The sequence below is a fragment of the Oreochromis niloticus genome, linkage group LG3, assembly GCF_001858045.2.
Source record: "Oreochromis niloticus isolate F11D_XX linkage group LG3, O_niloticus_UMD_NMBU, whole genome shotgun sequence".
In the NCBI taxonomy this organism is placed as follows: Eukaryota; Metazoa; Chordata; class Actinopteri; order Cichliformes; family Cichlidae; genus Oreochromis; species Oreochromis niloticus.
Genome location: NC_031967.2, coordinates 70521372 through 70593460, shown reverse-complemented (window position 1 = coordinate 70593460; position 72089 = coordinate 70521372). Strand labels below are relative to the sequence as shown.

At 41.7% G+C, this 72089-nt stretch overlaps 1 protein-coding gene and 2 long non-coding RNA genes across 3 annotated transcripts in view; all 3 read left to right on the top strand.

Moving 5' to 3' along the window:
* The first annotated feature begins 34850 nt into the window (after positions 1–34850).
* LOC109197086 (uncharacterized) lies at positions 34851–37548 on the top strand. The gene is made up of 4 exons (XR_002058384.2): positions 34851–34890; positions 35095–35193; positions 35968–36054; positions 37336–37548. It is a non-coding gene; the product is annotated as an uncharacterized LOC109197086 (long non-coding RNA).
* Positions 37549–45723: 8175 nt separating this feature from the next.
* Positions 45724–47156, top strand: LOC112846109 (uncharacterized). Its single transcript, XR_003218940.1, has 2 exons — positions 45724–46090; positions 46751–47156. It is a non-coding gene; the product is annotated as an uncharacterized LOC112846109 (long non-coding RNA).
* A 21478-nt stretch (positions 47157–68634) lies between these two features.
* Positions 68635–72089, top strand: part of LOC109196515 (uncharacterized) — a gene marked incomplete at its 3' end in the record, with an annotated part of 4200 nt that continues 745 nt past the window's right edge. The window contains exon 1 of the mRNA XM_025905212.1: positions 68635–69006. Within this exon, the coding sequence (XP_025760997.1) occupies positions 68635–69006 (372 nt within the window). The remainder of the gene's footprint in view (positions 69007–72089) is intronic.

The following is a 72089-nucleotide window of genomic DNA, read 5'->3' as shown; positions in this document are numbered from 1 at the left end:
TGGCGGAGCCCATCACCCACCGGAAACGAGTCCGACTTATTGCCGGCAATGCGAACCAAACTCTTACAACGGTTGTATAGGGATCGAATGGCCCGTAGCAATGGGCCAGACACCCCATACTCCCGCAACACCTCCCACAGGACACCCCGAGGGACACGGTCGAATGCCTTCTCCAAGTCCACAAAACACATGTAGACTGGTTGGGCAAACTCCCATGCACCCTCAAGTATCCTTGAGAGGATAAAGAGCTGGTCCAGTGTTCATCCCAATTTATTCCACAATTTAATCGGTGACTTTCCTTAAGCAATGTCACTCCACTCATTTTTATCACTGTGAGCTCAATAGTGGCCAGCTAATGAGCCCATATTCAACTATTCTGTAACCACTGCACATTTGTTCAATTGTCACTTGTCTGTCTGTGCTGAATCCTTTACAAGCACCCTTAAAGAAAAACAAACATTAGCCAAACACACGGTTCATCCCGGTGGTCAGACGTCAGCCATCCAGATTCCAGAGATGCTGTAAAAAGAAGTAACACTGGTTTCAAACAGTGTCACACTGTATTCACTTCTCCCTTGTAACATTCATATTTTCTCCACAACACAGTGTAATTTAATCACGAACACACAGCCTGTAACCACAGTTTTCTTCACACAAAATCTCAGTAATCCTGTGATAGAAAAAACACATTAAGATGTGTCCTGCTATAAATCACATGATCAAATCACATGATTAACCATCTGCTGTAAAAAGGAATGTAAATGTTAGCGCTGCGCATTTGTATACACTCTTTCTCACAGTAATCTCTGTGAGCAACACAAAGTAGTTAATAACAAACCCATGGTGAATTCACAGACAGAGAAAATTTTAAACTAAAAGGCTAAATTTGCAGAGTTCACGTAGTCATGTGACCCAAGTTTCCTCCTGTGGTCTCCTTCTGTTCCTGCAACAGAGACACACACACAGAGATGCATCCACACCTTTGTCAGGTGGGGGTTAACTTCACACAATGGTGTTAAGTCAGTCAGTCTTGTCAGCTTTTGTCAGTCAGTTTTTCCCCATTTTTATGTGCTGACAGTAGAAGCTCTCGTGACGCAATAAGTTTCTACTGCCAGCAATGACGTCAATTCAAAAAAGGAAAAATAATTTAGACTGGATTACCTCGCTGAATCCTTTTTGGCAGGGACTTGTTTTCTGATTGTCCCAAATAAGTGACTTTCTCCCGAGCCCATTTTAATTTTTGGGGAAACTCACTTTTGCAACAGTTTTCTCGACGACGAGTCGTATAGCGCTTCTGTTCTAATCATGCAGATCTGCTCAAACAGAGATCTTCAAACGAAACCTTCAGTGCACCATGAAAGTAACAAAATAAAAAGAAAGGAAATAAAATAAAGGAAAGCAAAGGAAAGAAAGGCCTTGTTTAAGTCATGACACATGTTTTTCATGCCAGGGGGATAAATCGTAACAACCCATTTGGCAGGCTCAACTTAGTAACAAAAGACAAATCAACAGCTAGATCAGTCTCAAACATTCATCCAATCAGCCACACACAACATACAGCATAACCCTGTTGTCTCATCACATAATAAGTTTCTTCTCATATAACCAAATGTGTGCCATGGTAAAACTTCTTCACACACCAGAAACTCACAATCGGCTCACTCAGCTCACTCATTTAAGACCCCTCATCAGCATTCTGTTTTCTCCTATGATGCAGTCATCTGTCCTCCTATAATATTCAGTCCACTAGTCTATGTATCACTTTCATCTTACTAGTGACTTGGACAAGATGACAAACAGAATCTCATGCTTAAGATGCTGTCTGGTCTTCATGAGTATCATTTATTGTGTATGCATGTAGGGTTAGTATGGTTGATGCATTTTCTGTATGTTTTTGTGTTCCTCTCCTCTCCCATCACATTTTCATTATTCTCATCACTGCTTAAAACAACACACATCTCTCTCTCTCATAAACAGAAAGTAGCGTTACAGCTGTTTCAGGCTGAGACACACCAAACACTCTTTGTGCTATCATTCACCACACAACTATTTTATTTCTTTGTCCGCTGGGCAGGTGACCTGCAGAATCACGTCTGCCCCAGCTGGATACCTTTTCAAACACACCGTGACGTCAGACACACTCACACTCGCTTCTGTTTAGAGCACAATTTCACTTCATTCATCAACGATCCACACACCACGTGCTGCCCAATAAAAAACTTTGCAGTGTATTTCATCCTCTTTCAAGGCAGACTTACTCAGTTTATTCTCCATTACAAGACAACAATCAGCCACACTCACGCCGACCACGTCTGGCCCGCACACGCACAACATAGGCCTATCGCTTGCGTCTGCACGCACAGCTCTCATGGACCTGCGTCCTAAACGCACAGTCCAACGCACTCCCGTGCTCGCGTGAAACCGCGCAGCTACGGAGCTGTTTCTTTAGTAGCCTGCGACCTTCCCGCACGGCTGGCGCACTCCCGTACCTGCGAGAAACCGCACGGTCAAGTAGCCGCTCTCTATTGTTTTAGGTTCGCGTGAAACCCGCACAACCAGCGCTCCCCTGGACCCGCGTCTGCCCGCGCAGTCTCAGTGACGCATAAGGCCTTTTCTACTCACTGTTCGTGTTGTTTCCGTTCATGGGAAGAGTCTCTGGTTCCCGTCAATCGCCATCCATCCCGAGGGGAGTTCAGGCGCAAACTGTCCGGCCTAGAACAAAGCAAAGTACCAGGGCTTTCGTCAATCGTCCCAGACGATGGCTGCTAGCAGACTGCGGTGGCGTCCTCTACCTCTCCTCGGTGAATGCGATGTGTTAGGCTCCGGCTCGGAGGACCAAATAAATGTTGGGTCTAAACTCAGACCCCGCTGTATCCAGGACTTATTCCCATGAAAGGAAAACAAGGCAACAGCGATCGATCGATTACTTGCGCAAGGGAGGCCTCATCTATGTCCAGCATGGAAATGACCCCGATGATGGCCTCCTCTCGCTGGCTTTTATTGAGAGACAGTTCACACAACAATAGTACCTCCCCTCATAACCCCCCTTGGTTACAAAGACAAGGCACTGTATGTAAATGTATATACAAGAGTGTAGGTGTGTGTGTGTGTGTGTGTGTGTGTGTAGGTGTGTTAGACCTCCTGCTGGGCAGGAAGCTTACATCAAAAGAAGCAGATCTTCCAGATAGGATGCATCTGCAATAAAACACTATAGCCCCTCACCCAGAACCTCGAGAATCTGGGGAGGGGGACTGTGAAATTCCTTTCATCCCACAGTTAAACAATATAGAAATGGATGGTAAGCATAAAAATGACAAACATTTAACTATTCACTCTAACAATAATGTTCATTATCGAGATAATGGGGTTTGCACAAAAGTCCAATTATAGGAACACCACTCAGGTTCAGATCAGGCAAGGCATTACTCCCAATTATCCCCATTCACGTCGTACTGTTGTTGTCCACGTAAGCGATGAATAAACCCAGTAGGATGATCAGGTGGAGCAACCTCAAGCACCCATCCAAGCGAAGGGAGGAAGAGTGCTGGGTACTCTGAACTGCCGTTCAGTGAATATAAACAGATGACGGTCAGGTCTCTCTCCCCGACCGACAGGTGCAGGGAGCAAACCCTCTGTTCCACAAAAGGAAATACTCCAACATGCAGGCCACAAACCGAGCCCTAGATACCCACCCCAGACCTGCCCCTATAAATTTGAGTAAAAGTTATGTATTTCTTCCACTATAATCTTATGATTTGTGCATTCCTCCCCATTTACAATTAATGCATTAATAGATTTCTTTTCTTGCCTCCATTTATTTATATTATAAAGTAATTTACTTTCAAATGCCTTCTGTTGTCTACTTTTCATTTTACTAAACATAATTGAAAATTCTCTAACTTTAAATTTAAAAAAATTCACATCCACACATGTAATTGCCAATTGTTACATCATTGTAGAGTGGCTTGCAAAAGCATTCGGCCCCCTTGAACTTTCCCACATTTTGTCACATTACAGCCACAAACATGAATCAATTTTGTTTCAATTCCACGTGAAAGACCAATACAAAGTGGTGTACACGTGAGAAGTGGAACGAAAATCATACATGATTCCAAACATTTTTTACAAGTAAATAACTGCAAAGTGGGATGTGCGTAATTATTCAGCCCCCTTTGGTCTGAGTGCAGTCAGTTGCCCATAGACATTGCCTGATGAGTGCTAATGACTAAATAGAGAGCACCTGTGTGTAATCAAATGTCAGTACAAATACAGCTGCTCTGTGACGGCCTCAGAGGTAGTCTAAGAGAATATTGGGAGCAACAACACCATGAAGTCCAAAGAACACACCAGACAGGACAAGTTATGGAGAAATTTAAAGCAGGCTTAGGCTACAAAAAGATTTCCCAAGCCTTGAACATCCCAAGGAGCACTGTTCAAGCGACCATTCAGAAATGGAAAGAGTATGGCACAACTGTAAACCTACCAAGACAAGGCCGTCCACCTAAACTCACAGGCCGAACAAGGAGAGCACTGATCAGAAATGCAGCCAAGAGGCCCATGGTGACTCTGGATGAGCTGCAGAGATCTACAGCTCAGGTGGGGGAATCTGTCCATAGGACAACTATTAGTCGTGCACTGCACAAAGTTGGCTTTTATGCAAGAGTGGCAAGAAGAAAGCCATTGTTAACAGAAAACCATAAGAAGTCCCGTTTGCAGTTTGCCACAAGCCATGTGGGGGACACCGTAAACATGTGGAAGAAGGTGCTCTGGTCAGATGAGACCAAAATGGAACTTTTTGGCCAAAATGCAAAACGCTATGTGTGGCGGAAAACTAACACTGCACATCACTCTGAACACACCATCCCCACTGTCAAATATGGTGGTGGCAGCATCATGCTCTGGGGGTGCTTCTCTTCAGCAGGGACAGTGAAGCTGGTCAGAGTTGATGGGAAGATGGATGGAGACAAATACAGGGCAATCTTGGAAGAAAACCTGTGGAGGTTAACCTTCCAACAGGACAACGACCCTAAACATAAAGCCAGGGCAACAATGGAATGGTTTAAAACAAAACATATCCACGTGTTAGAATGGCCCAGTCAAAGTCCACATCCAAATCCAATCGAGAATCTGAGGCAAGATCTGTAAACTGCTGTTCACAAATGCTGTCCATCTAATCTCACTGAGCTGGAGCTGTTTTGCAAAGAAGAATGGGAAAGGATTTCAGTCTCTAGATGTGCAAAGCTGGTAGAGACATACCCTAAAAGACTGGCAGCTGTAATTGCAACAAAAGGTGGTTTTACAAAGTATTGACTCAGGGGGCTGAATAATTACGCACACCCCACTTTTCAGTTATTTATTTGTAAAAAATGTTTGAAATCATGTATGATTTTCGTTCCACTTCTCACATCTACACCACTTTGAATTGGTCTTTCCCGTGGAAAGGTTGTGGCTGTAATGTGACAAAATGTGGAAAAGTTCAAGGGGGCCGAATACTTTTGCGAGCCACTGTAAATTTTGTGGAGGAGCTCTTTAATAATAATACTATGATCTGTCAACGGGGCTGCTGAGATGGAAATGTGTGAAACATATCTACATAATAAAGTTGAGCCTAACCATAGATCTACTCTGGACATATATTACCATTTGGTTTAATCCAAGAGAACTGAGTAACTCCAGCATTTTCCTCGCTCCATATATCACTTAAATTGTTTGAATCAATGAACTCTATGAGAGTTTGATTCCATTGAATAATATTGTATCTGGGAGGATATCAATCCTGCCATTCATTGGGAACAAGATCAAGGTCACCACAGAGTAATAACCACCTTTTGTTCTGGGAAGACTTGCTTTCCCTTTTATCCTTCTTCTGTTCTTTTGGGATCTTTATGAAGTCAGCTTATACTATCTGAGGGAACAAAGCATCAAAAAAGAAGGAATAAAGGGTACCTCGCACCAGAGATACGTTCAAGACAACTGCTTAATTCGCCATCTTCCTGGAACCACACTGTTGTATTGATCGGATTCCAGCAAGAGCGGATTTTGGAGTCTTCCCATGCTCCTGTTAGTGACCCTCCATCTGGGTGGATGATAACAACCAATTAAGCAATAACAAGAAGTATTCTGGTGTTCTGTAATCATTATGAAGCTATAATTTGAAATAAAACATTAAGTTTTTGTACAAAGTATCGAGTTTTCCTCTCTGTCGTGTCTTTAATGTTTCAGAAATATCAGAATGAAAACATTTGTTTCATTTGTTTTGTGCACCTGAGTCAAGTCAGTTTGTTGGTTGTGGTTTTCTATCATCCATCAGGGGGCACTGCAGCTCCCTCAGCAACTTTGCTTTCAACACTGAATCAGTCACTAGACATAAAGCCCAAACAAAGTGTTTACTGACTGTTTTAACTGTAAACTGTTTATTTTCTAGGGTTGATTTACTACAAGCACAGAGGAACAAAGTGACCTTTTACTGGTTGCTCTTCTCTCCTGCTGAGTTTCATCTCGTTTGTTCTACTGTCCTTTAAGTAATGACACCAGTGACACTTTATGTAACTCACTTCACCAAAACCACAAAACTGATTTTATATAGTCTTTCAGATCTTTACACAGGAAATGTCAGTATTCAGAATATAACAGGATGAAGTCACTTTTGACTGCTCCTTGTCACATGATGACCCCACAGCAGTTAGTGCCCCTTATTTTGACTTGCAGATTTTTACACCCGCTGCCCTTCCTAACAGTCCTAGGGTGATTTGTGTCACCAGCTGGATTCAAACCAGCACCCTTTACGATAATCACAACACTATGAAGGCAAAACAACAATATTTTTTAAATTAATCCCTTTGTCATTTTCTATTTTGTGTGTGTAAAATTAAGCGGTCTTTTTTAATTAGTGCCTAAATTTGTTGGCTATGAAGACACCTTGATTTTTTTTTATATTATTATCATCTTGTCATGAGGCCTTTTCATTCAGTTTCTTTTAGTTTTAGTATTCGATCAAGTTAATCTAAACTTATAGTCTATACAGAGTTTACACATCCACATGTTTCACTGTTCCACATGATCCAGTCAGCTGAGTCATTCAGGGAATGTGGTTGCCATAATGATGCTATGAAGTCAAACAGGTCAAAGGTGTGTCGCATAAAACAGCTAACAAGGAAATACTGGTTACTTTGTAGTCGGTGTCCATTTGGTACAGAGGTCACTTTACTCAAAGATTTAGTTTCTCGCTGTATTTTATTTAATTTTTTTTTTTTTAATTCGTAATTTTTGCTCTCAGTGGATATTTTTCCATCCTGATTGTCAGAAAAGTGTTTGAGGGTTTCAGTAATCCTTCAACACAACAGCAAGCATTCAAAATGTCATCATGCTGTTTAGGTAATCTGATTTAATTTAGGTAATTTAGGTGGGCGTCAGAGGATTAACAGATTGTTAATGTTCTGTGTGGTTTCTTGCTCTTCTATTTCTGTATGTTTTTGATTATTATTTGGCTGAATTGTAAAGGGAAAAAGTCAAAGTGTAATTTTTTCCTTTTTTTTTTAATTTATAATGATTGTCGTGGGAAGAAGAAGGAGAAGGAGAATGCAGGGAAGTGAGAGGTAATTTCAAACCAAACATTACAAACATGTCAGTAAATATAAACTAACAAACCGTTTCTGTGCCCTCTGTTCCTGCACAGTGCAGTCTAACAATGTGTTTCCCAGGGCGAGAAACACAATTGAAAAGATGTAAGAAAGACAGGACAAGAGAGGAGAAGCAGATTAGAGATCATTTTCAAAAGTAAGGACTGCTCAGCAAATGCTAAACTTGCAGTATGTTACTTAACTTTCTCAACAATTAAATCACCTCATCTTTCATTTTTTTATCAATTTCTTGCTAGTTAATAGCAGACTCCTTGATGTTTTTTGTAACCACACTGTGCTTAGAATAGGAAAACAAAGTTACGGAAACTTGGGACTGAGTTTCAGTTTTTCTACTCCATGTTTTATACCAGTTTTATTTTATTATTGCTGTTTTTATGGTGACTTTTTGCTTTCTGCATTTGTTAGGATTTCATTAGGAGTCTCATCTTTGTTTGATGTGGGGCTATTTAATATCTATTTCCAAAGCATTTGTGTTACAGTTTTGTCATAGAAGTGCTTCATTGCAACCTTGCACTCAAGTGTACTGAGGGCGCATGCTTTGGAGTTCTGTAGGCTCTACCAGTCCATAGGATTTGAACACTGCAATAAATTATAAAAATATGTTCTCTTTGGTCTACGGTACACTCTGGGAATCTGTTATTTTTCTGGAAATTCAGTGTCGCCAGAAGAATGTTGCTAGATACACAAATTATTCTGATTGTAGTACATGGACTTACCACTTCATCAAGCAAAGACAGAATTTTAACTGTAACCTCATTACAATCAAACAATTTAAAAAAAAAGTCTTTGTGCTTTGGCAATCCCCCAGTTAAGGCGGAGACACTCCATATATAGTTAAAAAAATTGGGTACAAGGCTCGCTTAATTAGTGACTTCTGAGAGAACGAGATTCATAGTTGTTACGGTGGACAGAGTGACTGGGCCCATTCTTTGAGTCAAGCTTAAACTGACAACTACCAGCATTAAAGGGCTACAAGGAGTTTGACGGATGTTCAAACTCAAAAAAACATCAAGCTGATGCCTGATTTGCCTCTGCTGGTGTGTTTGCTTACTTAACATGTTTTATCAGTTTTATATGTCTCTCTGTGGACATGTGATTGCCACTCATTATTGACCATTTTGCCATCGATGATTTTCAGAGTTGATGAAACAGGATTGCATTTCTATGGCCGCCTGAGCTCATGGAATGCTGCAAGGCAGGTTTATGAGACATGAGTGTGTGTGGACTTAAAATATGTCTCTGTAATCCAGCTGTGACAGAGACAAAGAAGTGTATTGTGTGTGTCAGTGTGATGTGTTGTAGTTTCAGGAGTCAGTATATGTTACACCGCTGAAATGATGGGCCAACTCATCTCCCGTGCAACATATTTAATTTTACAGAAAAACTGTAAAAACAGAAAAACATGACAATTAGTTCTCTTTGGCGCGCAGGCCGTACGCTGCCTCTTCACTACTGACACTACTTCTTCTAGTGTAGCAAACATTACTTTATACAAGTAACATACAGTTTCATATTCATATACACCACTTTGATAAACTGGTTAAATCACAAAAATACATTTTACTATACACATGAATAACATAGTGAACTCTGATTACAGTTTTATATTGTTTTTACTACTGTTTTAATCTATTTATGGACCTGTCTTCTTAACTGTATTTATTAAACTAGATCTCTTTCAAATAAATGTTTTTCTTAACATATTTTTACAGCATTCACTCTTCATGAACTAAACATAAAGCAATTCACATTTTCGCTTATTGTGCAAAGTATATATATCTTGTGACTTTAACCCAAAAATACCTCCAGTTTCGGTACAGTCTAACACTTGGATCGGCACAGGCTAACAACTGGACCAACTTGGAAATGAGCTCTTTAGCTTAACATTCGCCACACACAAGACATTTATCATTAATCGCCACTGCTGTCTGTCACGTTTAGAACCTCTGTTTTATATTATCAACCACCCAGCTTACCTGTAAAAACAGAAAAACATGACAATCAGTTCTCTTTGGCACGCAGGCCGTACGCTGCCTCTTCACCACTGACACTACTTCTTCTAGTGTAGCGTCAGCTACCGATGCGTACAGGACCGAGCGCCCTCTGCTGGCGGAACAGCAGAGGGCGCTATATAACAGTAAAACTGACATTGCAGTGGCCTTACTAAAAGAAAGTGTCTTTGAGTACAAAATAAAATGGGGGGCTACTATTTTCATGTCTCTGTCTTTAACATAGTGCCACATATACAGCTACAAAGCTTTTTGTTCAGTGTATGCAAACAGCTGTAGCTCCATAAAGGCAGCATGCAGAGACTCACAGTGTCTTATAATGAGAGGCTGCTTTCTCTCACACATTATGTTCACTTATTATCAGGACGTGTTTTTGATCTGTGGAGGCTGCAGGAATCATGGAGTCTTTGTGATCTTGTGCTTAAAGCATTTCTGAGAATTCCAGTGCACCAGAAACTTTATGACCTCGGTTACTGTTCAAAATTAGCTCCTTACTAGGGAGGTAACAAAATGACACCCTTCCTTTGAAGCAGTGTCAGTGAAAAATTAGGGTTGAGACAAGAGTCCTTCACTCTGATTGGCTAATGTAGAGGTGAGCAGTTGTATTTTGACCTTTAACCTGTCTGCTCTGTATTGTTTCCTCTTTCAGTCCAGGAAATAGCTGAGTCTGGACAGGATGTCACTCTGACATGTCGAGCTCCAAACAACAATATCATAGTTGCAGAGTGGAGCAGAGCTGACCTGGGAGATGAATATGTGCATTTTTACAGAGATGAGCTCTTAGATTCAGACAACCAGCATCCATCTTTTAAGAACCGGGTGGATCTGCAGGACAGACAGATGACAAATGGAGATGTGTCTTTGATTCTGAAGGATGTGACAAAGGCTGATGCCGGCACATACCAGTGTCAAGTCTTCTTGAGAGGAACAAATTCCCAGAACAATAACCCCATCAGCATCATCGACCTCAGAGTTGATCCTCCAGGTGAGTGAGTAGAGTGGAGTGTGTGTGTGATCAGAGGTGAAGCTGCTTCCTGGTTGTTGATGTTTGTTTCTAAAGATGTTGCTGATGAGACTTTGCAGAAGTCCATGACTCAAGATCATGTGTGTGGTTGCACACATGTGCATGCGATCAATATCCTTCACGACAGCTCTGCTCAGCAGGTGGTGGTGTCACCTCTGAATAGAGGCAGCTGCTGCAGCAAAGCAGTGACATCTGAAGGTGCCAGTGCTTTGCTGCTTTTATGCGTCAGTGCAGTAATATGAAGGCAGACGGACTGCTCATCTACCTGCACAGTGTTTGATGTTGATGGAGGCAGTGTATGTGGTACAACCGGTCTGTGGGCAAATCTTCCTTGTGCTGTTTGTTGATCTTCAGCCAACCACAGAGAAGAGTCAAGTTATAACACACAAACAGCTAAAACGAAAGCGAGTGTTAAAACAATGAGTGTCCGCTGTGGCTACTCTGTGCTTTTCATGCTGTGTTTTTCTATCTTTGATAATTTGTTTTGTACTTCACCTGTTCCTGGTGAACTTTCACTAGCTGGACCCACATCCTCATTTTAGGTTTGACCGTGTTTTAGTAGATAAAGGTGAATGGCTTGGACATGAATTGAGCTGCGGTTTGGGGAAGACCTCGGAGGGGACTGGCAGCAGCCACCGGGTCTGGCAGGTCCCCATGTACTAAATAGAAGTGAAGAAGTTAAAGAATTGAAAGGGGAGGGAGGGTAGTGCCCGAAAACGGCAGCATGCAGAGACTCACAGTGTCTTATAATGAGAGGGCTGCTTTCTCTCACACATTATGTTCACTTGCTTGAAGACCTTTCACCTCGAATGAGAGGTGAAAGGTCTTCAAGCAACTTAAAGAAGTCCAGACGCTTTTCTTTCCAAGCTCTTTAGATTACGATGACCTGGATGACTGAGAACCTTCACAGATGTTATGTTCACTTATTATCCGCACGTTTTTGTTTGTGGAAGCTGCGGGAAATCAATGTCTGATCTGTAAAAAGAAGAAATCAAAGGTCTGTGGACGTTTGCTGATCTTTTGCTGATATTAAAAACTATCTGAGAGTTTCAGAAGTATCAAATACTGCAGTCTAAATCAATGTATAACAAAGCTCCTTCCATTCATGATGAGCTTGTTTAGCCCTCTGAGCAATACCGTAACTCTCTACAGAACATTGGTTTGTTTGTTTTTGTGTCTGTGTGATCCAGGAAGTGTTAATTTTGTGTTAATGTGTAATTAAAACGGATAGTAAAAATTGTTTGTGAGTAATTGTTATCGTTTTATCTCTGTGTTCAGGAGAGTATCACTCTCTACTTTGTGTTGTTTCCTCTTTCAGACCAGGAAATAGCTGAGTCTGGACAAGACATCACTCTGACATGTCGAGCTCCAAACAACAACATCATAGCTGTAGAGTGGAGCAGAGCTGACCTGGGAGATGAATATGTGCTTTTGTACAAGGATAAGCAATTTGAAACAGATGACCAGCATCCATCTTTTAAGAACCGGGTGGATCTGCAGGACAGACAGATGACAAATGGAGATGTGTCTTTGATTCTGAAGGATGTGACAAAGGCTGATGCCGGCACATACCAGTGTCAAGTCTTCTTGAGAGGAACAAATTCCCAGAACAATAACCCCATCAGCATCATCGACCTCAGAGTTGATCCTCCAGGTGAGTGAGTAGAGTTGAGTGTGTGTGTGATCAGAGGTGAAGCTGCTTCCTGGTTGTTGATGTTTGTTTCTAAAGATGTTGCTGATGAGACTTTGCAGAAGTCCATGACTCAAGATCATGTGTGTGGTTGCACACATGTGCATGCGATCAATATCCTTCATGACAGCTCTGCTCAGCAGGTGGTGGTGTCACCTCTGAATAGAGGCAGCTGCTTTTATGCGTCAGTGCAGTAATATGAAGGCAGACGGACTGCTCATCTACCTGCACAGTGTTTGATGTTGATGGAGGCAGTGTATGTGGTACAACCGGTCTGTGGGCAAATCTTCCTTGTGCTGTTTGTTGATCTTCAGCCAACCACAGAGAAAAGTCAAGTTATAACACACAAACAGCTAAAACGAAAGCGAGTGTTAAAACAATGAGTGTCCGCTGTGGCTACTCTGTGCTTTTCATGCTGTGTTTTTCTATCTTTGATAATTTGTTTTGTACTTCACCTGTTCCTGGTGAACTTTCACTAGCTGGACCCACATCCTCATTTTAGGTTTGACCGTGTTTTAGTAGATAAAGGTGAATGGCTTGGACATGAATTGAGCTGCGGTTTGGGGAAGACCTCGGAGGGGACTGGCAGCAGCCACCGGGTCTGGCAGGTCCCCATGTACTAAATAGAAGTGAAGAAGTTAAAGAATTGAAAGGGGAGGGAGGGTAGTGCCCGAAAACGGCAGCATGCAGAGACTCACAGTGTCTTATAATGAGAGGGCTGCTTTCTCTCACACATTATGTTCACTTGCTTGAAGACCTTTCACCTCGAATGAGAGGTGAAAGGTCTTCAAGCAACTTAAAGAAGTCCAGACGCTTTTCTTTCCAAGCTCTTTAGATTACGATGACCTGGATGACTGAGAACCTTCACAGATGTTATGTTCACTTATTATCCGCACGTTTTTGTTTGTGGAAGCTGCAGGAAATCAATGTCTGATCTGTAAAAAGAAGAAATCAAAGGTGTGTGGACGTTTGCTAATCTTTTGCTGATATTAAAAACTATCTGAGAGTTTCAGGAGTACCAAATACTGCAGTCTAAATCAATGTATAACAAAGCTCCTTCCATTCATGATGAGCTTGTTTAGCCCTCTGAGCAATACCGTAACTCTCTACAGAACATTGGTTTGTTTGGTTTTGTGTCTGTGTGATCCAGGAAGTGTTAATTTTGTGTTAATGTGTAATTAAAATGGATTGTAAAAACTGTTTGTGTGTAATTGTGATCGTTTTATCTCTTTGTTCAGGAGAGTATCACTCTCTGCTTTGTGTTGTTTCCTCTTTCAGACCAGGAAATGGCTGAGTCTGGACAAGACATCACTCTGACATGTCGAGCTCCAAACAACAACATCATAGCTGTAGAGTGGAGCAGAGCTGACCTGGGAGATGAATATGTGCTTTTTTACAGAAAAGAGCTCTCTGATTCATACAATGGGCTTCAATCTTTTATGAACCGGGTGGATCTGCATGACAGACAGATGACAGATGGAGATGTGTCTTTGATTCTGAAGGATGTGACGCCTGATGACACTGGAACATACAAGTGTCGTGTTTTCATGAGAGGAACATACACTGAGCACATCAGCATCATCTACCTTTATGTTGTTGATCCTCCAGGTGAGCGAGTAGAGTTGAGTGTGTGTGTGTGTAGAGTTGGATGTCTCGAGACCAGTCTCAAGACCACTTTTACGTGGTCTTGGTCTTGTCTTGGTCTCGACGGACTTTTGTCTTGGTCTCGGTCTTGGTCTCGCTGTTTTGGTCTTGCGTTCTCAAATCGACATAGTGTTCGGGAGATTTGGAGTCAACCATCAGTGTAGCGGGGGGGTGGGGAGGTGGGGGGTGGCTTTTTGGGCTTAAGCCGGGGTCATTTTTTCAGAAGCATGGGGTTTTTTGGAGTGTAATTTGTTTGTTAGATGCCTGACTGACAACTGTATAAAACAAAAACAACACACGAAGCACAGAGCGCACCGTCGTAAATTCCCCCTAATTTTGGTATGATCCGAGCTCAGGCACTAGGCGACTGAGCACAGCACCCATGTGAGCGAGAGGGGAGAAGCTGCTGCCTGCGAGTTTGCTGCAGACAGAGGAGAGCTCAAGTTTGACCAGGTACCAAAGCAAATCATTCGTACTGAACTAATAATGTAAATATGACGGTGTATCACAAAAGATTGATATCAAACTGATCACATGGTTGCGTTACTTGCTCTTCGAGTGAATCAACAAATGGATAAATAAAAAGCCGAACAACAACAATGCTGATTTTTTAGAGAGTATTAGCTTACATTTCAACCTCCACGGCTAAACAAACTCTCTAAATCGGTTTCAATTGTGTACTGATGAACACAACAATGGACATAAGGAGCTTCTTTCAAAGAAAAAACTCACGTAGATGTTATTTTATATATTATGCTTTGTATGTTGTTCAGTATATCTATGCAAAACAAGAGGAATTTCAATACACAGCAGTATATTCACAGTTGAAACCAGATATTTACATACACTTTAGGGAGAAAACATAAAAACTTTTTTTTACTGTTAAACATCAATTTAGAGTAAACTTTTGTTTTAGATAAATGTTGAAATATCTTTTGAATTAGTTAAATGTCAGAATAAAAAGAGGGAGCTGTCTATTTTAATCACTTTCATCAAATGTAGGAGTACATATACACTAAGTTTATTGTTAATTAATAAGAAAACTCCAGACGATTCCATTCTAAGCTGAAGAAGCTTCTGATAGGTTAGTAGAGTCCATGTGAGTAAATTGGTGGCACAGCTGTGGATGCATATAAGGCAAAACACAGAGCCTGTTTCTTTGACATGGGAAAATCAAGACATGTCAACCAAAACACCAGGAAAAGAATTGTGGAGCTCCATAAGTGTGGCTCAATTTTGAATACAATTTGCTGCCATTTGCAATTAAGAAACACAGATAGTTTCTCTCTTTACTCTTAAAGTTAATAAATATGTTTTTTATATTTATCAATCTAAAAAAAATACATTTAGTCTGATTTGATGTTACAATTAAAAAAGTGTTTGTGTTTTTATCTGAAGAGTGTGTAAATATCTGATTTCCACTGTATATTTGATGATGTTGGTGTTTGGCTTGATTGTGAGCACAAAGAGGGAGAGAGAGGAACAGAGAGGGAGAGAGAGGAACAGAGAGGGAGAGAGAGGAACAGAGAGGGTGAGAGACGCGACAGTCAAGTGGAGCATCCGTCTGTCCTCTCAGTAAGTGAGTGAGACAGTAGACAGCGGTGAGGAGGGCTGTGCGAAAGCAAAAACACATAAATATGCCTGACACCCGTAAACGAAGCAGCATCTGGCTGCAGTTTAAAGACTTTTTGTCATGGTCCTGGGTCGGTGACCCAGCGCTTTAAGTTTATTATTATCCTTTTTCTAGTTTATGCTGATTTTGTATTTGTTCTTAGGGTTTGAGTTGTGTGTTTCTTTCATCCCTACCTGTGTCTCTCCTCTGTGTTCTGTTCGTGTCCCCAGTTTGTTGTGTAAAACAGTCTGAGAGTTTCCTGTTTTACTTTGTAGGTTTGTGTCTCGTTAGGTCCATCAGTTCCAGCTGTGTCCCCTCCTGTCTGCCATTTCCTAATTACCTGGTGTGTGTATTTATACTGCGTGTCTGCCTGTGCTCCTCGTCGCGTCGTCTGTGTTCCTCTGTGAAGTTTCCGTGTACTTAATGTTATTTCGTATTTCTCCGTGTCTCTCTGTTCTCCGCTCCATGTCCTCCCTTTTGGTATTAGGTTTCCCAGTTTAGGTTTATGTTTAGTTCTGCCCACATCTTGGTTATTGTTCTCTGTTAATAAATCCCACTTGCACCTCCGCCATCGTCTGCCCCTGGATCCTCCTTTCTCACCTTCACACGACTGCTGCCCCAGCCGTGACAGTACGACGCGACCATCAGCATGGATCCAGCAGACTCACATTTGGCGTCAGTGGGAAAGTATCTCACGCAGTTGTGGAACTACTATGGCAGGATAACCCACGCTGCGGATCCCTACAAGAGACAGCTGGAGGTTGTTTTTTTTGACCATTTTTTGTCTTCTGCTACCTCCACTGTTGCTTTCCTGGACATTTCTGGACTTCAACGAATAATTACGGCTCTGAGCGCAAGACTAAACTTTGAACTGTTTGGCATGGGGGGTCCAGGGAATGGAAATTCGGCTGCCTTTCTGGAGGCCCTCGCCATTTGGTTTTCTCGGCGGCAGCGGCATTTTTCGCCAAGGTTTGTTGCCAAATTGCTCGATCCGCCTCTACAGAAGACATTGTTCCCTCGCTGTCATCACCCTACCTCACTTCCACTCTCTCCTGTGGTATCGACTGGAGCAGTTATCATTTCCTCATTGCATTCAGCACAACCCTCAAAGGACTGTTTTTCATCCCCAATTTCTAAGCAGAGAGACAAACCTGTTCCTCAAACGCTGGCAATATTAGAGAATCGCTCCAGGGCTTCCCCAGAGGCTAGGTTACAACCTGCAGCTAACTCTGGACCCCTGGAGGAAGATTTGCCAGCTAAGGAATGCACCCGGCTGTCACTGCCTGAGCAGGGTCGGTGCTCTGCGCAGCTACAGACTTCTCCATGTGTGCCAGCGGCACCCGGGCCTACTGGTTTTGGGCCTGTTTTCGCTGGGGGGCCCGAGGAGCCCGTCCAGCCTTCACCGTCATTAGCGGCTTCACCTGAGGGGTCTCGGGAACCGCTTCGGCCTGCTGCTTTCGCTGGGGGACCGGGGAGCCCATCCAGCTATCATCGCCGCCAGCAGCAGCAGCTGCAGCAGCTCCATCACCACCTGCAGCTGCAGCAGCAGCAGCCGCAGCAGCTCCATCACCACCTGCAGCAGCAGCAGCCGCAGCAGCTCCATCGCCGCCAGCAGCCGCAGCAGCTCCACCGCCTGTGGCTCCCACGCCGTCGCCTGCAGCGCCTTCGTCTCCGTCTTTCACGCCGCCGCCTGCAGCGCCTTCGTCTCCGGCTTTCACGCCGCCGCCTGCAGCGCCTTCGTCTCCGGCTTTCATGCCGTCTCCGACTTTCACGCCACCGCCTGCAGCGCCTTCGTCTCCGGCTTTCACGCCACCGCCTGCAGCGCCTTCGTCTCCGGCTTTCACGCCGTCTCCGGCTTTCACGCCGTCTCCGGCTTTCACGCCGCCGCCTGCAGCGCCTTCGTCTCCGGCTTTCACGCCGCCGCCTGCAGCGTCACCGTCTCAGGCATCCTTGCCAGCTGCAGTCTCTTCATCCACACCAGCTGCAGCTCCTGCTTCTGCGTCGTCTGGGCCAGCCTCAGACTCATCATCACCGCCTGCAGCGGCAGCCCCGTCTCCGCCTGCAGCGGCAGCCCCGTCTCCGCCTGCAGCGGCAGCCCCGTCTCCGCCTGCAGCGGCAGCCCCGTCTCCGCCTGCAGCTCCTTTACCAGCTTCAGCTTCTGCCTTGCCTGGTCCGGCCTCCGTGTCCCCTTCCTCGTCTGGTCCAGCATCATCATCACCAGCCTCACCCACGCCTGCAGCGTCAGCACCAGCCTCACCCACGCCTGCAGCGTCAGCACCAGCCTCACCCACGCCTGCAGCGTCAGCACCAGCCTCACCCACGCCTGCAGCGTCAGCTGTATCATTGCCTGGGCTAGCTTCAGCTTCATTGGCGTCCGCAGCTGCCATGCTGCTACCCGGTTCTGCCTCGCCTGGTCCGGCCTCTGCATCAGCTTCAGCGTTGCCTGGTGCAGCTTCACCCACGTCTGCAACAGCAGCCTCACCTTCATCATCATCGTCGCCTGGTCCAGCTTCAGCTTCGTCTTCAGCGTCGCCTGGTCCAGCTTCAGCTTCGTTTTCAGCGTCGCCTGGTCCAGCTTCAGCTTCGTCTTCGTCTTCGCCTTCGCCTTCGTCTGGCCCAGCCCCCGTGCCTGCATCCTCGTCTGGTCCAGCATCCTCGTCTGGTCCAGCCCCGTGCCTGCATCCTCGTCTGGTCCAGCATCCTCGTCTGGTCCAGCCCCCGTGCCTGCATCCTCGTCTGGTCCAGCATCCTCGTCTGGTCCAGCCCCCGTGCCTGCATCCTCGTCTGGTCCAGCCCCCGTGCCTGCATCCCCGTCGGGTCCAGCCTCCGTGCCTGCATCCTCGTCTGCAGAAGCAGCTTCCGCCTTGCCCGGTCCGGCCCCCGTGCCTCGGCTCCAGCTTCGCCTGATCCGGCTTCAGCATCAGCTTCGGCCTCAGATGCAGCTTCAGCCTCATTCTCCTCCTCATCCTCACCTGGTATTGCGGCTGGCATGCCGCCATCTGGTCCGCATTGGGCGCCTCCACAACGCTGGCCATTTTCTAGGCCGCTGGCTGGTTATCATCGCCATCGAGGACGCCCTCCTGAACCGGACTTCTGTCGCCGCCACTGCCTTCCGCGTGGCCGGCCTCCGGACTTCTGTCGCCGCCACTGCCTTCCTCGTGGCCGGCCTCCGGACTTCTGTCGCCGCCACTGCCTTCTTCAAGGCCATCCCCCTGAACTGTTTCATCCTGGCCTTCAGTGCTATCGGCCCTCGGGCCGGCCACCTGAACTACGTTTTGGACTCTGCTCCCCTATGAACGTTTGGGATCTTTTGTTTGGGACTCTGGGGCCTCCGTTTTGGTCCTGGCCCGGACCCTCCGTCCTGGGCCTCCCGCCGCCCACCCGGGCTTGGTGGTTCTTTTGTGTTTTGGGGCTGTCGCGAGCCAGCCCTTGAGGGGGGGTACTGTCATGGTCCTGGGTCGGTGACCCAGCGCTTTAAGTTTATTATTATCCTTTTTCTAGTTTATGCTGATTTTGTATTTGTTCTTAGGGTTTGAGTTGTGTGTTTCTTTCATCCCTACCTGTGTCTCTTCTCTGTGTTCTGTTCGTGTCCCCAGTTTGTTGTGTAAAACAGTCTGAGAGTTTCCTGTTTTACTTTGTAGGTTTGTGTCTCGTTAGGTCCATCAGTTCCAGCTGTGTCCCCTCCTGTCTGCCATTTCCTAATTACCTGGTGTGTGTATTTATACTGCGTGTCTGCCTGTGCTCCTCGTCGCGTCGTCTGTGTTCCTCTGTGAAGTTTCCGTGTACTTAATGTTATTTCGTATTTCTCCGTGTCTCTCTGTTCTCCGCTCCATGTCCTCCCTTTTGGTATTAGGTTTCCCAGTTTAGGTTTATGTTTAGTTCTGCCCACATCTTGGTTATTGTTCTCTGTTAATAAATCCCACTTGCACCTCCGCCATCGTCTGCCCCTGTATCCTCCTTTCTCACCTTCACACGACTGCTGCCCCAGCCGTGACACTTTTTTTGTCTCGGTCTTGGTCTTGGTCTCGTCTCGGTCTCGGTCTTGGTCTCGTCTCGACTCGGTCTCGGTCTTGGTCTCGTCTCAACTTGGTCTTGGTCTTGTCTTGGTCTCGATACCCTCTGGTCTTGGTCTTGTCTTGGTCTCGGATTAGGCGGTCTTGACTACAAGTCTATGTGTGTGATCAGAGGTGAAGCTGCTTCCTGGTTGTTGATGTTTGTTTCTAAAGATGTTGTTGATGAGACTTTGTAGAAAGCAGCTGGTCTGAGTGATGTGATCAGAGTGCAGTAGATAATGTCTGACAGCAGTTTAAAGTCGAAATGGATTAGAGCTGGGCGATAGAACGATAACGATATGTATTGCGAAATAACTTTTTCTCGATAGAAAAATTAAACTATTGCGATAGGCCTCATCTCTCTTGCTCTCTTAAAAAAAGAGAAGAACAGCCAATCCAAATTAAGTAGCGCAGAGCCCAACCAATCACAGCCGCAGCGTCACGTCACATGACTTGTTACGTACAGCACAAGTGCAAAGCCGCACATGTGAATTTGTTTGGGAAACAGTCAGCCGCCGTGCCGCCCGGGTAATGGAGGAAATGAGTTTGCCGACTAGAGAAAAATCAACCGAGAGCGTGACTGAAGGTTACCGAAGAGAAAACAGATGATGGTTCCAATGCCGGAGAGCTTGTCCAACGGAATGGCCATATAAGTTCCGTAGTGTGAAGGTATTTCAGCTATTTCAAGTCTGACAAAAAACAGAGTAGCGCGCACTGTAAATTGTGTCGAAAGCAAGTCTGGAAAAACAATAAAGCGGTGCATGCTCAATCTCTGACTGAAAGCGCTAATTCGTCATTCGGCTTTTGTCAGACTAAAGTAATTGTTAAAACTGTTTGAAAAGCTAAGCTATACAACAAGGAGAGATTGAGAATTTCCTTTTAGTTCTCAGTTTATTTGATATTGACACAAGTTAGTCAATTTTGTCTGTTGTCTTTTCTTCTGTAAAACAAACTAAGTTTTATTTTTTAGAATTAATATTTTGTTTCTAAGTGGAATTGAGAATTTAGTAGTCTTTTGTTTGTTCTATTTTGAAACTTAAATGCTTTAGTGGCTGCCTTTTGTTTAGTTTGCAATATTTGCCTCATGTTCCTTAAGTACATCTGCCCTGTTGAACTTATTATGGGAAATAAATATTTAAATCAAAACAAGCTGCTGATTATTTCACATTTTACTTTTGAGCAACGGCACATTTAAATCCTACAAATATAGTTATTTGGCTTATATCGTGATATATATCATTATCGCCTGAAATGAAAAAAACATATCGTGATATGAAAAAATCTTATATCGCCCAGCTCTAAAATGGATTCTGTTCTGTTCTTCACTCATCACCTACCTGACAGCTGACACCTCACACCTGTTTCTCACCTGCAGATAAAAAACCTAAACGCAGAAACGATGAAAAGAAGGATGATGGATGGAAGGATGATCAAGGGATGGACAATGGTCTTGGACTGAACGAGGGTCTGCTTGTTCTTGCTATAGTAGCTACTTTTTTTATTGTTTTATGTTTTGTGTATGTCAGATATGAAAAAAGAATAAGTCTGTTTCCATGTTCAGATCAGCCTCTCTGTGAACAGCAGCATGTTTGTAATATCTCAGACCTCCTAACAGCTCAAATCTGGGTCCCAGGCTGTTGTTCCTATTTCTAGTCACTGATCACAAGGCAAGAATGAGCTTATCATCCAACAGACAGTCATCAAACATTTAGAATTTAGTTTGATTTTTACATTTCTCTGAATATCACCAGACCTGTTCAGAGTGTGTTAGTGTGTCTCTCTATGCTGTCTATCTGGGACTCGGAGCCTACGGTTTTTGTTCGTCTTCAGTGTTTAATCGGGAAAATCTGCTTTACATCAACTCATTAATTCTTTGTACTTTATGAAATGGTATCAGTGAGTGTATTTGCTTTAGCCTCAGGTCTGTCACTCATTTGAGTGCAACAGTTTATGTTCTTTAAAAATATCTATATATCCAGAAATTTAAATTTTACAATAAACATTTTTTTTCTGTCATTCCTGAAACTGCTGGATAAACAGACACTCACTCAAGAACGAGATTGCACAGAGCTCTTTGTTGCACTTGCCGCAAAGGAAGTAGCTGCCTCCGAACTACTTCAACTAGCTTCCTTTTGCAGACTGCTTTTATTGGTTACACTCATGAATATGCATGTGTGTGTGTGTACATGAGTGAGTGTTTCTCTGTGTGCGTGACTTCCTGTCGGTCATAAAAAGGGTCATCTCGCCTCTGCCAGTATATGGCTTAATTCCTGTAACGGTCTACCATACAAAAAAACACAAGTGAGGTCATAAATGGCAAGAAGTAAAACATCCTCACTACAATTAGCACCCACCCAGTCTCCATGCTCAAATGCTGACAATACTAACCTTCATTTGGATGCTGGTCTTATTGGCAGCTTTTTCACTCACAGCTCATGTTCACTTCCCTCCCCTGCCTCAGCTACTGATACCTCGCATCATCCCCACCTGGATTCATCTCTGTCTCACCCAGACCACCTGCTTCCATACCAGTCCTCCACCTGCAACAATTAAGTCATGTCCACATTTTTATCTTACCTGAACTGCACTGGAACACCTTCTGAACTTTATTTCCTCTCGTTACAGTTACTCTGAGGCTCCTGGTTCCTTTCCCCAGCATTACTTCCCCTTTGCCCCATGCCACAGTGTTCATGTTTATATTGCTTCCTAGTGTCTCACATTTATTGCACAGTTCCCATTTGATACATTATTTCATAGAATTTCACATACTTTTCATAGCTCACCTGAACTTCATAGCTCACAGTTCATGGTTACTTCACAGTTTCTCTGTTTGTAAATATATCTTTGTTATCACGTTTACCAGTGCCTCTGTCTGTATCTGCAGTTGAGTCCATTTACGTGGTTTGGACTTTCAGCCATGACACTTTTGACATGCAGAGGTGCCTTGTTCTGAATACAAGGCATAATGAGACACATAAAAAGACTAAAAGTCTTTAACAGTGTGTGTTCAACCTATCGACATTTAATACAATGACTCGTTTTACATGCAGAAGTCAAAATGAGTGATTGTATTAAATGTCGATAGGTTGAACACACACTGCTAAAGACTTTTAGTCTTGATTCTGGCTGTTCAGTTGTCCACAGTCTTCTTTATCATATTTATAATTTTATGACGCTCCAAATCTTTCAGTTGGTGAAAGGTCTGGGCTGCAGGACAGTTTACCACTCTGCTTTAGGTTTGATAATGTGATATTCAAAGTCAGATCTGAAGGCAGACCACAGCGACCTCCCTGAACAGGGTCCAGTAACCATCACAGTGGCAGATATCCAAGAAAGGGTCTCCAGTATGAAGAGTTGGACAGCACCAGGGCCCGACATGGTTCACGCCTACTGGCTAAAGAAGCTGACTGCACTACACAAGCGTCTGGCAGCACAAATAAACCAGCTGCTAGTTAACGAGAGACACCCGGAATGGCTAACCAAAGATCGGACGGTCCTGATCCCCAAGGACCCCAAGAAGGGACCAGTCCCATCCAACTACCGACCAATAACCTGCCTCAGTACTACATGGAAGCTCCTGTCAGGCATCATATCGGTTAAGATGAACAGGCACATGGGTCAATACATGAGCGGGGCACAGAAAGGGATTGGCAAGAATACCAGAGGCGCAAAACACCAGCTACTGGTAGACAGAACAGTCAGCCGAGACTGCAAGACCAGACTGACCAACCTGTGCACAGCCTGGATTGATTACAAGAAGGCCTATGACTCAGTGCCCCACAGCTGGATACTGGAATGCCTAGAACTGTACAAGATCAACAGGACCCTAAGAGCCTTCATCAGGAACTCAATGGGGATGTGGCGTACAACACTAGAGGCCAACTCCAAGCCCATAGCACAAGTCACCATCAAGTGCGGGATCTACCAAGGAGATGCTCTGTCGCCACTGCTGTTCTGCATAGGCCTGAACCCCCTCAGCGAGATCATTAACAAGACTGGCTACGGATACCGACTACGGATACCGACTACTAAACGGAGCGGTTGTCAGCCACCTCCTGTACATGGATGACATCAAGCTGTATGCCAAGAGTGAACGAGACATCGATTCACTGATCCACACTACCAGGCTATACAGCAATGACATTGGAATGTCGTTCGGACTGGAGAAGTGTAGTCGGATGGTAACAAAGAGAGGGAAGGTAGTCAGAACTGAGGGGATTGAACTACCAGAAGGCAACATTGCAGACATAGAGGACAGTTACAAGTACCTGGGGATCCCGCAAGCAAATGGGAACCATGAAAAGGCCACTAGGAAAGCTGCAACCACCAAGTACCTGCAGAGGGTCAGGCAAGTCCTGAGGAGTCAGCTGAACGGTAAGAACAAGATCCGGGCAATCAACACCTACGCCCTGCCCGTGATCAGGTACCCTGCTGGGGTAATAGGCTGGCCAAAGGAGGAGATAGAAGCCACTGACATAAAGACAAAAAAGCTCCTTACCATGCATGGAGGGTTTCACCCCAAGTCCAGTATGCTGAGGCTGTACACTAAGCGGAAGGAAGGAGGCCGGGGACTGGTGAGTGTCAGCACCACAGTCCAGGATGAGACAAGAAATATCCACGAATACATCACGAAGATGGCCCCAACTGACAGCGTGCTCAGTGAACACCTCAGGCAGCAGAAACCCAAGAAAGAGGAGGAAGGCGAGGAACCATCATGGAAGGACAGGCCCCTGCACAGTATGTACCACCGGCAGATAGCGGAGGTGGCTGATATCCAGAAATCCTACCAGTGGCTGGACAAAGCTGGACTGAAAGACAGCACAGAGGCACTAATCATGGCAGCACAGGAACAAGCACTGAGCACAAGATCCATAGAGGCTGGGGTCTATCACACCAGGCAAGACCCCAGGTGCAGGCTGTGTAAAGATGCCCCTGAGACAATCCAGCACATAACAGCAGGGTGCAAGATGCTAGCAGGCAGGGCATACATGGAGCGCCATAACCAAGTGGCCGGCATAGTATACAGAAACATCTGTGCCGAGTATGGCCTGGAAGTTCCGAGGTCAAAATGGGAGAATGACCGGGCTAAGATCCTGTGGGACTTCCAGATACAGACGGACAAAATGGTGGTGGCTAACCAACCGGACATAGTGGTGGTAGACAAACAGAAGAATACGGCCGTAGTGATTGATGTAGCGGTTCCGAATGACAGCAACATCAGAAAGAAGGAACACGAGAAGCTGGAGAAATACCAAGGGCTTAGAGAAGAGCTCGAGAGGATGTGGAGGGTGAAGGTAACGGTGGTCCCCGTGGTAATCGGAGCACTAGGTGCGGTGACTCCCAAGCTAGGCCAGTGGCTCCAGCAGATCCCGGGAACAACATCGGAGATCTCTGTCCAGAAGAGCGCAGTCCTGGGAACAGCTAAGATATTGCGCAGGACCCTCAAGCTCCCAGGCCTCTGGTAGAGGACCCGAGCTTGAAGGATAAAACCGCCCGCAGGGGCGAGATGGGTGTTTTTTTTTGTTTTTTTTATACATATGTATATATCTCTTTAACTCACACCACAGATTTTCAATAATATTCAGGTCTGGGGACTGAGATGGCCATTCCACAACGTTGTACTTGTTCCTCTGCATGAATGCCTTAGTGGATTTTGAGCAGTGTTTCGGGTCGTTGTCTTGTTGAAAGATCCAGCCCCGGTGCAGCTTCTGCTTTGTCACTGATTCCTAGACATTGGTCTCCAGAATTTGCTGATACTGAGTGGAATCCATGTGTCCCTCAACTTTGACAAGATTCCCAGTCCCTGCACTGGCCACACAGCCCCACAGCATGATGGAACCACCACCATATTTTACAGTAGGTAGCAGGTGTTTCTCTTGCAATGCTGTGTTCTTTTTCCTCCATGCATAACGCCCTTTGTTATGCCCAAATAACCCAATTTTAGTTTCATCAGTCCACAGCACCTTATTCCAGAATGAAGCTGGCTTGTCCAAATGTGCTTTAGCATACCTCAGGCTTTGTTTGTGCTGTGGGCGGAGAAAAGGCTTCCTCTGCATCACTCTCGCATACAGCATCTCCTTGTGTAAAGTGCGCTGAATGGTTGAACGATTCACAGCGACTCCATCTGCTGCAAGATGATGTTATAGGTCTTTGGTGCTGGTCTCTGGGTTGACTCTGACTGTTCTCACCATTTGTTGCTTCTGTCTATCCGAGAATTTTCTTCGTCTGCCACTTCGAGCCTTAACTTGAATTGAGCCTGTGGTCTTCCATTTTCTCAATATGTTCCTAACTGTGGAAACAGACAGCTTAAATCTCTGAGACAGCTTTCTGTATCCTTCCCCTAAACCATGATGGTGAACAATCTTTGTCTTCAGGTCATTTGAGAGTTGTTTTGAGACCCCCATGTTGCTACTCTTCGGAGAAAATTAAAAGAGGAGGGAAACTTACAATTGACCCCCTTAAACAATTGACCCCTGTGTATGTAGGTCAGGGGTCACTGAGCTTACCAAGCCATTTTGAGTTCCAATAGTTAGTTCTAAAGGTTTTGGAATCAATAAAATGACAACAGTGCCCAAATTTATGCACCTGCCTGATTTTGTTTAAACAATTATTGCACACTTTCTGTAAATCCAATAAACTTCATTTCACTTCTCAAATATCACTGTGTGTGTCTCCTATATCAGAGGTTCCCAAAGTGTGGGGCCCGCCCCCTAGGGGGGCGCAGAGCCATTGCAGGGGGGGCGCGGTATGAAAAGAAAAAAAAAAAGAGCGCTTGGACACTGTGGACAGGTTTTTGACGGGGCACCCACATAAACGCAAAGCAGGAGATGAAGCATCGCCAAATATGTTTCCAAACCAACTTCCTTCCAAGCCAAAGACAGGAAAATATGGTGAAGCATATCTTCCCTTTGGCTTCACCTGCACAAGTGCCAAGGTAGGTCTCCCCTGCAGAATTAGTTTCCCTGCGTCGAGGTTTGGAGTCTTCCTACACCCCCGTTCTCTGCGGCCTGCTGGAGCGGGGGGGCTAGGAGGAGGAGTTGGCCGTCCGACTGGGGTCTGGAATGTGGGGCCTCCCTGCTGCTGCGGAGTCGGGGCGGTCTGCTTCTCCCCACCGCAGGGAAAAGGGTAACACCACCTGGGTCTGGGCGCAGCTTCCCCCTCCAGGGGCAAGGGTACCTAGACCCGGGGCTTAGAGTACGCTTGGGGAGTGTGATTGTGTGTACAGTGTCTCTCTATGTCTGTCTCCACGTTGGGTGAGTGTTGAGAGCATGAGGGTGGGAATAGATGTTTGTATCTGTGTGTGCCTGTTTGTCTGTGCCTATATGTCAGGTTGGGTATCAGACCCCACCTCTCTGGGGACATCTCAGGCCCTCCAAGGTTTGGAGGCCCATCTCCCCCACCACTTCCCCTGCCGGTGGCAGACGCCCTCAGACATCGGTGCATTGGTGGTTCTTTGTGTCCGGGGGTGGGCGCCCAGGTACCCACCGGCTCACTCCTTGGCGGCTGCTTATCGGGGCATGGAGCCTGGGGCTCGCTCGGGCCGCTTCGGGGATGGGGTGCCCTCGGCCTCTCGGCCCGGGGCTCGGTCACTCAGGCACAGCTGGCTGCCGGCGGAGCTCACGGGCACGTCACTGCAACCCCCCCTGGCTTCTGCTCCGCGGCTGCTGAGTGACCCCTCATCTGGGACTCTCCTCAGCTCTTTCTGGGATAGTGGCGCGGCTGCCCCTCTGTTGGTCTTCCTTGGTCTCTTGTGTTCTGGGGGCCTCTGGATGTCTGGAGTTTTGATCTCCTCCATACGTGCTTCATGCCCCACACCCTCTAGCAGATCATTACATGAAGGAACCTTTTAAAAACAAGCGCGTTCATGCTCACAGGTGTACACATGGGTGATCACACACACAAACTACACCCTTTTGGGCTCCTACCTCAAAGCACACTGTGCGCTGTCGATCTCACGTGCTGCACCATAATGTTTAATATTTAGTATTTACTGTCATATTCCCATATATCATTGTGATCTTGTTTATTACTCTCGTCTTCTTCTGCTTGCTTTCTTTTTTCTTTCTCAACAGGTGATCCAGGTGATCGATATGTATTTTTTTGTCTGCTTATTCTGTTGGTTTTTGGTTTTTGCCCTTTTTCCCCGTCCCTCTTCTCAGGTTTTTTTTTTTTTTCTTTCCCTCTTTCTTTCTCCCCGTTCTTTCCACCAGTCAAGTCTGTCCCGTATTCAGCAAGTGAAAATAAAATAAACAATAAAAGGTGAATCAGATGGACCATTACGGCAAGGCTGGGATGGTCCATTTGGTAAAGTAAATCCGTTGGGCATCTCTCTTCGCCTTTAGACAATAATTCTGATGGCAAAAGAACCAAACGGGACAGGTTAAAAAAAAAAAAAAAAAAAAAAAAAAAAAAGTTTCCCTGCGTCGGGAGCAGCGCTGGGCTCTCCAAATCACGGACAAACAGTATCCCACATTCTTGATTTTTAGTTCACAAACACTTCTTGTAATAACTAACTACTCCTGACATTTTGGACATGTTAGCTCTTTATACAGTAAAGTTACAGTGGGATACAAATAATATCAGGCTGATCCTGCCGTAATTTGTTCCCCCCGGTTCAAATCACGGACAAACAGTATCCCACAGCTGTTTATGTGTTTAAACCCATTTTGCACAGAGAGACATTTTTTGAAAAATGTATTGACAGCAATGTTGAATATTATTACACAGGGAAAAAAACAACTACACGTAAAATAATCACACCGTGAGGCCTCTGCCTTTCTAAATGGAGGGACAGTAACTGCGTGTGTGTATGTAAGCGTGTAAAACCTGCAGATAGTCAGATTAACAGTATTTTGTCTCTATCTGCCATTCTGCAATTCATCTCATGCAAACAATAACGTGGCGCACAGCGTGACGTGAAAAGAGGCACATACCTTTGACGTTGCCTGACGAACTCTGTAATCCTCATCCACACATAAACGCAGAAAAGGAGTTTTAAATAATCTCCGTTTTCGGTGAATCGCAACGCCGTTTACGTGTTGACGAAAAGCCCAAACGCATAGAAACAGCTGCGTTTTCAAAAATACCCGTGTAGGTGTGGACGCAGCGTAAAAGAGTTAGTAGTTTATTTTATTACTACCTGTAATTTATTGCCGTTTACTTGTATTTGCTTAATTGTTTACTAAATGTTTGAGGTGTGAAATAAACCGCAATGGAGTTTGTAAACAAAATATGGGTGTGTGTGTTTGGGGGGGTGTTAGGTGGTGGGGGGCACGAACATTTTTCTTGTAAAAAAGGGGGCCTGGGAAAAAAAGTTTGGGAACCACTGTCCTATATGATATATTTAATAGACATTTTTTATTGTAACTAGAGATGGACCGATCCGATATTACGTATCGGTATCGGTCCGATACTGACGTAAATTACTGGATCGGATATCGGAGAGAAATAAAAAATGTAATCCGATCCATTAAATATCAAAAAAGCACCTCACAAAACTTGTGACAAGGCATGACACGTTGGTGCAGTGTGCTCACGTGATAGAGCGGCTGTGTGTATTTGTAGCCTGGCTAGCAAACTGCATTTCATCTCTGAGGAAGTTATCCCAGAGAGAAGTAAAGCAAGTTCATCTCTGAATGTTTGTAAAGCATTCCCACGTTAATCTTAACAACCGATATATGGAGCGACTGCCTCTTCTCTCTCCCTCACTCTCCTGCAGCTACTTCATGAAACTGCTTAATGATCAGCTGATCGGCTTTTCTGTGGCGAGTCCATCTCTCTTCTTTGTTTTTGGCCCACTTTGCACCACAAAGAGGAAACCAGCGGCTGAACAACAGCAGCACGTTTAAGCTTGATAAGCTGTTGTTAGAATTTATTTAATATTACTTTCTAGACCAGGATCCTTTTCTACGTAGCTGACGGCTGGTAAGTGTGCAGGGGCGGATCTAGCAAAGTTTAGCCAGGGGGGCCGATAGTGCATTAACAGGGAAAAGGGCACAAAGACATACTTTTCTTTCTTATTCTCATTTAAAATGTCTAGCTTTTAATAAATAATTATCCGAATCTTACACCCAAAGTTTTAATCTGATGTAAAATGTATAGAAGTCCATTACTGTATATAGTAACTGTTAAGTCTAATATACCCTAGTAAGCTATAGTACTTTTTCCTTTGGGAAGGTACCATCTGTGCAGTCTGCAGTTCTGTTGAAGAAAGATGTTGAATCTATTTAATTATTCTTGAAAAATAATTTCATTCTGTGCATTTTTTTCACACTGCATCAAATAAAAGTTGATTACGTCGATTAAGCATCATGAGGTGGAGGGTGGGGGGTGGTTCCCTTTTTTTTTTTTTTTGCTGGGAGTTTGCAACCCTATTTGTTAGTTTGCTTAATATTTCTGCTAAGTACTCTTTAAAATACCAGAATAGGGAGGATGGAGCAGGTTTAAGTTTATTAGATTGATCAGTATTGCTGAACTATGAAATATTTCGGGTGCAGTGTATTTTTTACATACAGGTATAACAGAATAGCTTTAGTGTTGTTGTTTATTTAAACTTGAATATGAACTTATACAAAATGCAGCAAGATATTAAAAAACAGTTTTATTGATTAAAAACACACTATATCGGATTCATGTCGGTATCGGCAGATATCCAAATTTATGATATCGGTATCGGACATAAAAAAGTGGTATCGTGCCATCTCTAATTGTAACAACCAACGATTTATACAGGAAAATAATGACTATTAACAAGGTTGCCCAAACATTTGCATCCCACTGTATACCTGGATATAATGTCCAGTTACACCAGTCACTTGCACATGACATGACTGTTTCCACTGTCCACTTTTCCAACTATAACTCAGTTCCTGATCAAATGTTTGACTGAATTCATGAACAGATTACAAAATCATCTGCCTCCATCAGTCTCTGCTATCTGATCATCATCATAGTCAGACACTACACATCATTTTTAAACATTATTCACATAATCAATCCTCTCTCTCACGTTCATTTTTACTGTCGTCAAATAATACTCAACATAGAAATGAGTTGTTGGAGATTAATGTGTTGATCAGCAAAAAGCAGTCTGCAAAAAGAAAGCACTTTTTACTCCTGACTGTGATTATTAAATATGTTCACTGTACTGTACACCCTGATCATGATACCCATACATGTTAAATCTCAGTCTGACCATTGTATTTCTGCGCACATATTTAAGTTAAAATATTTTTATAATAAGTTAAATAAAATACAGATATTTTCTTAGGAATTTATTAGTCATCACTGATGATCTTCTTGTCTCCATGTTACTGTTTAAAGTCCAACATCTCCCTCTAGTGGCCATATATAAACCATGCGTGAGGATGGTGTTAATGTAAAATGTGAATCATAGTGTTCCAGTCAGTCATCAGTGTGTCTCTGCACAGCTGTAATTAAAATGTGTTCAGAGGGCCTCAGTGTCTGAATGGTTCCAGTTCAGCTCCATAACAGCAGCGTCCCTAAAACATCGACATCTTCTTGATAATACAGAGGCATTTGAATGTGACTGTGTGTATTTCAGAATAGTTTCATTAATGGAGTTGAGATTCATGCACCGTTATCTCTGGTAGCAGCAGTTCTACAAATGTTCCTGTACTAATAAAGGAAGAGGGCATCTTCAGAGGAAGAGGGCGGGCTTTACTTGGTGTCAGTGAGAGAAATGAAAAAAAGCCCAAATGAGTGAGAAGGACGATGAAGGAAACATCTGTGCTGTGTCTGCTCTGTAAGTAGAATCTCTGTGTTTGTTTGAATTCTTGTACTTTGACTGTCTGCTCTCCTGATAACTGATGATGGAGGAGAAGACATGAAAAACAAATCAGGCTGAATTCAAGTTCAAAACACCACGAGGACCAACTGCAGGTCTGAACTGACTCTTTATCTTTGCTCAGGAGTCGAGGAAACACAGCAGGCAGTGAAAAGATCAAATCATTCACTCATTATATCAGCACAGCTTTTCTACAGGGTTAGTTAAATCTATTGCACAAATTCCAATCGCAATGACTGCTGTAAGTGCTGCTTTTTATATAAAAAGATTAAACTGGTTTAGAAGAGTCCAAAATTTGTGGGCTTTTGTGTAAATAACCATTTTTAAAAAGGTAAATCAGTTGAATTTGAATTAGTGATAAAATGTTCTCGCAAGCCACTTTATTATGTACAAAAGGTCAACTGCCAATTATCACATGGCAGCACATAAATTTAGGCCTCTTGACATGGTCAAGATAGCATGCTGAAATTCAATTTAAGTATCAGTATGGGGAAAGTGATGTAAGAGATTTTAATGTAGTGTAATAAGATGAAGATGAGTGTGCAGTACTAGTTGATGTCAGACAGGTATGGTCTGAGTGTTTCAGAAACTGCTGATCTTGTCATGGTCCTGAGTCTGAGGACTCAGTGTTTTGTGTTTCTTTATATTATTCTTTGTTCTCGTTTATTCTGTTTTGCCTTTTGTTTAGGTTTGCTATGTGTTAGTGTTTTTGTTTCATGCCTGCCTGTGTTCCCTCTGTCTGTCCATGGTGTCACTGTTTCTGCTCATGAGTCTGCCTGTCAAGTTCAGTGTCCTGTCGGGTTCTCTGTGTCTGTGTGTTTCCTGTTTTATTCTGAAAGTTCATGTCAGTGTGTTCAGTTTTACCTCTCCTCTGTCTCGTTAGCCTAATTTCTCCCAGCTGTGTCTCCCTCCTGTTGCCCATTCCCTGATTACTCCCCTGTGTATTTAAGCCCTGTGTTTTCTTGTGCTCTCTGTTGCGTTGTCTGTTTTACTCCATGTCCGTCTGCAGAATTCTGTGTAACCCGGTGTTCAGTCTGCGTCTCTCCGCCATCTTTCTTTGTGCTTTTTGTTCCTCCTCCCGTGCGTGTTTGGTTTAAGTTGAGTTCTTTAGTTTTCCCCAGTTTAGGTTTGTTTACTCCCCGCTCTGCTCCTCCTGTTTTTGTCACCTTATCACCTCTGTAAATAAACATTCACTCGCACCCCAGCCAGTGCCTGCATTTTGGATCCTTTTCTCAATTCACCACACGACTGCTGCGCAGCCGTGACAGTTCTATTGGGACTTTTCCATAAACTGTGTTCCAGGTTTACAGAGAACGATTTGAAAAATAGAAAATATCCAGTGAGCAGCAGTTACCGGGGTGAAATGAACTCAGAGGAGAATGACCGTACTGCTTCAAGCAGCAGAAAACACTTGCTACAACTGATATGCAGTAGAGCATCTGTAAATGCACAAAACCTCAAATCTTTTAATCCTCACAGCTCGTCTGACTGTATTCATACAGTCCAAACTGTGTAAATACTTGGAACATATTCCATGAGCTTTATTTGTTATTGCATTTCATTTTTGAAATAGTTTCCAATTTTATGATGTCCAAACTTTATTTTCTCCCTGAAGGGAAGAAGAACGTAATCAGTTTGTTTAATTTTATTTCTTTCTGTCTGTTTGTTAGAAACTTACATCCACAGTTTTAAATAAATAATTTTCACATTTTGTGTAATGATAATAATAACAGCTTAGTTGCTTTAATTTCAGTAAAAATTGCTGTCAAGGTCACATCAAATTTATATTGCAAACAATTTCTTACTTTTTTACTTTAATTATTTATTTATTTTAAAAGGATCATCTTTAAACTTGACAGCTATATATTAGATATTGGGGGAAAAGAGTTAGACAAGGGTGGCCAAACATTTGACCGTGATTGTTAGCGCCCAAGGTCAAAGTTGAGCTTGAAAAAATATTTCAATGAACCATGTTGATTAATATATAATGTGAAATTGCATGGAGGAAGCTTTGAAACAAAATGCAAACATTTCTTTAAGTACAACGCCATATGGTGTCACAATGACGCCATAAAGTTTCACTTGCACATTGCAGAATACGTCTTAAAATGTAAATCAAAAAAGCCATTATTTCAGTCAATTCTGCTCCTCATCTGGATAAAGATAATAAAATACACAATTTTAGTAGGTTATAAAAGGATGTCTTATAGTCAGGATGTTGTAATGCAAAATGTCATAAAATATCAACGTTTTAAATTAGCTCTTTCACTCTGAGGGGAGGTGCAATCTGAATGCCCTCACTGAAACATGTTGCTGGCATCAGACAGAACCGCTGTTTGTGTGGAGTTGTTCTTTATGTTCACCTCAAATCAACCTGAGTGTCATTTCTCTTTAGTTCTGATCTCACTGCCGAGCTGCACAACAAACCAAGGTCAGTAACCTTCTTCTGTCACAGTTTAAACCTGATAAATGCTCACTGATATGACCTGATTGGGGTCATGTTTCACAGTGGATGTAAAATACACACAAGAAATCATTATTTTTTATTTTATTTTAACCCTCACAGCTTATCTGACTGTGAGTCCCAGCAGCTCTCAGTTCTTTGAAGCAGACTTTGTGTCTCTGAGCTGTGAGGAGGACGACAGCTCTGCTGGATGGACTCTGTGGAGAAAGGCAAGCAAACAGCAGAGGCTTTGGTGCGGAGGTCAGATGGCAAAGCTGACCAGTTCTTCCTGTAACATGAGTGTAATCCCCAGATGGGACAGTGGAGTTTACTGGTGTGAGTCCAGAGAGGGTCCCATCAGTAACATGGTTAACCTGACAGTCACTGGTAAGCTGAGTGTGTGGAGTTAGTGTTGATGAAGCTGTGTGTAAATGGATGAAATGCTGTAGTTTGTCTCTGTGTTGAGGTGGATCAGTGATCCTGCAGAGTCCTGTCCTCCCTGTGATGGAGGGAGATGACGTCACTCTGCTCTGTAAAACAAAGACCACTCCCTCCAACCTCCCAGCTGCTTTCTATAAAGATGGCTCCCTCATCAGGAAGCAGCCTACAGGTCACATGACCATCCAGCATGTTTCCAGGTCTGATGAAGGCCTCTACAAGTGTGACATCAGCGGTCATGGAGAGTCTCCATCCAGCTGGATCACTGTCACAGGTGACACACTCACCTGTCTGTGTTTCTGCAGCTTTCAACATTCACAATGTGACGACAACTTAATGACTGTGTTTGCTTTATTTTAGACAAACACACCACCACACCTCCACCTACATCCACACCTCCTCCTGGTTCCACCTCCATCACTCTCTCCTCCTGTTCTCTCTGTGTTGTCATGTGTTGGATCCGTCTGTGTTGTGGTTCTACTGGTGTTACTGGTTCTGCTGGTGAGACAGTGTGTTCACAGAAAACCTGAAGGTGAGACTCAGACTTCCTGATCTTACAAGAGTTGGTTTGCTGAATGATTTTTAAAAAATTACTATTTTTACTTTGTTGGATTGACATTCTTTTTCCATTGAAGTAATTGCAAGTTGTTGAAAATTACAAACATAGAAATATGTTCTAAAATAATTTCTTCATGCAAGTAAGAGTAATGACAGTTGTTAAATTTCATTATTTCAGCTATACAACAAGAAGCTGCAAATGATAATTTCACAGACATCACATATAGTGACATGAAATCATCACATCATCAGCAAAGGACAATCAAACAACTCAGAGGTAACATTGTGTCTTTCTGTCATGTGATATGGGTGGTAGTTGTGAAATAATTGTTTCTGCCAGACCTTGTGAAGATAGATATAGGAACAACAAAGATGCTGCTAGGAAAGCTTTAACTGCCAATTACCTGCAGAGGAAAAGGTAAGTCCTGAGGAGGTCTGATCTGGGCAAATAATAGCTTTGCCTTGCCGGGATAATAAGCTGGCAAAGAAGGTGATAGAAGCCACTGACATCAAGGCAAGAAAGTTCCTGAACATGCATGGAGGTTTCACCCCAAATCCCGAGACTCTATGCTAAGCGGAAGGAAAGAGGGAGGGAAGGAAGGACTAGTGAGTGTCAGAACCACTGTTCAGGATGAGACAACAAACATCCATGAGTTGTAATTATATAAAATTTTAGTTAATATGAAATGTATAGAAAGACATGCTGAACAGACTAAATGTCTTTTTGATATAATGATTTATTTTGTCTTCTCTAAAGTCCGCATTAAAACCAAAGAAGCAACTTCCTTTTGCTTGCACCAGTTAACGTGACAATACTTCTCACTGCTGTGCATTGCGGTTTGGCTAAAATAAATCTTGGTGAAGTGCAACATTTTGCATTAACAGAAGATAGCAGCTTTGTAGTTGTTGACCTTTTTCACACTTGACCTCTTTCTGGTCAACTGTTGTTTCACAGCAGAGTTTTAAGGAATTAGCAAAAACATAAAACCTAAAGTCTATTATTTAATTGCAGTTGTTGTTGTTAAACTAATTTACATGTTTTATTTTGCAGACATTGATACAGCTGTGGTGTACTCAGCAGTGAGAACTGAAGATGTCACTTATGAACAAATAGCCATCAAACCAAAGAAGATCAGAGGTACAGCTGATTGTCTTTAGGTCTGAACAGAGTAAAAACCAAAAGAGTAAATGTCCTCACGTTTCCATTCTAACTTAGCTAACCCTGAAATTATATCATCATTTGGCAGTCTCAGATAATCAAATAGGACCACATATCTGCTCCGAAGTTTTGTTTCTGCACTAATAATCACTGTCATTGAGCAGGGATGTCAGACAGACAAGCTAAACCAACAATCCAGAATGCTGGGCTGCTGAATACTGGGTAACACTGGGTAGAACACTACAACTAAAAAAATATAAACCATTTGTTGCAGTCCATCCAAGAATAAACTGTTTAGATATTACATGTTCAATTCAATGTAATTCAATTCAATGTTATATATACAGCACCAGATGACAACAGTTGCCTGAAGGCACTTTAAGATTCTACAACAATACAGAGAAAACAGAGAAAACCTAAACAAACAGATGACCCCCTATGAGCAAGTGCTTTGGTGACAGCGCGAAGAAAAACTTTGAACAGGAGTTTTAACATCTGGCAGAAGAAAGCTCAGGGAGGGGCGGCCATCTGCACTAACTAGTTGGGGGTGAGGAGAGGAACACAGGACAAAGACACACAACATACAAACCACGTGGTTGTGGTTCCACCACCACCAAATATGAAAGTCAGGCGAGCAGAAACCCAAACGTGTACAGCAACATGAGAGCAAGTGTGGGATGCTCAGATAGCAGCTATTATTTATAACCTTACCACATAATGGAACTGACCACCAACCAAGCAATTAATTATGCAATACTGAACAAAGGATTTATTCTCCCACAGATCTGTGGGAGAATAACACAGGTTTGTGTTTTGTGAATTCCATGATTAAAGTAAAACTTTAAACCAGAGCCAGACGTCGTCTACTCTTCACTGAAGTAGTCCACTGGTACAACCACTGACATCCAGCTGCTGGTCTCTAACTGGTCCCCCCAGCACCTCAGACCAGAGGACATCCATATGTTGACTATTTTTATGCTTCATATATTTTTCTAACCAAATTATACTCAAACTTTAAGAGAAAACACAATTTTGTTTAATTGAAAGGCAATTGGTCATTTAGAAATGTAAGTACATTTTTGACACCAATACCTTTAATATTATTTGATATCTTTGCATTATTAAAAACAAACAAACAAAGAAAACATTTTTTGTTGAGACACTTTTGTTGTGTAGTTTTGTGGGTTTCACTGAGGTGTCACATGGAAAATTTAACTTGTTTACTTGTGGCTAACTGATGCACATCTCTCTATACTGCAGGAAACAACCACGATACAGGAAACAGCAAAGGCATCATTTGATACTGTGAACTGCACAGCAGAGCTTCAGTGCAGGATGTGTCTGTTTGAGACTGAAACACTTTATGTCCTTGGACACTCAGAACCCAATCAGCAGCAGGTGACATGGTGCAAATGTTCATTTTAATGAAGTGTTTAATCTTGTATAAAATGTGAGAAATGTCCTGTAGTTTCAACATTAATTTTTGTAATTTTGTGTAATTTAATGTAATGTAATGTTCTGTAATGGCATAGACTCAACCACAGGTCACCTTGCAATAGCCACATATCAGTGTGGTCAAACTTGTGTCATAAGTGAGAAACAAGTTTCAACCGATCCAGATTAGGCCCATTTTCTTTTGGTGTTCCCTTTTATTAGCAAGATGAATTTCTATTTAATATGAGGTCGATTAAAAAAAAAAAACAGACTGAATGTATCAAATGTTATTTTTTGATGTTTAATTTTGTCTTCTCTAGAGTCTTGAATGTAAAACCAAGAAGCAGCAACTTCACTACAGTGTTTCTATTTAGGTTAATAATGGGTTTCATGCTGTGAGAACATGTTTGCTTTGTGCTTTGTGGTGAAGTGCATCAGGTTGTAGAAACGGAAAATAAAAGCTCTGTGGTCGTTCACCTTTTTTGCACAAACACCCACGGGTTCATTCTGGTCAACTGTTAGTTCACAACAGAGGTGTTAGCAGTGGAAAAAATCACCCTAAGGTGTCATACTATTACAGTCGCTCCTGTGAAAGTAGTTGCATGATTCATTCTGCAGACATTGATCAAGCTGCAGTGTATTCAGCTGTGAGAACAGAAGAAGTCAGTCACGGACAAATAGCCATCGACCAGAGGTACAGCTGCTCAACCAGCAGTTTACAGTCTTCATTATAGCTAAACACTTCCTCACTCAGCTCACAGTGTAAAATAAAATTAGGTAAACTTAGTAAGAAAAGTGATAGCTTAATCACACCCAGATTTGATTTTGTGAATTTCATGGTTGATTTGAGACACATCTGAAGTGCTGGCAGTATTTGAAGACGCTGATATGAGTAAACATATTAGTATATCTTCTGAAAGCAGTAAATTTAATGATAAAAAAATGTGCTTATGATGACTGTGATCTGGTGTCTTTGCAGTATTGATAAACTTTAGTTCTTATTTTGTTGTCACGTGGTTCTGTGGGTTTCACTGAGGTGTTGGATGGAAAATTTGACTTGTTTGGTGTAGCTAAGTGAAAAACAAACACTAAACTGCAACAGCAGGCTAAAGACATCAGTACTATCTTTCACTAACCATATATTTGAGAGAAAAGCTTCAGGACCGGATGTGTCTGCTTGAGACCGAAAGCACACTCTCAAAGACCAATGAGTAGCATGAGACATGGTAATTTTTTTTTTTTAATTGTTGAATTTTTCCAGCAGTTTAAAGAAAATTTGTTTTCTTTTCTTTTTAAACGGTTTCAAAATCAGTATTTCAAGTTTGTCTGATGGTCAGACTAAAAAAGCTATTTGGCATGTTAGACTGGACACCAGAAAATAATCACAGATATTTTACAGCTTTGTTTTTTTTTTTTGTTGTTTTTTTAAACCTTGGGGCAGAGGAAAATAAACTTGATGCTGTCAGTAGATTATTATCCTTTGTCAGCTGACCTCACTATCTAATGTACTTGTATAAAGCATCAATTCTGCAAAACATTCATAGCATCACAGCCATAACTTTACCATGTGAGGTTTTTATTAAAATTTTTTAGTTTTTTGAACCACAACCTCATGAACATTTGATCACATCTCATGAACCAGCACTGAGCCCTCCTGATAAACCACTCACTGAAGAATGAAATAGCCATGACTCACATTTCAAGTCTCCTGTCTACTAGTTATACCGAGTATTACGGTTTGCTGGCCTTCTCCCTTGGGGGCTGTGGTTGGGCGTGGCTCAAGCCTCTTATGTGGTAGGGGCTCCGCCAGGCTTCTGATGGTTCGTGGCTCAAGAGTCGGGAGTTCGCCTTGTAATCGGAAGGTTGCTGGTTCGAGCCCCGGCTTGGACAGTCTCGCTCGTTGTGTCCTTGGGCAAGACACTTCACCCGTTTCCTACTGGTGGTGGTCAGAGGCCCGGTGGCACCAGTGTCCGGCAGCCTCGCCTCTGTCAGTGCGCCCCAGGGTGGCTGTGGCTACAATGTAGCTTGCCATCACCAGTGTGTGGATGGGCGGATGACTGAATGTGTAAAGCGCTTTGGTGCCCTTAGGGACTAGTAAAGCGCTATACAAATACAGGCCATTTACCATTTACGGCATTACAAATATGGTGACATTTTACCGAGGCATATTGCCTTGGTAACGTAGAGGTAAACATAACGAAAAACCCAGTAGGTCAGTTTACAATGTGTTTTCAGTTCAGAAACACAAGCATGTCAGTTCTTCAGGGATCTGCTCTGCAGGTCATCCATGCACTGAATATTATATAATATATATTATATTTGTAAATTTAAAAAAATTAAGGTTTTTCTGGTTTAGTTTCTTAAGATTTTACTAGTGTTCACTGAGCCCACTCCACTATCTTTTGGGGTGGTTGTTTAATACTGTAAAAAATTATTGTAATAATACAGTAAGTATTATGTAATATACCCTACATTCTACATTTGTAATTCATTCTTGATGCTGAACTGAATTTATGAACAGACCATAAGATCAGGAGCTTCTATCAACCTCATCATCATCTAACAGTACACATAATTTCTAAATGTTATTTAGATGATCAAGTATATCTGCAGTGAAAGTACTAAAACGTTTTAATAGAATAAATGCCATAACACAGGCATTTTTTGTCTTATAAAAATCAGTTGTGTCTTGTTCCTGTAAAATGTGTCACAATAAAAGCCATGTTGAAAAATGAAGGATCTCTGCCCTCAAAAAATAATAGTCACCAGTGTTGGTTTAACTTAAAATTTGATTATTTACCTGCTTTAAACAGATAAACAAACAGCTAAATGCAGAAATACATAAAGTGACAAAAAATGGATGGATGAGCCAGAGTATTGTTGATCTTCTTGTATGCATGTTTGCATTTAAAGTCCAACATCTCCCTCTAGTAGCCATAAATAACCCATGTGAATCATAGTGTTCCAGTCAGTCATCAGTGTGTCTCTGCACAGCTGTAATTAAAATGTGTTCAGAGGGCCTCAGTGTCTGAATGGTTCCAGTTCAGCTCCATAACAGCAGCGTCCCTGGTTTGATTCCTGTGTTTCAGCTCATATCTGCCTCTCTCACTGAGGGGGACGTCCACTACATGGACATGGATTTGTTCATCAACCAAACTACAAATCACTGAGAGCAGACGACATTAGATTCTCTTTAAAGTTTGTGAATAAACTCTAAAGTTTCAATGAGGGGGCGACCGTGGCTCAGGGGGTTGGGAAGCTCATCTGTAACCGGAAGGTTGCCGGTTCGATCCCCCTACTCTCTCTGTCCTGGTCGTTGTGTCCTTGGGGAAGACACTTTACCCTATCGCCTACTGGTGATGGCCAGAGGGGCCGATGGTGCGATATGGCAGCCTCGCTTCTGTCAGTCTGCCCCAGGGCAGCTGTGGCTACAACTGTAGCTTGTCTCCACCAGTGTGAGAGTGAATGAATAGTGGAATTGTTAAGCTCTTTGGGTGCCTTGAAAAGCGCTATAAAAATGCAATCCATTAATGAGTACAATGTGCTTTATTCATCCCCACATTAAACATTTACATTACAGGTACAACACAGTGTGACTGTCTCTATATTTCAGAATTGTTTCATTAATGAAGTTGAGATTCATGCACTGATATTTCTGGTAGTGGTAGTTGTACCACTGTCTTAGTACTAGTACTAATAAAGGAAGAATATGTGTTCAGAGGAAGAGGGTGGGCTTTACTTGGTGTCAGTGAGAGAAATGAAAAAAAGCTGAAATGAGTGAGAAGGACGATGAAGGAAACATCTGTGCTGTGTCTGCTCTGTAAGTAGAATCTCTGTGTTTGTTTGAATTCTTGTACTTTGACTGTCTGCTCTCCTGATAACTGATGATGGAGGAGAAGACATGAAAAACAAATCAGGCTGAATTCAAGTTCAAAACACCACGAGGACCAACTGCAGGTCTGAACTGACTCTTTATCTTTGCTCAGGAGTCGAGGAAACACAGCAGGCAGTGAAAAGCTCAAATCATTCACTCATTATATCAGCACAGCTGCACAGTGAAAAAGTAAAAGTAAAACTAAAGTTTATTTATTAAGTGCTTTTCACAGACAGGCAGTCACAAAGCGCTATACGCAAAGATTAAAATAAACGGTACAATCAATAGACATTATACACAATGTAAAAGGTTAAATAAAAGTTAAATAATGTGAAGAATATAAAATAAGTAGATCAACAAAAGGCTTGTTTGAACAGAAAAGTTTTTAACTGCTTTTTAAAAGAATCCACAGAGTCAACCAAACGTAATTGTGGTGGTAGACTTGGTGCAACACACTGAAGGCTCTGTCCCCTTTTGTCTTCAGTCGTGTACGGGGAACAACGAACAAGTCTGTGAGCAGAGACGACAAGCAGCAGTGTGTTTTATAAGAAGCTTGGATAAATAATCTGGGGCCTGGCCATTTAGTGCTCTGTATGATAAAGCAAGAATTTTAAAGCGAATTCTAAACTCTATTGGGAGCCAATGTAAAGAATATAAGATGGGAGTAATGTGAGCATGCTTGCTAGAACGAGTTAATACTCTGGCTGCTGCATTTTTGTATTGCCTGGAGGCGAGAGAGAGATGATTTATCCAATCTGGTAAACAGGGAATTACAGTAATCAAAACGTGATGACACAAAGGCATGAATGAGTTTACAATATGTCACAATTTAGAGATGTTACTTAAGCGAAAGAAACAGGAACGAGACAAAGATTTCACATGAGAGTCAAGGCCCAGAGAAGAGTCAAATATTACTCCAAGATTTCGAATATTTGACTTGACAGAAGGCAAGAAACTGACTAATTTTAGAATGTAGCTCAGGAGGAGCTATGATCACGGTCTCGGTCTTGTTCGTGTTTAGAATGAGGTAGTTGCTTGAAAGCCAATCGGAAACCTGAGTTAAGCACTGGACTAGGATGATTTGAAAAGCTCATACCATTCACTCAGTATATGAACACAGCTGGACAGTGGACACATCACTTTGCTGTGTTATTAAAAAGTAGAGGATATTTTATATATAATTGCAATACAGGTCAATGCCGAGTGCTGGTGGTTTTTTTCTTTTTTTTTGGCGTTGTGCCTTTCATTGGGTAGTTAGTAGAGATGGACAGCAAATCAGGGAGAAAGACGGGAAGACACGAGATGTTGCTTTCAAACCACGTGGTCACCTGCAAATGCACTGAGCTAAACCAGTGCCCCCAGTGTTGGTTTTAAGATAGAAACTGATGATCCAAAATACTGTACTGACAGAGTTTGGACATGAAGAATATAAACTCTGTCAATACTTGTGAGATCTTCCAAAACATGTTGTTGTTTTTTTTGTTTGTTTGTTTGTTGTTTTTAAACTTTACACACACTCCAGTCTTTTGTTGCTCAGATTTTACTGAAGCATGTTACTGGCATCAGACTGAAAATGAGCAGACATGTCAGAGAGACGAGTTTGTGTGTTTGTCAGCTGTTTGTGTGGAGTTGTTCTTTATGTTCACCTCAAATCAACCTGAGTGTCATTTCTCTTTAGTTCTGATCTCACTGCTGAGCTGCACAACAAACCAAGGTCAGTAACCTTCTTCTGTCACAGTTTAAACCTGAGAAATGCTCATTGATATGACCTGATTGGGTTCATGTTTCACAATGGAGCTCACATACAAAACTGATTAAATGAAGAATTCATTACACAATTGTAACAGTTTTCATTCATCAAAGCATTCATTTAACCCTCACAGCTCGTCTGACTGTGAGTCCCAGCAGCTCTCAGTTCTTTGAAGGAGACTTTGTGTCTCTGAGCTGTGAGGAGGACGACAGCTCTGCTGGATGGACTTTGTGGAGAAATACAAGCAAACGACAGAGACTTCGGTGTGGAGGTCAGATGGCAAAGATGACCAGGTCTTCCTGTAACATCAGTAAAATCCCCACATGGGACAGTGGAGTTTACTGGTGTGAGTCCATAGAGGGTCCCATCAGTAACATGGTTAACCTGACAGTCACTGGTAAGCTGAGTGTGTGGAGTTAGTGTTGATGAAGCTGTGTGTAAATGGATGAAATGCTGTAGTTTGTCTCTGTGTTGAGGTGGATCAGTGATCCTGCAGAGTCCTGTCCTCCCTGTGATGGAGGGAGATGACGTCACTCTGCTCTGTAAAACAAAGACCACTCCCTCCAACCTCCCAGCTGCTTTCTATAAAGATGGCTCCCTCATCAGGAAGCAGCCTACAGGTCACATGACCATCCAGCATGTTTCCAGGTCTGATGAAGGCCTCTACAAGTGTGACATCAGCGGTCATGGAGAGTCTCCATCCAGCTGGATCACTGTCACAGGTGACACACTCACCTGTCTGTGTTTCTGCAGCTTTCAACATTCACAATGTGACGACAACTTAATGACTGTGTTTGCTTTATTTTAGACAAACACACCACCACACCTCCACCTACATCCACACCTCCACCTGGTTCCACCTCCATCACTCTTCCTCCATCACTCTCTCCTCCTGTTCTCTCTGTGTTGTCATGTGTTGGATCAGTCTGTGTTGTGGTTCTACTGGTGTTACTGGTTCTGCTGGTGAGAGGATGTGTTCACAGGAAACCTGAAGGTGAGACTCAGACTTCCTGATCTTTCATGATTTGGGTTGCTGGATGATTTAAAAAAAAAAATACTATTGTTACTTTGTTGGATTGACATTCTTTTCCCATTCAAGTAATTGGAAGTTATTAAAAATGGCAAATACAGAAATTATCTACAAAACTTATTTATATAAATAAGAGTAATGACAGCTGTTAAATTGTATTATTTCAGCTGAACAAGAAGAAGCTGCAAATGATAATTTCACAAATAACATCACATATAGTGACATCAAATCATCACATCGTCAGCAACGTGCAATCAAAGAACACAGAGGTAACATTGTGTTTTTCTGTAGCCAGCTAGATAGATATGGGAACCATGAGGAAACTGCTAGGAAAGCCTCAATCGCCAATTACCTGGAGAGGATAAGTTAAGGATAAGTCCTCAGGAGGTCTGATCCAGATAAATAATAGCTACACCCTGCCACTGGTCAGAAAACCCGTTGGGATAATAAGCTGAGGAGATAGAAGCCACTGACATCAAGAAAGGAAATCTCCTGATACAATTCAGAACAGCAGGGTGCAAGTATGGCCTGGAAGTCCCGAGATCAAAATGGGACACGCACCTACCACAAGACAAAGAGAGAAATGTAATTAAATGTATTCTACAAGATGAAAACCGCATTGTTGCTTCTAAAACCAAGGTTAAACTAAAGGACTCACTCTTCTCCCCAGTGCTCTGGCACAGACATTAGAAACAGTTTAAAAAATATCAATGAAAAAAATTAAATTTTCATTTTTTATCTTTTTATTTCCTAAAAGAGCTGATATATGTTGTGTCACGATCCTGGGTCTTTTGACCCAGCATTTTGAGTTTTAGTTTATGGTTTATGTTTAAGCCCTTCAGGTTTTCTAAGTTCATTTTTTATCATGCCTAGGTTGTTATAGTTCTTTGTTATTAGATTCCCCAGATTAGATATCATCATTGCCATGTTTAGAGTTTGTTTGTTTTTCTACTCACCAGGGTTTTACATGGTTCATGTTTCCTTTCTAGTTTACCCAGTTTAGGTTATTGCTTAGTTTGTGTTGTTTTCACCCTTTTATTTTGTACTGTTCTGTCTGCTTTAATAAACAGCTCATCATCAGTTAAGTTTGAGTTTTAGAATGTCTGCACCTGGGTCCACTCTTCACACTCCACGCAGTTTGCCTCAGCAAACTGTGACATGTTGTTTCAAAGACACAGGAGATATTACATGTGTTAATCTTGTATTCATTTTGATAAGGAAACATTTTTACCAATTCAATCTCTGAGGTCAAGAAGACATGTTTAGGAAAAAGGAAACTACCTCAGCCATTTTTGGTTCAAATAATGCACATCTGTAGTAACTGTATCTGTAGTCACTCATGGTCTAGCTTCACCAACTGATCCATCTTTCAATAGCCAGATGTTAGGTGTATGGTAACTTTTGGGTTATACCAGAATAAGTTCCAAATAAGCTGAGATTCGCCCCAGACATATCTGCTCTATGGTTTTGGTACACATTGATTAGTAGGATGAATTTAAATGTATCTTTTTATAATGATTCATTTTGTCTTCTCTAGTCCTGCAGGTAAAATCAAAGAAGCAACTTCCTGTTGTTTGCTCTAGTTAATGTGACAATGCTTCTCACTGCTGTGCAATGCGGTTTGGCTAAAATAGTGTTCATGGTGCAAGAACGTTTCCTTTGTAATATGTGGTGAAGTGCAACAGTTTGCATTAACAGAAGATAGCAGCTTTGTAGTTGTTCACCTTTTCCACACAGCGGTTCTTTCTGATCAACTGTTGTTTTGCAGCAAAGGTGGAAGGAGTCAACAGTTCTATTGCAGTTGTTGCTGTTAAACTAATTTACATGTTTTATTCTTCAGACTTTGATACAGCTGTGGTGTACTCAGCAGTGAGAACTGAAGATGTCACTTATGGACAAATAGCCATCAAACCAAAGAAGATCAGAGGTACAGCTGCTCTTTGTCTTTAAGTCTGAACAGAGCAAAAACTAGCTGTTTTTTTATGCATGTCCTCAAGTTTCCATTCTAATCTAGTTAACCCTAACATTATATTATCATTTGGTGGTCTCAGATAGGACCACATATCTGCCCCAAAGTTTTGTTTCTGCACTAATAATCACTGTCAGTCAGCAGGGATTTCAGACAGGCAAGCTAAACCAACAATCCAAAATACTGGGCCATTGAATATGGATATATTACTGGATAGAGCACTACTGCTAAAAAATAATATAAACCATTTGGTGCAGTCCTAGTTATAAGAACACCATCCAGGAATGTACTGTTTGGAAACTACATGTTCAGTTCAATTTTATACATACAACGCCAGATGACAACGGTAGTCTGAAGGCACTTTCCATTATAAGGTAAAGATCCTACAATAATGCAGAAAAATCAGAGAAAACCCCGACAATCAGATGACTCCCTATGAGCAAGCGCTTTGGTGACAGTGGGAAGTAAAAACTCCCTTTTAACAGGAAGAAACCTCCAGCAGAACCAGGCTCAGGGAGGGGCGGCCATCTTCCGTAACCAGTTGGGGGTGAGGTGAGGAAGACAGGACAAAGACATGCAACATATGAACCGTGTGTGGTGGTGTGTGTTTGTGTTCAGACTTTATACCAGAGCCAGACGTCATCTACTCTTCACTGAAGTAGTCCACCAGTCCAACCACTGACGTCCAGCTGACGGTCTCTAACTGGTCCCCCCAGCACCTCAGACCAGAGGACATCCACACGTTGAAACAATTTTTATATGATTTATATTTTTTTTTAACCAAATTAGACTCATACTATTTAAAAAGATTAAAAAGATTGCATTTTTTAATTGCAATTTAATTGGTCATAAAAATGTTAGTATATTTTATGACACCAATATCTTTAATACTATTTTATATCTTTGCATTATTAAAAAAACCTTTTCTTGTCACTCTTTTTGTCATGTGGGTCTGTGGGTTTTACCAAGATGTCACATGGAAAATTTAACTTGTTTGGTTGTGGCTAACTGATGCACATCATGCGGGAAACAAACACAGTACAGGAAACAGCAAAGACATCATTCAATACAGTGAACTGCACAGCAGAGCTTCAGTGCAGGATGTGTCTGTTTGAGACTGAAACACTTTATGTCTTTGGACACTCAGAAACCAACCAGCAGCAGGTGACATGGTGTATATTTTCATTTTAATGAAGGGTTTAGTTTAGTTTAGTTTATTTGAGAAATGTCCAGTAGTTTCAACAATTTTGCCTTTTTTCTCATTTCTAATGATTATAAAAAGTAAAATTTGGGGTTTTTCTTCTTTTTTTTCGTCTGTCTTCTTTGCCTGCTGAACTTTTTATCCATTAATGCCAAGCATCATTTTAGTTATTGCTATTCCTTCTGGGAAACCTTCACAGCATCACATTTAGACTTTATCACACCAACTTTGAAAATACTAATTTGGGCAAGCAAATCCTTTGGATCTTGCCCGGAGGTCTTTTCTGAAAACTGTTTGGTCACCACCTACTAACCAGTCAGTTCTTCTCGTTAGCGTAAAATTGTTTGGTGTCTGAAACTACAAACTTATGAACATGTAACAAACACATATACAGGGAATGCCATAACCAATTGGCTAGCATAGCATACAAGAACATCTGTGCTGAGTACAGTCCAGAGGTGAAAATGAGACACACCCTCTAGGGTGATTGAAAATGATCAAGCTAAGATCCTGCAGGACTTTCAGACACAGACAAACATTAAAACATTTTGTGATACAGATGTTTTAATGTTTCAGTTTATAACTTCCGTTATTCTGGAAGGGCAGAAGAATTCCCAACTGAACACTTCCTGCATTTGCCCTAGGCTTCCTATTTTCCCTAAAGTACCTCACCTAGGATGTGAACTGAAGGATCCTCAAATGCTTCAATCACCTTGAATCTAGTCCCTTTTAGCCCATTTTAATAGACCAAGCTGAGACTCTTAAGAGAGCCCAGACACAAAGGAAGCATATTTTTGCCATTTCGACCCTCAATCATCTTTTTGATATCTTCCTACAGCTCATGGCCATAGTAAGAATGTAGATTCGCCGATAAACCCAAAGCATTTTTTTCATCTCGCCATTTAATATAACATAGCACTACATCTGTGTTATAGAGGTGCACCAGTCCTTATGAAGGACTGGTGCACCTCAAGATCGCAAAATACTTGAACAAGGTGTCCAAGTATTTTGCGATCTTGGTCACAAAATGCTTAACAAAAGGCTTCACAAGAAACCCTTCATTCAAGTCAGGAACTATCTCAACCCAGAGTGTGCACTCTGCTTTATCCTAGTTAGGAATGATAGTATCAAACTTCTGAAGGTCTGAATTCTTATTTAGCTGTTTAATACTTGGGTGCAAAGTGCTTGAGTGCGACGTGAACATCTTTATTCTGTAACCCACAATGTCTGCAAAAAGTAGAGATGAGATCCTAAAACCACTGAACCTAATAATGATTCCAACACCCTGTCTTTCTTGGCTATAGAAATTCTGTCCATAAAAAAAACATGAACAAAATTGAAGATCAAAGTGCAGCTCTGATGGAGTCAAACAAGCATCAGGAAGGAGTCTGACTTGTTGTGGACAGTTCTCACTAACCTCACTACAGTAGCATAAGGACTGGATTTCCTGCAGAAATTAACCAAATATCCACCCATCCATCTAAATATTTTAACACCTAGCAAAACACACCCAGAGTAATGCAACTGAATGCATTCTCCAAGATAAAAACTGCATTTATCCACCTGAATCCAACGTCTGAGTAATGGACTTCCTGTCCTCTCCAGTATTATGGCATAGACCTTACAAAAAGAAGCTGAGAATTTATACTTGTAGAAAAGAAAAAAAAGAAAAAAAAAAGAAAAAGAAAAAAGCCAAGCAAGTTTGTTTTTTTTCCTGCCAAGTTAAACTACTCCTTTTTAAACACAGTGAACAGCGCTACCCTACCGATTTCCAGTTTGTATTATGCACAAAGCTAAGGACATACTTACTCAAGATCATTCTGTAAATTCAAATTAAACTTACTAAGAAATTAATGCAAAGAAAAAAAGATTAAAAAAGAAAAGATGGCTCCCTCATCAGGAAGCAGCCTACAGGTCACATGACCATCCAGCATGTTTCCAGGTCTGATGAAGGCCTCTACAAGTGTGACATCAGCGGTCATGGAGAGTCTCCATCCAGCTGGATCACTGTCACAGGTGACACACTCACCTGTCTGTGTTTCTGCAGCTTTCAACATTCACAATGTGACGACAACTTAATGACTGTGTTTGCTTTATTTTAGACAAACACACCACCACACCTCCACCTACATCCACACCTCCACCTACATCCACCTCTGTATCACTCTCTCCTGTCATTCTCTCTGTGTTGTCCTCTTTGGGATCAGTCTCTGTTGTGGTTCTACTGGTGTTACTGACTCTGCTGGTGAGACGATGTGTTCATAGGAAACCTGAACGTGAGACACAGACTTTCTGATCTTACAAGTAATGTTTTTTATGAATGAGTAAAAAAAATACTATTACTTTTTGTTGGACTGGATTGTAGTGTTCAAGTAATTTAAGTTCTTTAAAATTACAAATTACAGAAATAATTCTCCAAACGGTTTTCTTCAAGTCAAAAATCATTTTAATTCATTCAAAGAACAATAATAACGACAGCTACAAAAACAAACAAAAAATAAGCAGCAAATGATAATTTCACAGATCACATCACACATAGTGACATCAAACCATCACATTGTAAATCAATCAAACAACACAGAGGTAACATTTTATTCTTTTTATTGCCCGGGGATATGAGTGGTAGTTGTAAAATAATTGTATAAACATGATGTGATATATATATATATATATACATATATATATATATATATATTTATTATTAAAAAAAACAAAAAAAAAACCACCCATCTCGCCCCTGCGGGCGGTTTATCCTTCAAGCTCGGGTCCTCTACCAGAGGCCTGGGAGCTTGAGGGTCCTGCGCAGTATCTTAGCTGTTCCCAGGACTGCGCTCTTCTGGACAGAGATCTCCGATGTTGTTCCCGGGATCTGCTGGAGCCACTCGCCTAGCTTGGGAGTCACCGCACCTAGTGCTCCGATTACCACGGGGACCACCGTTACCTTCACCCTCCACATCCTCTCGAGCTCTTCTCTGAGCCCTTGGTATTTCTCCAGCTTCTCGTGTTCCTTCTTCCTGATATTGCTGTCATTCGGAACCGCTACATCGATCACTACGGCCGTCTTCTTCTGTTTGTCCACCACCACTATGTCTGGTTGGTTAGCCACCACCATTTTGTCCGTCTGCATCTGGAAGTCCCACAGGATCTTAGCTCGTCATTCTCCATCACCCTTGGGGGCATCTCCCATTTTGACCTATATATATATATATATATATATATATATATATATATATAATGTCCTTTCTCACCCCTGCTGTGGACTTTATTCTTAAAGCCCGGGTCCTCAACCAGCATCACCAACAGATCCACCTTGCAATAGGCGTTAAGTGTGCTGAATAAGTTTCAAATAAGCTGAGATTTGACCCAGCTATGTGTGCTCTATGGTTTTGGTACACACACTAACTAGCAGGAACTTTAAGTTAACATGAAGTGTATAAAAACACACACAAGACTAAATGTCTTTTAATATAATGATTTGCTTCATCTTCTCTAAATTCCCGCATGTAAAACCAAAGAAGTTCTTCCTGTTGTTTGCACTATTTAATGTGACAATGCTTCTCACTGACGTGTGTTCCAGTTTGGCTAAAATAGTGTTCATGGTGCAAGAACGTGTTTCCTTTGTAATATGTGGTGAAGTGCAAGTTTGCATTAACAGAAGATAGTAGCTTTGTAGTTCTTTTTTTTTTCACGCAAACACCCACCAGTTTTTGGTCAACTGTTGTTTCACAGCAGAGGTGTAAAGAAGTTGTTCCCAGGCCAGCTGAGAGATATCTGCAGTTCTATTGCAGTTGTTGTTGGTGAACTAATTTACATATTTCATTGTGCAGCCATTGATCCAGCTGTGGTGTACTCAGCAGTGAGAAGTGAAGATGTCACCTATGGACAAATAGCCATCAAACCAAAGAAGACCAGAGGTACAGCTGCTCTTTATCGTTATATATGAAGTGAGCAAAAGTCAGCTGGTTTTGTTGTTGTTTTCTCGTGTGTCCATTCAAATTTATCCAAAAGATAATGCCTTGTATTTTCAACTTTGGACAGAATCAAGCTATCTCTTTCCAGTCTTTAGCCTAAACCAGTGGTTTTCAAACGTTTCACAATGAGTATCACCTCAAAAAATATATGGCTCTTGAAGTACCATCCTTATGACAGGCATTAAAGTACAGTAGTATAGGCCTTTTTAACACAACATACAATTTACACAAGACATTTTTATTTCTTACTGCTATAAAACATTCACAGGAGATGAGATATCCAATCTTTGAGTGATGACCTGATGAAAGTTGGTCCAAACTAATCTGCATTGATTAAGGTGTTTGAATGCTTTGTGTCTTGTTTTATTTTAAAAAGCCCCTAAATAAAGGCAGTGATCACTCTCAGCCTCATTCAGGTTTTTATTACGACTATTTATCTCAGGTGTTAAAATCTTACGATGTAAATACAACACAGCCCATGCAGCAGTATATTAACCCTTTAAGACCTACCATAGAACCAAGTCCGCCAGAGCTTATATTATATTTTTACATGTTGTAGTGCCAATTTTGGGAGCATTTCAAGTTGCTGTACATCAATACAACCATTATAGCCCAAATTTTAATAATATGTATGCATTAAGTGCATAGTAATTACATAAATTGCAAAAAAGGGCAATAAACCACAAAAAAATTGAAAATCGTTTTTGTTTTTTTAACATATATTTCTAGTTAGAGAAATTTAAGAGGCTTATCCCTCAAAACTGTAAATACAAAAAAGTTGCACAAAAAATAGTTTCCCACCACAGGAAATTTATTTTAAGTGTCTTCTTAGTTTTTTTCTTTTGAAATACACCAATTTTTATATACTGCAGGAAAAACGAAAATAAATATTATAATGCAAATTTGCAAAAAAGCAGCATATGCATCAAAATAAACTATTGTCAGCAGTGCAATATGAGTCCTAAGCATCCCAGAAACGAGACAGAAAGTCATGAAGTCAAACATAACTTTTAAAAACACCAGTATAGGCTTATAAGGCCCTGATGGTAAGAAAACTACATTTCCGCAAAATGATGTCACTTTCAGTTTCGGGCAGGTCATGGCGGACATGCGATAGTTCCTGCTGATGGACGTAGGAAGTGTTACAAACAGCTGATCGGATCAACAGCGTCCAAACATATTTGCTTTTAAAGCCCTGTTTTCCAATTATCTGGAGAATCTTAAGAATAGTACTAACTCCAAAGCATGTAAAACACAAGAGCTGTGTCAAATGTATAGTTTCACTTGACTTACATGTTGTTTATTTATACCTTGAGCACCTTTTTTCTTCTTCTTCTTCTTTCAGTTATTTTGTTTATCTGTTTTCTCCTAAAGTATACCTTTTTGTTTACATACTTGTATTTGTATACATAACTTGTTCAAGATACTGCAAGCTGTGGAATTTTTCATACCCTTTCTATATTCTATATTACTATGTATGTTTGTTGTTCAATTGTCTAAATAAAAAAAAAACAAAAAAACAGCTGCTCGAATCAGCAAAGCGTGTTTCTGGAATATTATGTTTTTGTTGCTGCAAGTGCTTTTTATGCAGTTTTTGCAAAGTTATATGTGGAAGGAAAGTGTGACCTAGGACAAGCTGATCGCATAAGATGTAAGTACAACACATGGCACATGGATCCTTGGACATCCTTGGACTCACAATTTTCTTTACAAAAGGGTAGATAGCTACACAGTAAAGGGGTTGGTAAATATATATAAAAAAGTGAATATCAGAATATGTCAGAATCTTTACAGATGCTTATAAAACGGTTGATATTAAGGTTATCTGTTGTTATTCCAGATTTAAATATTACAGAAAATGAAAGAATAACAGTTAATTCAGCAGTTAAAACTAATGGCAAATCTGATGGCACTAGATTGGGCAGAGGAAGTCATTATGTTCAGGCTCAAGTAGATTTACAAATAATCACTATATGCAGTCAGACTGAATTGTGTGAAGTGCGTTAGAAATAACTCATTAAGTTTTCAGGATAAAAACAAAGAAAAAACACAGCGACCAAGTTAATGTGGGTTCCTGCACATATTGGCATAAAGGGAAACCAGCTGGCTGACAAACTTTCTAAAAGTGTAGCAAAGAAAATCCAGGTGACTGGTGTAACTGGATATAATGTTGAGGTAAAACAATCACTTGCACATTACATGACTGTTTCCACTGTTGCAACTATAACTCAGTTCCTGATCAAATGTTCGACTGAATTCATGAACAGATTATAAAATCATCTGCCTCCATCAGCCTCATCTTTATCTCTGTTACCTGATCATCATCATAATCAGACAGTACAGACCGTTTCACAAATATTATTAACATGATCAATCCTCTCTCTCATGTTCATGTTTGCTGAAATAGCACTCAATATGGAAACGAGTTGCGTTAATGTGTTGATCAGCAAAGTACAACCTGCAGGAAGAGAGCACTTTTTATTCCTGACTGACTATTAAATATGTTTACTGTACTGTACAGCCTGATCAGGATGCCCATCAGTGGCGGTCCTAGCCTGTTTGGCGCCCTGGGCGAACACTCCCTCTGAGAACAGGACAAATCAACAATTGACGATGACTAATTAATATTAAAATCTGTAACATAATGTATTGTTTGGAGTTTAGTCTGTTACTGTTACTATTTTTACCATTTCTTCTTGGAGCAACTGTAACCCACATAATTTCCTTAGGGGTTAATAAAGTATTCTGATTCTAATTGTTTCAGGATGACCTGCCATTATCCAATGACACATCTGCTCTCCGGTATCTTTTGCTTGTTTCTCCTCCTCGTCTTTTCTCATTTTTCTAAACTGAGCTCCTGATGGCTTTGAGCTTTTCTTGTCCATCTTCCATTGGTTATAATTGTGCACTCCAGTATGAACACCCATCCCCCAACCCGAGGATCACCACAACATAACCTAACAGACCTACACCTTAGTTCACAGATTCACTCTGTCTAGGGTTTATTTCTGGGATTTCACACAACCCAGGATGTTGCACCAGCAGCAGGGCTCTCCTCCTCTTTCGACAGGTTGTCTGTGAGACTTTAAATCATCAAACTCTAAATTATAAATGTTAATTTGTTATTGATCCCTTTACCCCGAGTCCTAAAGTGTATATTTATTTTCTTACTCTTCTTATATATATTGTTTGTTTACTTGCACTGCTGTAACTGGAGCCTCGTCGTCTCGTCTCTCTATATACTGGACTGTATGTAACGGAGATGACAATAAAGTTTACTTTGACTTCAGCAGGAAGCAGGCGCACCGAGGGCTCTCGCGCTCACTTTTCGCGTTTAGAATTTCGAAAATACATCAGTGCAAATTATAAGTCTGTATCATAATGTCCGGTGTTTTCGTGTTTGTTGGTTTGTTTTTATTTTGTTTTATTTTGCGAGTTGGTTATTAGATGCTGCTCCAGCCAGCCAGAGAATCCCCCGCCGCCCGCCCTCCTCGCAAACGGAGGGCGCCCTTACTCCCAGCAAATGGGCGATAGAAAACCGATCGGTGCCTATGCCATTCCCAATATGCGCTGGCTGATGTCGGGGCAGCATGAGTACGAGCAATTATTATTTTTTTTTTTTTTTTTTTTTGCCGATGCCCGTGATGCCGCCCCGGGCAACCGCCCGTGTCGCCCGTATCAAAAACCGCTACTGATGCCTATACATGTTAAAGCTCAGTCTGACCATTATATTTCTGCATACATATTTAAGTTAAAATATTTTTATAATAATTAAATAAAATGCAGATATTTTCTTAGGAATTTATTAGTCATCACTGATGATCTGCTTGTCTCCATGTTAGTTTTTAAAGTCCAACATCTCCCTCTAGTGGCCATATATAAACCATGTGTGAGGATGGTGTTAATGTAAAATGTGAATCATAGTGTTCCAGTCAGTCATCAGTGTGTCTCTGCACAGCTGTAATTAAAATGTGTTCAGAGGGCCTCAGTGTCTGAATGGTTCCAGTTCAGCTCCATAACAGCAGCGTCCCTAAAACATTGACATTTTTCTTGATAATACAGAGGCATTTGAATGTGACTGTCTGTACATTTCAGAATAGTTTCATTAATGAAGTTGAGATTCATGCACTGTTATCTCTGGTAGCAGTAGTTCTACAAATGTTCCTGTACTAATAAAGGAAGAGGACATCTTCAGAGGAAGAGGGCGGGCTTTACTTGGTGTCAGTGACAGAAATGAAAAAAAGCTCAAATGAGTGAGAAGGACGATGAAGGAAACATCTGTGCTGTGTCTGCTCTGTAAGTAGAATCTCTGTGTTTGTTTGAATTCTTGTACTTTGACTGTCTGCTCTCCTGATAACTGATGATGGAGGAGAAGACATGAAAAACAAATCAGGAGGAAACACAGCAGGCAGTGACAGCTGGACTACAGGGTTAGTTAAATCTACTGGACAAATTCCAATCGCAATGACTGCTGTAAGTGCTGCTTTTTATATAAAAAGACTGGTTTAGGAGAGTCCAAAATTTGTGGGCTTACGGTCCAGTTAAATCAGTTAAATCTGAATTAGCGATAAAATGTTCTTGCAAGCCACTTTATTATGTACAAAAGGTCAACTGCCCATTATCACATGGCAGCACCTAAATTTAGGCCTCCAGACATGGTCAAGATGGCATGATGAAGTTCCATTTGAGTATCAGTATGGGGGAAAGAGATTTTAATGTAATGTAGATAAGATTAAGATGAGTGTGCTGTACTAGCTGATGTCAGACAGGTATGGTCTGAGTGTTTCAGAAACTGCTGATCTATTGGGACTTTTCCATAAACTGTGTTCCAAGTTTACAGAGAACGATTAGAAAAATAGAAAATATCCAGTGAGTAGCCGTTATCTGGGTGAAATGAGCTCAGAGGAGAATGGCCATACTGCTTCAAGCAGCAGAAAACACTTGCTACAACTGATATGCAGAAGAGCATCTGTAAATGTACAAAACCTCAAATCTTTTAATCCTCACAGCTCGTCTGACTGTATTCATACAGTGCAAACTTTGTAAATACTTGGAACATATTCCATGAGCTTTATTTCTTATTGCATTTCATTTTTGAAACAGTTTCCCATTTTTGTGGTCCAAACTTTATTCTCTCCCTGAAGGGAAGAAGTACGTAATCAGTTTGCTTATTTTTTTTCTGTCTGTCTGTTTGTTAGAAACTTACATCCACAGTTTTAAATAAATAATTTTCACATTTTGTGTAATGATAATAATAACAGCTTAGTTGCTTTAATTTCAGTAAAATTGCTGTCAAGGTGACACCAAAAAAACAAAAATTAATATTGCAAACAATTTCTTCCTTTTTTTTATTTTATTTATTTATTTATTTTTAAAAGGATCATCTTTAAACTTGACAGCTATATATTAGACATTGGGGGGAAAGAGTTACCAAGGCTGGCCAAACATTTGACCGTGATTGATAGCGCCCACGGTCAAAGTTGAGCTTGAAAAAATTATTTCAATGAACCATGTTGATTAATATATAATGTGAAATTGCATGGAGGAAGCTTTGAAACAAAATGCACATATTTCTTTAAGTACAACGCCATATGGTGTCACAATGACGCCATAAAGTTTCACTTACACATTGCAGAATACGTCTTAAAATGTAAATCAAAAAAGCCATTATTTCAGTCAATTCTGCTCCTCATCTGGATAAAGATAATAAAATACACAATTTTAGTAGGTTATAAAAGCATGTCTTATAGTCAGGATGCTGTAATGCAAAATGTCATAAAATATCAACGTTTTAAATTGGCCCTCTCATTCTGAGGGGCGGTGCAATCTGAATGCCCTTACTGAAACATGTTGCTGGCATCAAACAGAACAGCTGTTTGTGTGGAGTTGTTCTTTATGTTCACCTCAAATCAGCCTGAGTGTCATTTCTCTTTAGTTCTGATCTCACTGCTGAGCTGCACAACAAACCAAGGTCAGTAACCTTCTTCTGTCACAGTTTAAACCTGAGAAATGCTCACTGATATGACCTGATTGGGTTCATGTTTCAGAATCAAGTAAAACATGCTTGTCAGACAAAAGCAACCAAGCAACAGTTTTTTTTTTTTTTTTTTTTTTTCATTGTAACCCTCACAGCTCGTCTGACTGTGAGTCCCAGCAGCTCTCAGTTCTTTGAAGGAGACTTTGTGTCTCTGAGCTGTGAGGAGGACGACAGCTCTGCTGGATGGACTCTGAGGAGAAACACAAGCAAACAACAGAGGACTCAGTGTGGAACAGATGGGTTTGGACAACCAGCTGGTTCCTCTTGTAAGATCACACTTTTCCCATCAGACAGTGGGGTTTACTGGTGTGAGTCCAGAGAGGGTCCCATCAGTAACATGGTTAACCTGACAGTCACTGGTAAGCTGAGTGTGTGGAGTTAGTGTTGATGAAGCTCTGTGTAAATGGATGAAATGCTGTAGTTTGTCTCTGTGTTGAGGTGGATCAGTGATCCTGCAGAGTCCTGTCCTCCCTGTGATGGAGGGAGATGACGTCACTCTGCTCTGTAAAACAAAGACCACTCCCTCCAACCTCCCAGCTGCTTTCTATAAAGATGGCTCCCTCATCAGGAAGCAGCCTACAGGTCACATGACCATCCAGCATGTTTCCAGGTCTGATGAAGGCCTCTACAAGTGTGACATCAGCGGTCATGGAGAGTCTCCATCCAGCTGGATCACTGTCACAGGTGACACACTCACCTGTCTGTGTTTCTGCAGGTTTCAACAGTCACAATGTGACGACAACTTAATGACTGTGTTTGCTTCATTTTAGACAAACACACCACCACACCTCCACCTACATCCACACCTCCACCTGGTTCCACCTCCATCACTCTTCCTCCATCACTCTCTCCTCCTGTTCTCTCTGTGTTGTCATGTGTTGGATCAGTCTGTGTTGTGGTTCTACTGGTGTTACTGGTTCTGCTGGTGAGACGATGTGTTCACAGGAAACCTGAAGGTGAGACTCAGACTTCCTGATCTTACGAGATTTGGTTTGCTGAATGATTTAAAAATGTACTATTATTACTTTGTTGGATTGACAGTCTTTGCCCATCGAAGTAATTGCAAGTTGTTGAAAGTTACAAATACAGAAATGATTTCCAAAATATTTTCTTGATACAAATAAGAGCAGTGACAGTTATTAAATTCAATATTTCAGCTGAACAAGAAGAAGATGCAAATGATCATTTCAAAGATGACATCACATATAGTGACATCAAACCATCACATTGTCAGCAAAGGGTAATCAAACAACACAGAGGTAACATCATGTTTTTCTGTCACATGATGTGGTTGTTGTGAAATAAGTTTCTGCCAGACCTTGTCTATATAGGTAGATGAACCACAACGTAGCTGCTAGGAAAGCTTTTACCTGCAGAGGAAAAGGTATGTCCTGATGAGATCTGATCTGGGCAATTAATAGCTATGCCTTGCTGGTGGGGTAATAAGCTTGTAAAGGAGAAGATAGAAGCCATAGAAGCCACTGACATCAAGACAAGGAAGCTCCTGACCATGCATGGAGGTTTCACCCCAAATCCAACACCCTGAGACTGTACGCTAAGCGAAAGGAAAGAGGGAGGAAAGGAAAGACTAGTGAGTCAGAACCGCTGTTCAGGATGAGACAAACATCCATGAATACATCAGGAAGATGGCCAAAGCTGACCACATGTGCAGTGAATACCTCAGACAGCAGAAACCGAAGAAAGGAGGAACCATAATGGAAGGCCAGGCCCCTGCACGGTATGTACCACCAGCAGATAGAGGAAGTAGCTGATATCCAGGAGTACCAGTGGCTGGACAAAGATGGACTGAATGTTAGCATGGAGCGACTAATCACAGCAGCACAGGAACCAGCTCTGTTGGTGTTGGTGGTCAGCCAAACCAGGCAAGACCCCAGGTGCAAACTGGGGCACCACTTTGGTTCTGTGCTGCGTATTTTAAAGTGCACTATAAACAAAGTTGGATTGGATTGATTGGATTGGATTGAAACAATACCCTGAAACAATTCAGCACATAACAGCAGGGTGCAAGATGCTAGCAGGCAGGACATACATGCAAGGCCATAACCATGTGGCCGGCATAGTATACAGAAAAATCTGTTCCGAAAATGGCCTGGAAGTCTCCAGGTCAAAATGGGAGGGAGACGCAATTAAAAAGCTTGTACAAGATGAAAACCACATTGTTTCTTCTAAATCCAAGGTCAAACTAATGGACTGACTATCCTCCCTAGTAGTCTTGCACAGACATTACAAAGAGAAACTGATTTATTTTTGTAGAGAAATATCAGTCAAAAATGTTTTCATTCATTTGTTTGTTTGTTTTTTATTTCCTAAAAGAGCTGATATATGTTGTTTCAAAGAAAGGAAATATCACATTTGTTACTCTTGTATTCTTTTTGATAAGGAAACATCAACCTCAAGAATCTGTTCAGGAAAAAGGAAAATATCTCAGCATTTTTAGTTCCAATAATGCATCTGTAGATGTCCAGACAAAGAGCTCCTTAAACTACAATGACCTGGATGACTGAGAACCTTCACAGACAATGCACATCTGTAGTTTTCTTTGATTTTCTTTTAGCCTTAACTCATCGTCTAGCCTCGCCAACAGATCGGTCTTTCAATAGCCAGATGTTAGGTGTATGGTAACTTTTGGGGTATACCAGTTCCAAAGAAGCTGAGATTCGCCCCAGATATATCTGCTCTATGGTTTTGGTACACACGTTTTTTGGTTTTTTTTAATAAGTGAAAGTGAAGTGTATAAAAAGATATGCTGAACAGACTAAATGTCTTTTTTGATATAATGATTTGTTTTTACTTCTCTAAAGTCCTGCAACTTTCTGTTGTTTGCACCGGTTAGCATGACAATGCTTCTCACTGCTGTGCATTGCGGTTTGGCTAAAATAATTCTTGGTGAAGTGCAACATTTTGCTTTGACAGAAGATACCCACTTTGTAGTTGTTGACCTTTTTCACACTTGACCTCTTTCTGAAACTGTTGTTTCACAGCAGAGTTGTAAGAAATTAGGAAAAACATAAAACCTAAAGTCTATCGTTTTATTGCAGTTGTTGCTGTTAAAGTAATTTACATGTTTTATTCTGCAGACATTGATACAGCTGTGGTGTACTCAGCAGTGAGAACTGAAGATGTCATTTATGGACAAATAGCCATCAAACCAAAGAAGACCAGAGGTACAGCTGATTGTCTTTAGGTCTGAACAGTAAAAACCAACAGTTTTTTGCATGTCCTTACGTTTCCATTCTAATCTAGCTAACCCTAACATTATACCATCATTTGGAAGTCTCAGGTAATCAGATAGGACCACATATCTGCTCCAAAGTTTTGTTTCTACACTAATAATCACTGTCAGTGAGCAGGAATGTCAGACAGACAAGCTAAACCAACAATCCAGAATACCGGGTCACTGAATACTAGGTAATACTGAGTAGAACACTACAACTAAAAAATGTAAACTATTTGATGCAGTTCATCCTGGAATGATTAGATGTTTAGATACTGCATGTTAAATTCAATGTAATTCAATTCAATGTTATATATACAGCAGATGACAACAGTTGTCTGAACGCACTTTATATTGTAAGGTAAAAATTCTACAACAAACAGAGAAAACCTCAACAATCAGATGACCCCCTAAGAGCAAGTGCTTTGGTGACAGCGCAAAGACAAACTTTGAACAGTCGTTTTAACATCCGGCAGAAGAAAGGTCAGGGATAGCAGCCATCTGCAGTAACCAGCTGGGGGTGAGGAGAGGAATAAAGGAAAAAGACACAACATACAAACCACGTGTGGTGGTAGTTCCTAATTTTAAGTCTGAATGTCTGGCCTGTCTGAGAAATCTTTTAAAATTTTTAATGTTATTGAATGTAGCTGATGACTGTGGCTTCGAGAGAAACCAATAATAAAACACTCAAAAGTGTGATGATTGAAAGCTGCAGAACTTTACAATTACTGAGAAAACTCAACAGCAACACTACATTGTCTAGTTTACAAACGTACCAATTACCAAGAAGGCACTTAACACTTAACAATAGCTTGGGTCACCTTGCATAGAGATGTGGTCCAGGTTACCAAAAAAAGTCAGTTTATTGTAAGTTATTAAAGCCAAACATGAAGTAAAAGAGCTATCAATCCAAATACACATATACTCTTTATAATTCAGAGCTCTGGCTTCCCAGTGGGCAAATGGGCTGCCAGATGATGAGAAGTTGAAAGAAATCACCAATATCCCCCCACCCACGTGCAAACTTTCTATCAAATGGCATTGCCTTTCCTAGGAAGAAGTGACCATTTCCCCAGCAGAGAAGGCTTTTGATAAAGTAAGACGCCACAGGCGGTTTCTTTGGCAAATATGGAAGTCAGGCGAGTAGAAACCCAAATGTGTACAGCAACATGAGAGCAAGTGTGGAATGCTCCGATAGCAGCTAATATTTATAACCTTATCACATAATGGAATTGGCCACCAAACAAGCAATTAGTTATGCAATACTGAACAAAGAATAAATTCTCTCACAAATCTGTGGGTTCTACGCTTGTGTTTTGTGAATTTCATGATTGATTAAGACACAGGTAAAGTCTTAGGAATATTTAGGGCCCGAGCACTGAGAGTGCGAAGGCCCTATTGTATCTGCTCCGTTTCTTCTTCTTCTTATTATTATTCAGGCAAAACAAGGGCCTTTTTGAGGGCTTTAACATGCTCAAAAACTCATGAAATTTTGCACACGTGCCAGGTCTGGTGAAAAATTTTGTATTTTAATGGATTTACATATGAGCACTCTGAAATGGCTCTGTAGCGCCACCTATGCCTTGTTAAATGCAGCCCTACGAACACATCGTTTGAGCTACATGTATGAAATCTGGCACACATGTGTATCATGCCAAGATGAACAAAAAAGTCTGTGGGCCCATTGACGCAAACCGAACAGGAAGTCCGCAATTTAGAAGTGAAGGTGACATTTTGGCTCTAATTTTGCCATTTCCATGCCTCGAACTTTTTCAAACTCCTCCTTGGGATTTGGTCGTATAAGCTTCATCTTTGGTCAGTGTCAACCACACACCTGGGCCATGTTAAATTGCGGAGCTTTTGAGTTTTCGCAATACGGTGAAGCGGTGGCGCCACAGCGAATTTCGATGACTCGCCATGAAAATCTTATTGCCTCTCGTTCTGTCATACATGGTCCCATCTGGACCAAAGAGCACACATATGATAAGGCTCCACCCCTGAACATATTTTAACTGCCATATTTGACACCAGGGACAGCGCCACCTAGTGGGAACAGGAAATGTCATGTTTTACACTTTGGGGTACAGTATTGTGATGGGTGACATCTGCAGCCTCAAATTTTTTCAGGAAAGCCTTAACGAGTTGGTCTTGGGTTACAGTGAAAACTGTGACTTTTCACGAAAGGGTGTGACCCCAGCAGCATGGCGAAGTTTGATGTCTCGCCATAAAGAAACAAATTAGTATAACTCAATAAAATCCAGTCTGATCAGAACCAGACTTTATAAGCATGATAACAGACCTGCCCCTAACAGATTGATGTGCCCATTGTCAGGAATACGCAGAGCGCCACCTAGTGGCAACAGGAAATGTCATGTCTTTCACTTTGTTGTACTGATTTTCACGGGTTCATCGTGGCCACCTCAAAAGCGGTGAATGTTAACATCAGTCCCTCGTGACGCTTCAGTGCGAAAATTGTGATTTTAAATTAAACGGCGCACCCTGGTGGCAACGCAGTTCACCATGAAAGATGAAGTGGCTTTTGAGGGGCTTGGAAAGTTTAAGAAGTCTTGAAATTTGGCGCACCCCTCCAATGTGATGAGGGCTATCTTGTTATGTGATCAGTTTCATTGAATAGCGCAAAATGGCTCCACAGCGCCCCCTACAAAATTTCAAAACAACAGCCCCTGCTCTGTGTTTTATGTATGAGTCTGAAACCTGGTAAGCTTATAGGTGATATCAAGATGTACAAAAAAGTCTCTTGGAGCAATATCCCAAATCCAACAGGAAGTCAGCCATTTTAAAATTAATGTGTAATTTTGGCGACATTTTCCCCTCTTTTCAGGCACCGTACTTTGACGAACTCCTCCAAGGGATTTCATCAGATTGGACCGATCTGCAGTGCGTGGCGTCTAAAGATTTTTGTGATGTTAAATTGCGAAGCTTTTTACGTTCAGGGAAACGGGGTGGTCATGGCGGCACGTGGAGTTTCAATCACTCGCCAAAAAGCAGTAATCTGCTGTCACTCAAGAACACAATGTCCAATCTCTCCCAAAGGTCGCAGGTGTGATGAGACTCGAGCTGGGAAATGTTTGTTATGCCATTTGTCAGTAATGGTTAGAGCGCCACCTGGTGGGATGACTATAATCATGACTGAATGAGATGAAATGTTAGCTGGTGGTTAAATGCATGAATTCCATCAATGTGACATGAGATCAGATGTGCTGGTTGTAGGTGTTGGGCATGGCTCGACGCGCCGGGGGTGCGAGGGCCCTCATAACGCTGCTTGCAGCTTTAATTGAAGTTGATGTCATTACCAGTATTGTCAGGCTTTACCAGTTTGAACTGGGATACAGTTTGTCTGGGATACAGAGAGGTGGAGACTGGAGTTCTTTACTGAACTACAAAGCTTGCAATCATGTTTCCTGTTGTTTTAACTGTTTGTGTTTGTGTTCAGACTTTAAACCAGAGCCAGACGTCGTCTACTCTTCACTGGAGTAGTCCACCAGTCCAACCACTGATGTCCAGCTGCTGGTTTCTAACTGGTCCCTCAGCACCTCAGACCAGATGACATCCACATGCTAACAAGACTTCTGTGGGTTTCACAAAGGTCTCAGATGGAAAATTTGAGTTGTTCTGGTTTGGTTGTGGCTTAGCGACACACACTCTTAACTGAAGAAAACAAAGAATAAAGACGTCCACATGTTGAAACTATTTTTATATACTTCATATCGTTTTCTAACCAAATTATACTCAAACAATAAAAAAAGAAACACACATCAATTTTTTTATATTGAAATGTAATAGGTTATACACAAATGTTAGTATATTTTATGACACCAATATCTTTAATATTATTTAATATCTTTGCATTATTAAAAAATTAAAAAAAACCCAAATAAAACATTTTTTTGTTGCGACTCTTTTGTTGCCTGGTTTTGTGGGTTTCACTGAGATGTCACATGAAAACTTAACTTGTTTACTTGTGGCTAACTGATGCACATCTCTCTTCGCTGCAGGAAACAAACACAGTACAGGAAACAACAAAGGCATCATTTGATACTGTGAACTGCACAGCAGAGCTTCAGTGCAGGATGTGTCTGTTTGAGACTGAAACACTTTATGTCCTTGGACACTCAGAATCCAACCAGCAGCAGGTGACATGGTGCAAATTGTCATTTAATGAAGTGTTTAATGTAGTTAAAATGTGAGAAATGTCCTGTAGTTTCAACATTAATGTTTGCCATTTTTTTCTCATTTTGTAATGTAATGCAATGTTTTGTAATGGCATAGATTCAACCACAGATCACTGGCAATAGCCACATATCAGGTGTGGTCAAACCTGTGTCATAAGTTAGAAACAAGTTTCAAACCGATCCAGATTAGGCCCATTTTCTTTTGGTGTTCCCTTTTATTAGCAAGATGAATTTCTAGTTAAAACAAGGTGGATAAAAAAGCAGACTGAACATATCAAATGTTATGTTTTGATGTTTAATTTTCTCTTCTCTAAAGTCTTGAATGTAAAACCAAAGCAGCAACTTCACTACAGTGTTTTCTATTTAGGTTAATAATGGGTTTCATGCTGTGAGAACATGTTTGCTTTGTGCTTTGTGGTGAAGTGCATCAGTTTGCATTAATACAAGATAAAAGCTCTGTGGTCGTCCGGGTTTTTTGCACAAACACCCACGGGTTCATTCTGGTCAACTGTTTGTTCACAACAGAGGTGTTAAGCAGTGGAAAAAATTAACCCTAAAGTGTACAGTACTATTACAGTTGGTCCTGTGAAAGTAAGTTGCATGATTCATTCTGCAGACATTGATCCAGCTGCAGTGTATTCAGCTGTGAGAAAAGAAGAAGTCAGTCATGGACAATTAGCCATCAGACCAGAGGTACAGCTGCTCAACCTAGCAGTTTACAGTCTTCATTATTAGCTAAACACTTCCTCACTCAAGCTCACAGTGTAAAATAAAATTAGGTAAACTTAGTAAGAAAAATGATAGCTTAAACCCCCCCATATTTGAGTTTTGTGAATTCCATGTTGATTCGAGACACATCTAAAGTGCTGGCAGTATTTGAAGACGCTGATATGAGTAAACATATTGGTATATCTTATGAAAGCAGTAACTCTAATGATGAAAAAAATGTGCTTATCGGTGACTGTGATCTGGTGTCTTTGCAGTATTGATAAACTTTAGTTCTTATTTTGTTGTCACGTGCTTCTGTGGGTTTCACTGAGGTGTTGGATGGAAAATTTGACTTGTTTGGTTGTGGCTAACTGATACACATCTCTCATCAGTGCAAGAAACAAACACTAAACTGCAACTGCAGGCTAAAGACAACAGTAACATCATTCACTAACTATATGTGAGAGAAAAGCTTCAGTACCGAATATGTCTCTCAAAGACAAACAAGTAGCATGAGACATGGTGAATTTTTAATATTTTTTTTAATTGTTGAATTTCTCTAGTAGTCTATTTTTTCCCTTTTTTTCATTTTCTAATGGTTTCAAAATCAATATTTCAGGTTTGTCTGTTGGTCTGAATAGTAAAAAGCTATTTCAGTATTCAGTATTAGTTGGCTTGATCACCGAAAGTAATTACAGATATTTTCCAGATTTGGCTTTTTAAAAATGTTGAGACGCAGAGGAAAGTAAACTTGGTGCTGTCAGTAGATTATTATCCTTTGTCAGGTGACCTTTCTTTTTAATGTACTTGTACAAAGCATAACATTTTGCAAAACATTCATAGCATCACAATAAGCACTTTACCATGTGAACAGGGGGTTAAAGATTTTTAGTGTCTTGAACCACAACCTCATGAACATATGATGCAGACTTCCATCTCAATCTCATGAACCAGCACTGAGCAAAGCAGGAAATAGCCATGACTCACATTTCAAGTCTCCCGTCTAGTGGTCATACTGAGTATTACGGTTTGCTGACCTACTCCCTTGGAAGTTGTGGTGCGGCATGGCTCCAAGGCTCATACCGGTGCAATGAGCCAGGCCACGTGGCGCGCGACTGCCTGGCGCCCGGCCCGAAGGCCAGAACTACGTGGCCTCAGGGAAACGAGCGGGGACCACCGCTCCAGCTTCCTGCCCCCCTCCAAGAACAATGCACGGTGGTGGGCCTAGTCGGGCACATCAAAAGACTCTGCCTGAGCAGCTGTGCTGAGGACCAGCCCTGCTGGGCCCTGATGGACACAGGGTCTACCATTTCCCTAATACAACCTGGTGTGCTCCTTGGAACGTCCGGGCCGCTTGTGATGGGTTGGTCACCCACCGATAGACTTGTATTCAAGACCGCCTAATCCGAGACCAAGACAAGACCAAGACCAAGACCAAGTAGACGAGACCAAGACCGAGACCAAGTCGAGACGAGACCAAGACCAAGACCAAGACCGAGACAAAAAAGTCTTTAAACTGCAGCCAGATGCTGCTTCGTTTACGGGTGTCAGGCATATTTATGTGTTTTTGCTTTCGCACAGCCCTCCTCACCGCTGTCTACTGTCTCACTCACTTACTGAGAGGACAGACGCACGCTCCACTTGACTGTCGCGTTTCTCACCCTCTCTGTTTTTCACATAATGATATTATCCTATATCCTTGCATGTGATTGGCCACAATATGGAGGGATTGGAGCATAGCTGAGCCACTGTGTGAGAGCTGAGCAGCGAAAGGAAATTAAGTGAGGGTAGAAATGACTGAAAGATTATTAGGCTCTGTTTTGAGTTTTGTTCAAAAAAGAATGACTTGATATAGGAAAAAAATAAATATCACATTTGCAGGACACCTTAAACTGTATCAAGACACAGGGACTAAACCCCAATTCAACCAGACCCAGAACTGATCCAGAATTAAAACGAGGACTACAACAGTTCAAAATCAGGACTACTTAGGACTTAACCAAAACAGAACCAGAATCAAAACTAGATGATAGTAGCACTAAAAATCATCATAGACCTGCACTACACTTATTTTTAATTCTACCAAAGTCCACTATTTAGATTCAGAAAAGTTTATATAACTATTTAGCCTTGTTGTGCAAACAAGCCTGCATAACTTAATAAATATAGAATTTGAAAAGTAACAAATGGTATCTAAAAAGTTACACTATGTACTAGATACATGTTCTGATGAATTTTGGCAAACAACCATTTGACTAACATGTGTGTCTCACCTGCTCATGTTCCATCTCTGTTTTGTCCTCTTTCTCCATCTCCCTCTCTTTTCCTCTCTCTCCCTCTCTGTTCCTCTCTCTCCCTCTTTGTGCTGACAATCAAGCCAAACACCAACATCATCAAATATACAGTTGAAACCAGATATTTAGACACTCTTCAGATAAAAACACAAACATTGTAACATCAAATCAGACTAAATGTTTATTTTTTTTAGATTGATAAATATAAAAAACGTATATGTTAACTTTTGTATTTTATATTCAAAATTGAGCCACACTTATGGAGCTCCACAATTCTTTTCCTGGTGTTTCGGTTGACATTTCTTGATTTTCCCATTTCAAAGAAACAGGCTCTGTGTTTTGCCTTATATGCATCCACAGGTGTGCCACCAATTTACTCACATGGACTCTACTAACCTATCAGAAGCTTCTTCAGCTCAGAATGGAATCGTCTGGAGTTTTCTTATTAATTAACAATAAACTTAGTGTATATGTACTCCTACATTTGTTGAAAGTGATAAAAATAGACAGCTCCCTCTTTTTATTCTGACATTTAACAAATTCAGAAGATATTTCAACATTTATTGATCTAAAACAAAACAAGTTTACTCTGAATTGATGTTTAACAGTAAAAAAAAAAAGTTTTTATGTTTTCTCCCTAAAGTGTATGTAAACATCTGGTTTCAACTGTGAATATACTGCTTTGTATTGGAATTCCTCTTGTTTTGCATAGAAATATACTGAACAACATACAAAGCATAATATATAAAATAACATCTACCTGAGTTTTTTCTTTGAAAGAAGCTCCTTATGTCCATTGTTGTGTACATCAGTACACAACTGAAACTGACCAGAAACTGGACCAGAGACAGACAAGAATAGAGATGATCAACGGTGGCTCTGGATCATCTCTATTCACCTCAGCCCCAGCCTCTAAGCCCGACAAACCTCCCTCGACCGAGACAACCGAGGCTGTTGATGACTTGTGGCAGCACAGCAGCGTGGGTCTCAACGTTGACCAGCACCAGCGGTTGAGGTGCCTCCTGGATGAGAACGTGGACATCTTTGCCGCCAGTGACAAAGACTGGAGGCTGGTCCAGCACACCATCGACACCGGCTCTGCTCAACCCATCTGTCTGCGCCGACACTGGCTGCCCCTCTCGAATCGGCAGGTCGTGGAGGAAAAGATCCGTGAGATGGCTGCGGCTGGGGTGATTGAGCCGTCTAACAGCCCATTGGTGACGCCCGTGGTCCTGGTGAGAAAGAAAGATGGCAACCCGAGGTTCTGCGTGGATTTTCACCGTCTCAATGCAGTCACCAAGAAGGACTCATATCTGCTTCCGCGGATCAGCGAGGCCCTGGATTACATTACCAGCTGTCCCATTTGGTTCTTTAGCCGACCTTTTGTTGTTATTATTTATTTTATTTTATTTTCAGCTGTTACAGATGGGACAGACATGACTGAGGGATAGGAAAGGGAGAAAGAAAGATGAAGGAAAAGAAAAACAGAAGGGAAGAGGGACAGTGAGAAAGGGCACTTAAAAAGAAAAAAAAAATCTCCTGGATCATCTGTTGAGAGAAAAAGAAGAGAAAACAAGCAACAACAAAAAAACAAACAAACAGAGCAACATACTAAACACAACACCATCACGTTAATCTAGCTAAGTGTAAACAGCAGTAAATACTAAATATTGAATGTTGTTGTGCAGCACGCAGGACCGACAGCGCACAATGTGCTTGGAAATAGCAGCCAATAAAGGTATAGCTTATGTCTATGAACAGTGAACACCCGTGTGCACACCTGTGTGGATCAGTGCGCTTGTATTCAAAAGGTTTCCACATGTAATGGTCCGCTAGAGGGTGTAGAGGGCCATAGCCCTGTCCCCCAGGGCATGAAGCAGGCATGGAGGAGATCCAGGCTCCAGACATCCAGAGGCCCCAGAGTGCGAGAGCCCAAAGAGGACCACCAGAGGGGCATCCGTGCCACCCTCCTGGGAAGAGGAGAGCCGCAGATGAGGGGTCACCCAGTAGCCACGGAGCAGAAGCCTGAGGGGGCTGCAGTGGCATGCCCGCCGGCTCCACCGGCAGCCAGCTGTGCCAGAGTGAACCGAGCCCCAGGCCCAGAGGCCGGAGGCCCGAGGGCCCCCTTTGCCCCGGAAGAGGCCTGACCGAGCAACAGGCACCAGGCCCCGCCAAGTAGTCACCGGGAGTGAGCTGGTACATACCTGAGCGCCCAGCCTGGACACCAAGAACCACCAACGCACCAACCCCTGAGGGCATCAGTTACCGGCAGGGAGTGTGGTGAGGGGAGATAGGCCTTAGGAGGGCCTGGGAGTTCCCAGAGAGGTGGAGTGTAAGACCCGACCTGACATATAAACACAGACACACAGACACAAACATGCATTCCCACCCTCATGCACACATATACAAATATTTAGCACTCACCCAACGTAGGGATAGACATACATGGACACTATACACACAATCACACTCCCCAAACAAACTCTATACCCCAGGTCTAGGTACCCTCGCCCCTGGAGGGGGAAATGGCACCTAGACCCAGGAGATGTTACCCTTTCCCCCGGGGTGGAGGCAAGCAGACCGCCCCAGGCTCCGCAGTGGCAGGGAGGCCCCGCATCCCAGTAACGCGGCGGTTACTGGCAGGTGGAGCTAGCCCCCGAAGCAAGGCCTTGTAAACTTGTTGAGTTTTCCATTCTCCCCAATGCGTATTGAAGAGAATGGAAACCTCCACATTGAAGTTTACGGGAAGCCCACACACACGGACCAGTATCTCCTCTTTGACACTTCATTAATGAAGTTGAGATTTATGCACTGCTATTTCTAGTAGTGGTAGTTCTAAGCACTAATAAAGAAAGAATGCTCAGAGGAAGAGGGCGGGCTTTACTTGGTGTCAGTGAGAGAAATGAAAAAAGCTCAAATGAGTGAGAAGGACGATGAAGGAAACATCTGTGCTGTGTCTGCTCTGTAAGTAGAATCTCTGTGTTTGTTTGAATTCTTGTACTTTGACTGTCTGCTCTCCTGATAACTGATGATGGAGGAGAAGACATGAAAAACAAATCAGGCTGAATTCAAGTTCAAAACACCACGAGGACCAACTGCAGGTCTGAACTGACTCTTTATCTTTGCTCAGGAGTCGAGGAAACACAGCAGGCAGTGAAAAGATCAAATCATTCACTCATTATATCAACACAGCTGGACAGTGGACACATGATGACTTTACAAGGTCATTTAAAAGCAATCGGTATTCTGCTTATATTGATGGGATGTGGAGGGAAACAATAATTTCAGTAAGAGATGTTTTGTGAAGTAGAGGACCAGGTTCCTTTATTTTATTTTATTTTATTTTATTTTATTTTATTTTATTTTATTTTATTTTATTTATTTTTTGACACACTATTTTTGATGTCCAAACTGTAGCCTGTCCCTTAAGAGAGGATGTAGTCAGTTCCGTTAATTTATCTAATTTATCTTTCTGTTTGTTAGAAATTTAACATCTACAATTTTTAATATATATATATGGTTTTTTTTTTTCAAACTTTGTGTGATGGTAGATGTTTATAACATCTCAACTTCATTTAATTTCAGTAAAAATGGCTCTCAAGGTCAAACTGACTGTGAAAATCTCAACTTTTTATTAGGAACATATTCTTTCTTTTACATTTTTTTTACATTCATTTTTTAAAGGATCGTCTTCAAACTTGACAATTATATACTAGACCTTGGGGGACATGAGTTACGAAGGCTGGCAAACATTTGACCTTGATTGTTAGCGCCCAAGGTCAAAGTTGAGCTTGAAAAAATATTTAAATGAACCATGTTGATTAATATGTAATATGAAAGGACATGTACATTACTACAAAATGTACATATTGTTGGTACAATGTCCCATGGTGTCACAATGACGCCATAAAGTTTCACAAACTCAAACACTCCATGAATATATCATCAAAACTCAAGTTTATACACATTATAAAAGCCGAAGATTTCAGTCAATTCCGCTCCTCATGTCAGTAAAGATAATAAAATATACAATTTTAGTACGAAAAGCTTCAGGGATATGGGAAAAGGTCAGACATCATTGTGTTATAATCAGCATGTTGTAATACAAAATGTCATAAAACATCCACGTTTTAGTTTAGCCCTTTCCCTTTGAGGGGAGGTGGACTCTGAATGCCCCTACTGAAACATGCTGCTGACAACAAAAACAAAATGAGCAGATATATCAGAGAGACGAGTTAGTGTGTTTGTCAGCTGTTTGTGTGGAGTTGTTCTTTATGTTCACCTCAAATCAACCTGGGTGTCATTTCTCTTTAGTTCT